At 38.3% G+C, this 72,089-nt stretch overlaps 2 protein-coding genes across 2 annotated transcripts; one reads left to right on the top strand and one right to left on the bottom strand.

Moving 5' to 3' along the window:
* Window positions 1-34,479: 34,479 nt before the first annotated feature.
* LOC108682193 (decapping nuclease RAI1-like) lies at window positions 34,480-48,657 on the bottom strand. The gene is made up of 7 exons (XM_018171321.2): window positions 48,379-48,657; window positions 44,125-44,188; window positions 41,540-41,693; window positions 38,033-38,253; window positions 36,717-36,844; window positions 35,951-36,309; window positions 34,480-35,405 (listed from the first exon to the last, which is right to left on the bottom strand). Exons 2-7 carry the CDS (start codon window positions 44,151-44,153, stop codon window positions 35,076-35,078), a joined length of 1,221 nt encoding a protein of 406 aa, XP_018026810.1. The 5' UTR covers window positions 44,154-44,188; window positions 48,379-48,657; the 3' UTR covers window positions 34,480-35,075.
* Window positions 48,658-60,817: 12,160 nt separating this feature from the next.
* On the top strand, window positions 60,818-61,084 carry LOC125179521 (keratin-associated protein 19-4-like). Its single transcript, XM_047885553.1, has one exon. The coding sequence runs from the start codon at window positions 60,818-60,820 to the stop codon at window positions 61,082-61,084; it is 267 nt and encodes an 88-aa protein (XP_047741509.1).
* The last annotated feature ends 11,005 nt before the right edge of the window (window positions 61,085-72,089 follow it).

Here is a 72,089-nt window from a genome sequence, read left to right as displayed (position 1 = left end):
TCACTATGACGTCACGAGTCAGTATTCTCCTAGGCCTTTTGAATCTATTAGAGTTAGTTGCGGTGATCTTTGTCACATCATACATATATTGAGAGAGCGTTACGCACCTACCAATTTATTTTTACTTATTGGTTTTATATCAGAAACCAAAACATAAAATGAAAAATTACGTGAATGCCGAAAAAGAGAAAACTACAATGAAATAAACGTAGAGTAAACCGGCGTCATATCGAACACAGGCAATCATGAGCGTAAATCGCAACTCAAATCGTCCACTCTCATCTCATTATCGCCAACCGCTCCGTATGCGCCAGCGAAATGCATTGGATTTTTGACTTGGCACGACGTATTTGATGGCATCCTGCTGGTGATGAGTGTTCGACGGCGGTGCGAGTGGACAGTTTGCCCCCAGCAATGTAGATGATTCCCTCGATCTATAACATTCAAGGTGCAAAGTTCAGGATTTTGATTGCGTGCAAAGTTTTGACAAAGTGAACATAATCGGCGCAAAGTTCAGGGTTTTTGACAGGAAAGATTATAGTTATTTATGAAAAATTTGCGATTGATTAATCGCATAGTCAAAAATGAGCATAAATCTTCTCTAACCTTCCTAATTGAAACTTTTAGATTAGCTGTGCTAATTATTCTCTGGTGACCTTACTTCTTCCAAAACTGATGCTGAGTTCTAATTTTTATTGTTTTAAAGATGTTCTTGATGCTGCATGGCTGGTTAATTACATTATGCTTTTGGTGTTTACTTCACCCAATTATCTTCCTTAATCCCAATGTTTTGTTAATTTTCCGCGAATATATTTATTATACTGATATTATACTGATTATACTAATTTATTCATTATACTGATTTAAGAATTTGATAAGATTTCCCAGAACAATCGCTAGTGTAACTTGTTTGTGAAACGATCTTTAAGCAAGTTAATCGTTAATTTCATTTAATTAAATTCTTCAGCTCAAATTTATTGCCATCTCCAATGCAGCCATCCCCAATATAGCGTCGAACTAGGCCGTAAGTGACGTATTTAATATTTTAGTTTATCTTCGTGTGTGTAATATGTTTTTTCTCCTGCTACAAATTTCACACATTCTTTCAGAGAATATATAATATTAGCTTGCTCGAGTACAAATGAATTTTTAAAGGAAATTTTAGTTGAATGAACATTAAGAAAAGTGATGTGTGGTTGAAATTGAACGCGGAAACTATACTTATTGTTGAAAAATTCTTTCAACAATAATTGATCAGACGTTCCAATTCCGAAACTCAACCACGTATAATAGGCACATTCCTAACACTAAAGCTTGTTGATGGAATGATTTTTTGTTTAATAATTGGTTTTGTATGAACACATCATTTATATCTCTTTCGTCAAACCACTATTTTTCCGTTCTTTTTCGCCACTGAATAATGCATGAACGCTTTTTGCTAAAGCCAAAAGCGCGTTGATGCGAAGTTTTTATGCCCCAGCCTCCCGCACAATAAGTTGGAAGGTTGATGGAGGTTCCTGATGTAGTACGGGTAATAAAGTTAGCCACAGGGCGCTTCACAGGCGACCATTGTGTGCTATAAGCCTGCAGATCTAGCACTCTTTTTACACCCAGAATCCCTTAAGCAATATTTCAAGCATGAAGCATTGCTCGTTGCTGAGGGATGACGAGGCTGCTATGCTTATTGTGGTCCCACTCAATGAATCACTTTGTCGTGGTCGTCGTAAATAGCCATCAGAGAGGGGAAATTTTTATTCATTCCTCGCTAACATGAAAGGACACTGCAGCAATAGTTATTCATAGAACGGATCCTCATAAATATGCCTGAATAAATGGATTTGCAGGTATTTATTCTGATGAACTCGTATGAATATAGTAGTATGGAGGAAATTGACTGGATGAGGTCACGTAAACTTTGGAAGATTTTTCTTCAATTTTTATTCATCGTAAGGACGTCTGACAGCACAGAAATTATCAAGGAATCAATTAATATGTAAGAAAAAACGTATTTATATAAATGTTTCGAATGTGCAGATGTTTTGTTGTTATTCCTATATTAGGAGCCCTTAATGAGAGCTGCTCGAAAAATATCTGTAATAATAATTACATTCTGAGGGACCTGCTCCTGAATTCCATGTATTACACCAGCCGATCAATAATTTATACTTTGTAGCAAAAATTCGGTAAATTTTATTATCACATTATTTTTGAAGGGTGACGCAAAAATGATGTCAAAAATTAGGAAATGGAGTCCTCCCAGGCAGCGTTGGGACTGTTTGTGGGGCATCACTTCATTTTTGTATTTTCCAGCATCAGAATAATGTTTCTGAATTTTTCGTTATCGTTAGTTATTGCACCTGTTGTTTTTTACTTCTCTCTATTCTGTTATGCGACCTGTTGTGACGGGCGAGTTCACCTCTACACCTCGTCGCTGGTATGAGTTTTAAGTCGCTGGAAAACTCATACCAGCGCTGTAAATAAATTCCATTATTTGTGACTTGCATACAAGATTCGCATCCTTCAAACTGGGAAGTTACTTGCATTTCACGACATTGTAGGAGTCGATTTCAATTATCTAGGTCTTTCAAATTTTTTATCTTATATACCGTATAAGAGGATAAGGGCGTTCAAATGGAATGTTTATTTTCACTAAAATTATGCTCACCTGTAAGCTATTAAAACTCTCTGCATCTGCTGCAACCGTGTCTGCAAGCTCATCTTAATTGACCCGGTAAAGGTAGACGAAAGTGACGTTCCACAAATATCACCCAAGTAATAAATTTTAAGCTCCTATGTAGAACACCTCTGTCAACTATATTGTTCTTTTTGGTGCTTGCGTTTCAAACGCAAACGAACTATTGCAGATTTTTTTACCTATTTTCTTGATTTTTGCTGGCCTTCAACTAAGATAGTGAAGAATTTGTTTGGTACGTTCTGTAGTTAGAAATCATGTCCTGATTATGTACGCATGATCCGGCAATATCGCGCGGATGATTTGTTTTGACAATAATACATCAACATATGAAGCACCTTTAAAATATGTATTTCTCTCCTCTACAATGTGTTATTAAGAAAGGGAATTTAAATTCTTCAGTTTAACAGTAAAACCACGCGTGGAGCATGGGTGACTCGTCAGTTATTGAGGGCGGAAAGAAATGATTTTCATTGACTTTGGATTCATTATATGGAGTTTATTCAAGGGATATATATGACAAAATTTCTAAGGTTTTTACTGCTGTATCTCTTCTAAAAGGTTACTGGAAAATTTTATACCAAGTAATTTGAAATCGTTTTCATATGAAATTCGTTCATATTCTTATTTATTTTTGTTTTATAATCTTGGTAATGTTGGTACTTGTTTGGGACATAGCAGTCCCAGGCCACGATGGATCGCCGCCTCTGATTATCGATCATCCGCCCTCAATTGGGCCACCTGATGCACGATGCTGTTGCTTGCTTCTCGCCACTGGTATAGTGTTGCAGGGGAGGTCGATCTGGGATTGTGCTCAGGAACACGTCCAGTTGCCTCATGAAGGTCTCCTGGGTGAACTCCCCCTCTTTTAGATCCTTTGGTAGGACGTTCTGAATCATAGAGACGAAACAGACCTGAAGCATTTATGAATGCGAACATAATATTTGTCGTTTACTGCACTCATTAGACCGAGCTCTATTTGGTAGTGTGCATTAGGCATTTTATTCAAGGGTTATTAATGCTGCAGATGGAAGATCTATTCAAATTAATTTTGAAAATTGTTGTTAGGCTACCAAGTACAGCAATAACAATGGGCGTTGAAGACCAAAAACGTACTATACAAAATCGTTTAATAAGCAATGTATAGATATCTTTTAAATGAAATGAAGAAAAATTTTCCTTTTTTGGAGCTTCACATTTGTAAGCATTTTATGGAGGGATCTACTCAGTAAATCGGCCACCCGCAGGTCCAACAGAGAGTTTCACTTCAAAGTTATACCTGTTTTTTTTATCACAGTGAAACCGACGTATTCATCTCCTCCGTGCGAGCGTGACTTTCTCATTCAATTGACTTCGCCTCACTTCAGGAAATAGTGAAAATCAAAATTATCCGCGACAATATGCAACTGCTTTGTTTCAAAGAAAAAGCAATAAATACCAATTTAAGGAAGCGGTCGTTTCCATGTAAAATGTCGCATCTTTTTGTCAAATTATAACAGGGTAATAATATTATCATAATGTTTTAACAGTTGAATGCTCTCTTAACCTCCACATGCCTAGCCTTATGACGCAACTACATGTATCACCTACAATTCTTTTGTAGGTGATTATTTCAAGAATTACAATTAAAATATTTTTGTAGGTGAAGTGATTGAGTAGGTAGGTAGTGTAGGTGAAGTAGGTGATTTTTGTAGGTGAATTTTGTTTTTCAATCATTAACATGTAGTTATTGTTTGATGTTCCACCTAACAAGGATTTTCAACAATGTTTATCTCCAAAGAATAAAATTAGTACCGTGTGTCCTAATAGTTATATTTCACTATCATTGACATTCAAAAGAAACAAGTTCCCGGTGAATAATTTGCATCTTTATACCGCACTCAATTCCCTGGTCAGCTTCCCACGCCGCAACCTAAGGCTTTGCCCCAGCTAGAGCTCATTCATACCGCTAAAATCTGACGGGCCACTTATTCCAGGAAATCATGCTTAAGCTTACGATGTCTTAGAAAATAAGGCCTAGTCCTCATTTTACGATTCTCTCCGCAGTATGCGTTCCAAGGCTTAAAACTTAGCTGACATTTGCCCAAAATTTTAACGTGTTAAACAGTACTTTGTTCGATTCGGGGTGCAATGTTTGCATCGAAAATATTCAACCTGTTTCCTTTGTCAGAGCATTAAATATCAAGCAACATCAACCTTTTTCACTTGGGGTAGCATCAAATATATACGCAACTAACATAATGTCAAAGAAAACACGACTGAACTCGTTCAAGCGTGAGTCCAAACAGCTTGTTGAAATATTGAATCAGGATTTTGTGGAGCGTAATGACCGATCGAAGAATGAGGAAGTCTGCTGGAGCGTAACGCAAGATAATAGATGAGGAAACTGAGGTCAAGATCCGTTTAAGCACGAATGACAGCTGGCCAACGATTTGAATTTCAAATCAGGGAATGGCACAGTCTTAATTAACTATATTAACTCAATGGTACGGTCTTAATTAGCTGCAGTTACTAACGCAAAATAATATTTCATCTCATTCTGAATTATGTGATGGAACTATTTATTTGATTCTTTTTCAGATGCAAAATCGATTTTGAGTGTTTTCTGCCGTGAAAAAATATATTGCGCGGGCGGGACTGTGGGTAAACTTTTCTGCGCCTAAGAGCCAAGCCGGAAGCTGTCCTGTTATTAAAGCTCGTAAAAAGCCCAAAGTTTTAATCTCGACCCTGCATCACAAAAGATATGGTAAACAGGAGCTCAAAGCTGTGTGTGGACTTAATTCATACTCAGCCATTTAAAATTCCTAGGGAGTCAAATAGGAGAGCTTTGTATGAGATATTTGATTTTTTCCACTTTCAGAACATTTAGGTTCCAGACAGAGATTACAGTTCAAAAATACTTTATCTGGTATCCACTAAACATATCATCAAATATGCATGAATCATAGTTTGTAAAATTGAATAAAAAAAAGGACTGAAATGCTTTCAAGAGTTATCGGATCGAGCGCACGAAGGAATTGACGTAGAATATCATTTTATTGGTCTACGCGGCACGATGAATAGGTAAGAAAAAAATTACATGTACTGACCAAAATTTATTAATATAATTAAAGTCGTCATCTTGGTCCGGAGTTCCGATAGGAATATTGCAAGAAGCTACTCTTCCATAATAAGTATGCGTGTTACGGATTGTAAAAACTTTGTGAAATTTATTATTGCAAATTTATATTCTACGTTATTTGGACACTTAAGATCTCAAACGTTATAAAGACACGTTTTACCTTCTTCCAGTCAAGTAGTCCACGTACAGAGAGACAAGGAAGTCACAGATGTGCTTTTTTATTACGTAGGCATCAGTTCTCTCAACTTTAGCATGAATCTTCCTTTTTAGACAGAGAAGAAAAACCTCGAAAAACTCATTTTGAGGTTGTTCTACGAACATAAACATTCTGATTAACTCAATTGGAGCTATGAAGCCTTTAAATTATATTAGGTTTTGGATGCTGTTAAAAAATAATCGCAATTTCAATCGAGTAGTTCACACGAGTGTGTTAAAAGAAACTATTTCGCTCGGTCATTAATCTATTACATTTGTCTAGCATTCTTTATCAACTATTGAATTGATACACAATAGATCAGATAGATGGATTAGATTTTAGATTAGATTAGAGATAGAATAAATTTTGTTGTTACTCAATTTCTTCTTGCATTTCACGATGCTACGGGGAATGTTTTAGCTTCCGGAAATTGCAACTTCGTTGCATTTTATTTGGATGGCGATGCAGCCACGCAAATCTCTGCCCAAAAACGACCAATTAATTGAATAAAAACTTCAGACATGATTTTTAGAAGTTGATCTGGTGAATGAAACGAGCTGGCTCGTAGGATCAGATGAAAAGATTTCGAGTTTGGACCGACTGCGTATTTTACAGCAGTAATCTGGAAATATTAGCGTACGGAAAAACTCCTTATTGAATGAAATACGTGTTCTTTGAAGTGTCTATCATGTACATGAGCTACACGGAAAGGTGTTTATTCTCCTTGATCACACTTCCTTGAAAACTAGGATGGCGTTAGTTAATTAAAGAGTTGACTCCAGCGCCAGGTATGCAAAAGGATGAGTACCGTGCGTGCGTATCTTGTATGCGGGAATCGTCGCTCCACTGGCGAAGAAGCAGCATCCTTTATCTGCATCGGACTGCACTTCGACAGCCTTGGCTTGTAAGAGATGGGGTGGGATTACGACGATTACGTCAATGACTTGTTAACAGTTCCATGAAGTTGCACCAAGCAGCTTTATTGCAAATAAAAAGTGTGAGTTAAATTTGGCTCGCGTCATCAGTCTCGATTGCTTCGGTACCAGCATTGTCAATTGCATGGAACACGTCACGAATTTTCATAAACAAAGCTATTTAATTGAATGAACTACAACAAATTCTCTATTGGCTAAATAAACTTATTATAATACGGAATGAATTCTAAACAATCTTAAATTAATACAGTGTGCATTATACATCCATGAAATAATATTAAGGCTCAATGCTTATAAAAGTCAGTTCAAGCTTATTTGTGCGTATCAGGGAAAGGATGTGCTCATGCCCAAATAAATAAAGGAGGGGACTTATATAAGTAGGTCCCTAAATACCAACGTCAATTAAGACGCTAGTCTTTCAAATTCACAATTTTAAAACCAAGGTACGGGTTGTCAATTCAATTTCGTTTTTATGTTTAATTTTACAAAACACCACGTTCTCAACAATTGAATAGTTCTCTGCATGAAATACCCAAATTACAAAAACAAGAACCAAGTTAGACAATTAGATGCATGAAGATATTAAATCAAAACGCACAGTATGGAGATGTACCAGAAGAATAATTAAGAATAACCAATAATAATGATATCAGTGTATGTTAGATTCAATACTCAGTAGGAGATGACCTAAACTATCAATTAGTGCCAAAAATTACGAAGTATAAAACATATTGTGCCAACATATAAAGTACGAACTTCTTCTACTCTGATGTCAGAAAAGTTACATTTGAGCAAGAATCTTCTTTGGAACACAAAGTGCTTGCGTCAGCGAAAGCCTTGAGTTATTTGGGAGGCAGTTCAGCAGCCTGAGCACGTTAAGTCAAGGGAGAGTTCAACCGTTGTAAAAGACTTGATTAAAAATAACGGGTTTGGCAAGAACCGAGAAAAAAGAAGTGGAAACTAAAATAACTTCGAGTTAGAGGGAAGTTCAACGACGAATTGAGACTAGATTGAAAATTGCGTTGCCTGGATGAAGTTAAAGTCAAGAATAATATCGTTGAAGGCACCAAGGATTTGCGGTCTGAAACGTGGTAAGCATTGGTGCCTCATCGAAAACAGAATAAACATGAGAAAAGATTTAGAAAATTTAAGATTTTAATTCGAAAATTTAAGATTTTAGTTCGAAATTTTTCGACATTTATCGGATGAATTCTCTCACATATTGAACGGACACCTGAACATAATTGCGATTGTGAATAACATTCACAAGTGTAGACTACTCACTATAATGGCACTCACACGTATTGTAACACTCACGCTGCGTACTTCACTTACACAATTTTCTACTCAACATAGACACAATTTACTCTGAAATACAAGACAAATATAAATATTAGCCGTTTTGTAAGTAGGTTCACACGCTTTAGAATGATGATGTAAAATGGCAAAAATTTAATTGTGTGAAATATTCAAATTTAACACACATCACCAAATGTCGTAAATATTTATATTGAAACAGGAACAGTTATGTAACTGTAATATAATGCTGAGTAAACTTCCAACTTACAGGCGACAAGAAAGCTTTTAAGATCTAAGCAGGATCCTGACGTGAGCTGCACTTCGGTAATATGCCCGTGATGCTGGACGGTATCCCTGATACCATGAACACCGGCGTGAAAGTGAGCACCACAACGTGACGGTGTCGGCTGAATCATCTCTTGGTCGAATACACTGCAGTCTGCTTGAACTGGAGCATGAGTGTTTGTATTGTAACTTTTTTATGATTCTAGGTTCGAGGATACTTCCTTCCTATTCGTTTAAAAGTATCTATCTCTATATCCGCGCCCTGAATATTGTTATATTTTACTTAATTCAGCTTTTTATTATACTTGCCATTGAGATGTTGTTCAATGCTACTTAATAGCCATCTTTCCTTGATAGCAAGACTGAAGGTTATGCTATCATTGCTATTCATTGACTTAAGGTCAACTAGTTTATTGAATGAATCAGTTACTAATTCAAAACTTTCCAGTAAAGGGCAGTTAAGTTCAACCTGTTCTGTAAGCTTATTAATAACAATAACTGATGCTATGTACCAGTCAACTAGCCTTTTTGTATCATTTATTTTAGCGCGCATTTCCCTAAGTTCCGCTGCCTATAGAAGGGTTGTGAAAAATGAATATATATAGTCACCCTGACTCGACCTTGAAGAAACTGGGTTGCCCATGCGACATTTGATTTCGTTTGTCACGACTAAACAACCATCAAATGAAATAATTGGTAATTGTATGACCACAAAACTGAGGCTAGGTCATCATCGTCAAACAGAATCAAGAGTTAGAAAAAAAGGCTCTGGTTCTTTCTATGTGTGAAACCCATTTGCCGGCGAAATCACCAACAGAAATGGTTTTATAATAATGTGTTGAAGCCAAAAAGTTTAATGACCGGAAAAAAGTGCATAACATGATCACATTCATAATTCAAATTTACATTCAATATATATTTGATGCATAGCAAACGATGCATGATTCGCCTGTAATAATATTCAGGCGAAACATGCTCAATCTATGAACAGATTGGAAGACGAATAGTATGTGAATAATAATGCAGAGCCCGAGATGGTGCATGCAATAGGCATAATCCAGACTGGCATAATTGGCATAATCCAGACTAGCTAATTGGCCCAATCCGCTGATAAGCGCAATTGACATGATCCAGACAGCTGCCTGGATACCAAGATCGAAAGCTAATCGCCATCTGATCAGCCTCAGCTCCTAATCATGACTGATCGAGAGCAAGAAGCTGCTGCTGATCAGTGTGCACGACTGCCGTACGATCGGCATTGTCCGACTACTTCAAATGCAATCTAGGAGGAAAAAGTAACGGTGTAAACGCTACAGAACTTAGGACTGCGTAAATTTTTCTTTAGCTCCTTATAAAAAAAAGAGCAAATAAGTTGCAAACTCACAAGCAGCCGCGTATATATTGTTCATAAATTTAACTCGTGCTTTGAACAATTAAAAAGACACGACGTTTTGATCAATTTTTACACTACTCACTACCAATGATGTTTTAAAGATATTATTTTTGTGTCTTTCAATCTTCTATAACAATCGCTGGCCGGATTACGGCACACCCCACAAAATATAATTAGAATAAATTATTTCGGTTTGTTCACGATTCCTGTGAAACATGTTCCGCTCGTCTACATGACTAACTGGAATTCTATGGGGGAGTTATTAACTAGCCAACACAGCGTCACTTGATGTTATTTTAAGAGAAAATCTGCAGATTAAATATAAGTCCACAGAAGATGATAGATACGAACGAGGGAACGTACGGATTCAGTATTTTCCCATCATTTATTGCACTGATTGCGGCTAGAGTGCACCTATCATGTAGTATTGACCGTAATGCGCAAGCTTCAGAATAATTTTTGACTGTGGCAATTTATATGCAGAAAAAAAAGAAGGTGAATGATGTCATCACGTATCTTAGTGTGGAAACCACTGCCTCGACGATGAAACAGTCCTCTCTCACATTTATAGATGCTTCTACGTTGTTTTATAATATTTTCACGTTGCCGTACTTATAGTTTTTACAAGAATGGCCACTTTTTGTCTACGCGAAGGTGATATTGATGAAGCATTTTTTTACTATTTAAAATTACTATTTAAAAAATTAAAAAAAACATAAACCCGTCTAATCTAGTTTCGTAAGTTCTTTATTAAACCAGAGTCTTTTATATATATACTTGATATTCGTATTATTAAATTTTTAACACATATAATGTTCTTCATTGAAAACCTTGGAGTTTATAACAACGGACTCGTACAGCTCCTTGATTGTTTGTTTGAATTTGGTAAGGGAACATAACTATTTACTACGTTATCAATTGATGAAGGACCATTTCTTCATATAGTTAAATTTCCACTTAAGCTGCTGAATATCATTAAATAAAAATCTTCTGATTGCATGATATTTTTTTTGATTGCGTTATTGCTGAGAGCACATAACCAGCTTGCTTACGTTCTTCATTAACCCTACGAACCTCACTCGCCCACGCTTTAATCTATTGCACAATCCCCTGAAAGCTCACATGATTAATGCCCTTTAGTAGGCACCAGACAGCGGACAACCTCAAGTATTTACTTCAAAACGCTCACATAATTCAGTGATAACGTTTGCACTTGGTAATAAAAATCGTGCATTACACAGTATATGTACAAGGCTAGCAGTGACCTGCGGAAAGTCACACGAATTTACCTTCATGAGAATCAATAAATAAAATTTTGAAATGGTAAGGTAAACAAACTTCCTTGCGTTCTTTTGTGCAGAATTCTTGTAGTGTAAATTTTGAATTACTTCTGGCACATCCACTGCATTTACCCACGAAACTCAAACGTTACATTCTCAGTCACCTTAGGCAAATCCCATGCATATTACCCTGGATCGAGAATCACTCGGTACACTCTCAGCATCCAGCTGCGAATTCCCTGCATTTACCCCTCGATACTCCCGCTGTTAACGCTTAGCCGCCCCATCAAATCTCTGCATTTAGCCCTGTAGGCGCACACGGTTAGGCTCTCTCAGTTACGGCCGCGCTACGGTCGCCTTGGCCTCGCTCTGAGTCGCTACCGCTTTTATGACGCGCTGGCAAGTCGTCAAACCCGGCAAAGTAGAGCAGCCATTTTCCCGAGTCTTTATCAAATTTCAGTGGCCACTTAGGATAATAAAAAATGGCGAGACGGTCTTTTCAAATGCTAACTGACTTTATCGGCCTTCTTGTGGGAGCTGTTTACTTTTATATTTCTTGTCGCCAACCACTTCAAGGTTGTTGGAATTTACATGAAATTATGAGCAACTGTATTAATCCTAGATATAATTAATTTTCTTATTCAGTAATAGATATGATCTACATTGAAACTACACTTCAAATGCGATGCAAATTTTCCGAGCGAAATTATTTGCTTGCAGATTGTGCTGAAACTATATTTCACCGATTGTTAGGAGTCAAATCTCAACTGTAATGTACTGCCGTACTATGACTATAAGAACCTATATATACTAAGAGTATAAACACCTATTCCATAACCGCCGTACGTCACTCTCCGGGAACATAACTTTCAACTTAAATTTTACCTTAACTATTGAGTGTAGCAACCTGAGGACGTTTGTACGCAACAGAGAACATTTTAAAGTTGTCGTACGTGGCGGCAACCATCAGTGCAAGTCATTTTGCGCTCACAAGAACGTATCCTTTTTGGGAAGTAGACTTGTGACATTATTGCTCCGGTTACTCGGGTCAGGCGGTAGAGGGTTAAGTTATACGTTTAGTCTAGTAATTGAATTTTTTGTAAAGCCTTTTCGGACACCTGACTAGTAAGGTTTGAACATTTTTAAATCACCGTCTCGACTTCTGCAGAAGCAAGTTTACCAGCATTTTCTCTTTTTACAGAAATAGAAGCACTCTGCATTAATCTCAACGCTAGGGCGCTAAAGTTGTAGATATAGAGACGCCTCGCCGGTAACATTACAATATGACAGCCAATAACCTTGCCTCTATTGCGTATTTGAGTTGGAGTTCTTCTTGATGATTAAAGGGGGTGCGCAAAAATTCAATCAAAACTGGAAATGGTTAAGTGTGAAATGAGCCGCTCGGCAATTGATTTTCCAATTTAAATTCTTCTGCATTCATTGTCTTTGCTCATTTTTCGAGTGATTCTTCATATACTGACGAATCATTGTCAGCTTTAGAACATTATTTAGGAACGTGTTTATACATCATCTGTGACCGGTAGCTATTAGATTTTTTTTCACTGCGCAACTTCATGTGGGCTTAGGCTCCTCATGCAAATTCGAAAATATGATCCTAACTTAAAAGCCGAAAAACTTCGAGCAAAACTTTTACTGAAATAAAACTTATACTTTGTAACAAGTGGATCGCCTCTAGCTCATGGATGTCCTCGCAAGTTCGTAAATTGAATTTTACGCTCACAGGGCTCTCCACTGAGGAGCCATTGGGCGAAGGCGAGCAGTGGCGTTCCTTTGAGGGTCCAGCATAAATTGTAGATCATGAAGCAATTTTCTGTGAGGCTTTGAAATGATGAAGATAAACGAGCCCAGTCGGCTTGTCTTCCCTGCGTGCACCCGACGGTCGTGAGATCGCGGGCGTGTGCGCGTTGAATCCTTGGGCATTGGGCACTGTTTTTGCCTGGCGTTCTGTACCCCCACAGAGCAACGCTAGGCTATCGCTGCAAGTTTGCGGTCTACCCTCCAGTGTATTGAACTTTGTTAAGATTTATGTAAGGGATGAGTCAATTCGCTTGGTGGAGTTGAGTTCAGACTGGTGCCGTAGTGTTCAACGCAGTTGAACGATAAGGAGCTTCACCACTTGTATAATTGTATGTGTAATTATAATTTCTTGTGTAATTTATTGCTACCTAATTCGCTTAAGATTAGTTCACGTTCAAGCAATTTCGTTGCATGCTTGCTTCATAGATGACAATAACTTATTTGCTGTGCGTAAAGTACCGTTGAATAAATTTTCACTTAAAGACTATTTACACCAAATAGAGTTGACTTCAGACATTCTAATCGACAACAAAATTGATGTTGTGACGTGATGAGATAGTATTGTTCATTGTGAGGAGATTTTGCTCGTAAAATTCAACTTCTACATTCCGTTGCACTGAGAAGCGTCAGTTATGCAATATGCATGAAGCGGAAATTTACCTTTACAGTGCGCATCATTCTAAAGTACCGTGGCTCGGGGCGAGAGTGACGCGGCCCGGCAAGTGAAGGAGCGCCAGGCAACAAGTTCATTTCGAGTCTTTCATTTGCAAGCGGGGCAGGACGTTGCTCGAGATCAAAGGTGAAGGGGCTTGCAAGAATGCGTTTGCTCCTTTATCAGCTACCGTCGCTAAGCTTGACTCGAGATTAAAATTAGACAGAAGCTAAACAAAAACTGGGAAACCTGAACCATATTTGAACACAGATTATGAAATTTTGGTGTGCTGTGATTGTAGGAAAACACTAAATGTAGAATAATAACAGGGGAGAGGTGACGTTTTTGATGAATTTTCAGGAAAAATTTGATCGGTTATCAAAATATACTACTATGAGTTTAATGCTACGGAATTATTTTATAGAAGTGGAAATACTGAAAAAACGCGAAATTGAAATGAAATCAGTATTAGATAACGCTATAGATAAAACTATCCCTCATGGTTCCCATTGTCAATATTAGCTGTAATTAAGGAGCCTCAAGCTATTTCCGACCTAAAACTTTCATTTCTTTTTTACATATATGACAAAGTCATTTTATGAAATGCTACATTTACGAAGCTTCGTTCAGTAAATAATCAGTTGCGATTTTCTATTTGTAATCTATTTTCTGTTCATACCTTACGCTCCACTGAGATCTAAAATAATAATTGGGAGCCCAATTTGCGTCTGTAATCTAAGCTGACAAATCGACTGTAAATCGACTGCTTCTAAGCCCTCCACGAATTTAACGTACGTAATGCAGAAGAAAGGTTTTAATTAAGGATTAAAAAAACTCATTTTCAAGAGCACTGCGACACGCCTCGTGCTTTCGAATCATCCTGTCATCTGATCAATCAATCCTATCCTAAAAAATCACTGAGATTACGCTCTTAAAAAAGGTAAAATAAAGTGGGATTCCTGACAAATGCAAGCCAGAGTGGGTGCTCGTTGCATTTGAGGCCAGCTTGATTTACAAAGCTAATGGCCGAGCTGGCTGTGAAGCTTCACATAAGGGGTACTAATGAATGGCACACACGTTCACCAGCCCTTCATGAGTGCAGCTCGTCACTGCAATCCCCTGATGCCATCACGTCGTAAAAATGCACGCAAATTGCTGATAGCGTCCGATGATTCGGGCAATCTGATCTGAGAAGTCATTTTGATTTTGATTTGGAAAATGATTGTTTGTGTAGTGATAGTGAAATATTCTCGACAGGATCACATCATATGGAAGACGATCACAACATTTTTAAATATTGGGGTGATGTCTGAGGGTTGGTTGAGTAACCCTTTTCAGAGTAAAAAAATTACAAACACTCTGAAAAATCTTATGCGTCTTCCAAAGGTTATTAGTCGTCTGCCACACACTCATTCATTTTGGATTAGTAACTAATATAAACAGTCATTAATAGGAGAAGTTTCCTTACTGAACACTTAACCTGCCACGTTCATTGGGCCCATTTCGTAGGCGTAAAAATTTATGTAAATATGGCTAACCTGGGGCCATACTTTCAAAACTCGCTAAGTGAACGTAAGTACTTACGCTCTATTTTCTTGTCTATGATTGGTGGATTTTGCTTGAAAGGCCGTCAATGATTGGCTGATGAACTTACGATTTCTTATTTTTTTTAGAGTATAGTGCACGTAAGTACTTACGCTCTATTTTCTTGTCTATGATTGGTGGATTTTGCTTGAAAGGCCGTCAATGATTGGCTGATGAACTTGCGATCTCTTACTTTTTTTTTAAAGTATAGGGCCTGGTCTTTGTACGAAATACACGTATGTATGAACCCATACCTCACTGCGTACGCCGCTGCGAACAATGCACACTTCGCACCTTAGCGCGTCCAAGCGAACGCACATATGGGCCGCACGCAACTGCTGCAGTCGCAATGAAGCCCAGCCAACTACAGATCAACCAATAGGCGCGTTTGAGAAAGGTCCTTCATAATTGTAGTCAAATCATCATGCAATAATTTACTTGAAATTCAAAAAAATATAAATAAGAGTCTAGAAGGATTTTTGTATAAGTATTCGTCATTGCATTCAATGACGAATACAATTTAGGAAAGCATTCAAACGAATCCGTTTTTGATGACCTGAAGGTTAATGATATACGAATGACATTTTATATGCGAAGTTTTTAGCCAAGTTTTTTTATTAAGCAAAACATTTTTTGCTAACATAAGCTCCATCTGTGCTGTGGAGTAAATTTCAGCTCCTATTGAGAATGCGTAAGCACAATGTAAAACTCAGGAACGCGTGCGATGAAGTTTAATTGAACTGAAATCTAGTTTTGTTTTATCTTTTTAAACTTTTAGTCCCCCCAGTGAAAGACCGCTTGTTTCACCCGTCACAGTGGAACAAAACTTTAAGGACCCCAAAGTCACAAAAAAGCTGTCCAAGTAAAATACAATAAGTTTTTCTGTGAAAGAGAGGGGTAGAAGTTATTTTCCCTTTCACGCCTGACGTTGAAGAAATGTTTTATTCCGTAGGATTAATTTTTAAACCGTACTCACTCCATATATTTGATCAAGTAAGCTCAGAGGTGACTAATCACGAAAAACACTAGTGTGTTTTCACGAAAACCTTAGAAAAAAGTTGTATGCGACTAACTAACCTTATTTCTCTAAATAGATTTTTACAAGAGACATTCATATATGCAAGGCACTGTTTCAAAGGCCTGAAGATTGTTTTCATCCTTGCAGCCAAGAAAATACTGCTTCATTATTCTCATAAAATTACCACACTTAAGCGGCGACTCGTGTCAGTCAAGTGTCATTAGCGTAATTTGTTCATCTGATTATGGAAGACAATGACTTACTTAAAACGAATTCAGTTTGCTCGTGTATAGATTAAGTGGTATAAATGATTATAATTATGGAGCTGAAATATAGCTATTAAAAATACTTAGGATCATCAATTTTACGCCAACATCTAATATATATGTAATTTAAAAAATGAAACTCTCATGTTTTGAACTATTTTAATTCTCCTGGCATAACCAAGATTACGTAGGTTATAAGTAAAGCAAGGAAGAGCAACCGTTCTTAGAAAAGAAATGGCATCCATTGCCTGACTGAAAAAAAGGCAAAAAAATTGAATATCACAAAAATTGAACAATTCAAAAAAAAAAATGTTATAACAATTAAGCATATTCAAACATATTTCCATGAATCAATTTAACAATTCACTGAGTAACTCAGAGTAGTTTTATTGTATACAAAATAAATTTATTTTGAATACTACAAAAAAGTGTCTATCGTTGCCTTGATGGTCTTTTGCTACCTCGATACCTTTCTCCAGTAAGATTATTTGAAATTAGATTGTGACGGGGCAGATCTGCAATCATTATGTTTTTAAAGCCTTTCTGCAAACCAACTCTATACATATTGCAAGGGAACTGACAGATAAATGAACGTTCCAGTCTCCTAGCACTGCATTTGAGACTATAATCATATCAATATTAAAGATCCAGTTGTAAAGCTAGCTAGTAATCCTTTCCCAAGTAGTATAAAAAAATTATATCACGCGGCTAGCACTGCCAAATTAATCATTCCACATTAGTACAAAGTGTGCGAACATGATATATTAAGCGGGAAATAGGCCCTGGGCGATTTCTGCCATGACAGTCAATGAGCCATGCACACTGCACTGATAGGATTACCGCCGTTGAATAAACTCATCACAATTTACCGATAAAAATGCAATTTTATCCGGCATGTTTACAGAAGATGTACCGTAAACAAATTCAGGTGCATGTTTTAATTATTCCTAATACATCCCATAAAAGGCCAATCTTACATCATACACCCACAACACTCACACCTGGCGTCAACGACGTGGTCACGCAGATTATTATACAAGTATTCAGGAGAGTGTTATTTAGATGCAGTACAGCAGCTGTTCTACCGCTTGATGCTTAAATGTTATTTACTTGTTCGAAACGAGTAACGTGATTTTAATTATTACAATTCGTCTGTCGTAATTATCTAGGCATTTCCAGAAAAATATTATTTAGTAATTCATTGTCGTCTGATTTACAAAGAGTGACGAAATTCTTTTGCCCTTGAACGAAATGAATTAAAATCCTTCAGCTACATTCATGCTGGTGCGCTGCACTCAGGTTTGAATAGCTACGTACAATGGGGATTTGGAATTCGCTGTAAACATCACATCTGCTAAGGCGACGCTATTTTAGCACTACCTTCGATGCCAAGCTCCTCCTGTAAGTACATGGCAGAATTTTTACTGCTTACCGAAGCTAAAACCCACAAATCGCTGCTACATTCTGGGTGTTCGTGACCACTCAACCAAAGTGACAACGAAGTCGTGCTCCGCGCAGCGTTTAGGGCTATTCCATGTCTCATAGAGTATGCAGTTTTCCCCGAACATTGAAATTTTTTCATCATTAGAATGTAGACTAGTGAACCTATGAGGAAACTCATGTGCTGTGCCAAGCGTTGCTAAAGGCAACAAGTTACCGATGCGGAGCAGTCAAGAATAAAAGGCGAAACAGTTTGTAAGACGAGACTACCTTCAAGTCACACCATAGAAATGCAGAGTTTACAGTACCGGATTGATAGAAGATGTATGTATTAACGGTATTGAAATATTCATCCTATTAAATATTTGATTAAGTTCTGCAAAACGATTTTATACAAAAGATATTCTTCACTGTGGCATAAGCCATCGCAAAGCTTTATTAGTAAACCGCAAATTACTATGTAATTATTATGCAGACTTTCTTCCGTTAATAATTATTAGGTTAACTCGAAATGGACGAGATTTGCACGAAATTATTGATGGTCAAGAAATTTCTACGCGTCACAGTCGAGCAATACTGAATTATTGAATTAAGATTGGCTGAAGCAAATATAATAATGCTAAATAAACGTTCATTTCATTCACTTCGGAGGTAATTCCCTTTCCTTTTCATTTGTATTTCTCGTCTTCTATAATTAAGTTATAATAATCATTCCCTGTGCATGAGTAATACAATATTCAACAGCGAAATTTCTTTTTGAAGCGTCAGCTCCACGGCATTGCTAGGAAGAACTGGAGCACAAACACCCTGAGGGCCTCGTTATAAAGACTGATTATGCGGCTCTCACGGTGACATTTGCAGGCGTTTCGTTTTCCACCGTGTTGAGTCTTCTTACACGCAACAATAAATACGTCAAAGCTGGAATCTTGTTCTACATTTTTAGGTGGTGGGTGACATGATGTTTATGTTTGTGTTGAAAAATGGTTCGTGGCCTCCACCATTTTTTTGTTTTTTTGTTGGGTGTATTGGAACAAATTTTATTAATTTTCTGTAGTGGAATGAAAAAAAGTTGTAGGCCGCTAGTACGAAAAAGTAATTTATTTAACTAAATGAATGGTGCTGGTACACGATACGATATTTAAACATTAATTTTTTTGCATTTCACATGGTTTAATTTAGAGTTTCAAAAACTGGGACTCCTGAACCTAGAAGCCTAATCAATAAAAAAATTAAAAACTAAAGAAGACTTTTATTACGTTACTTGAAAATCGATGCAATTCGTCCGATAAGTTCACTCGCTGCGTCGAATTGAGCTTTTTCAATTATTCAGCCAGCAAGAACTCTTCTTGTTTTTTTTACTTGAAACTCGAAGAATGCGGAACCAGGAAAATTTAATATCAAGTTACCGTTCTTTGGAACCAAAGTTAAAAAGTAGTTCAGCAAATAAACTGAAATTAGACATTGGTTACCTGTGCAGACAGCGGGTCGAAAGAGTATATGAAAAACGAAAAATACATTACTAACCACCAGTACTGACTTGATTGTACATCAACATGTACTAATACTCGTAAACAAAATTCAACTCAAATAATTAATTACAATTTAATATCGTTCATTTAAATGTTTCATTTTTTTCATTTCCGCATTTATAACATTTATAAGGCCACTGATGCCATCCCTAACAAAATATAGACGAGTAAGTGACTTTGAAATTGGTGCCGAATAGGAATAGTGGAGCATGTATATCAGCTTCTCCATGTCCGCTTCAGCTCACGGTTTGAAGCACCTCTGGGCAGGTTGTTGGCACGGTGTTGCTCTGCTCGGCCTACTCTTCTCATACTCTCGGACTCGTAACCGGTCTCGCGGCCGGTCTCGCGGCCGGTCTCACGGCCAATCGGCAAATTCAATGATCAAGGAATAGATCCCAAACTAATGAAAAGATTCAAACGAAATTTTTAATATACATTCTATTACATTTATATACATTCTATATATTACATTATAAATCGGCGAAAGGCCACAACAGGCCTACACTTCAGCGCCGAGATCAACATGTTATCAATATGTTAACTACCAAACGGTGATGTTTAGCTAGCGAAAAATTTTCTGATTTTGCTATTGCTCGCGAGTTTTTTCCCATTTCACCTTCATTCGTGATTAAATCAGCAATACGTGATTGCATTTGCAGTGATCAAGAAATTTCTTCTAAACTATTGAACAGATTTGAATGAAACTTCGTATATGAATACCTAGCTTCCCAAGAATGATATGTTTAGCTCGTGACAATTTTTTCGACTTTGCCCTCGATATACGTAGAAACGACCGGCATTTCTGAAGCCGATTTTTAAATTTGCATTGACAACGAGCCGTATACGTATAGCCGTATAATTCACAAACAAAGGCAAAATCGAAAAAAAATGTTACGAGTTAAAAGTCGCCGTTTTAGCAGTTAGGAATGCACATTCAAAATTTCGTTCAAACCTATTCAGTAGTTTGGAAGAAATTCCTCGACCACTTCGAATTTCGGCCCGTATTGCAGTATAACTCTCGAATGAAGGTGAAATTCAAAAAATTTTCACGAGCTCAACATCACCGTCAGGTCCTAATAAATACGTGTAATAAGTTTTATCGAGCTACGTTCATAAGTTTGGGAGATATTCTTTGATCAATTGGGAGACCGGCCGCGAGTCCGGCCGGAAAACAATTGTCTGATACGTCTATAGAGTCCGAAAGGAGATTCTGACCTGAAGCTGACTTCAATTGGGTGGCCAAGCAGATCAAGAATAATTTTGTGCCAAGCGTAGCGACTATACGGCCGAAGCATAGGCGGTTCAGAATTTTGTTAGGGATAACATGCGGAGAGGGAAAAAAGCCAACATCGTTCCAGATTCTCTGCCCCAACGGTGACATGAAAATTAATGACCTATTCGGAATACTGAAAACTCAATTTTTTCCATCTGTTGTGGATAATTTGCTGAAAATAATTTATGAATTCCATGAATTCCAAAAAAATATAGGTGTGTAAAATACAGCGATTCACATATGTTATATTTTTGCATTTCAAAATCGATTTGGACGATCATACCTGATTTTTTGAATAATAATGCACAGTTTGTGATGAGTACAAAAATTGCCAAAAATTTGAAAGCCAGCTACGGATTCCGCTGAGATGAGCCTAAGACTTGATTCTTCATTTACCACATTTTTATCAATGGCGTGATTTCAACATTTCAGCTTCCAAATAATTTATAGTAACAGAAGTTTATACGAAATGGTTGATATGCATATTGTTAACGTTGTGAACTTCTTGCGCGTGCTTGTACCATAAATTCCAACCTTAGTTTGGACAGAAAAGGCGTGAAAATGGTCGCTCGCAGAAGCCTTGAGCAAGGTTATATAGAAAGGTTCTGAAGTAAAACTCCGTACTAAAGCTGAGCGAGTCGTCGCGCAAAGCTCGAGCAAAAGCATTGCGCTCTCTTCCTCATGATGGTAACGAGTTATTCTACGCAGCCGCCAGGCAGACACCTCAAAATCGGCCATGAACGGATTTCTGCTCGGCCAAGAAGGAAAGTTTCTTGTGGGCCCAGAATATTTAGTCCATATCAATGGGAAACATCTAGCATTCCCTATAAGTAGCTGAAGACAATCATCGCACCACTGCTTTTGAACGCATCATATAGTGGTATTTTATGCGATCAAATATTATATATGCAGTGCGTTGTATACTAACGCAAACTACATTTTTCTTTACCAGTAAGATATTATGTTCTAACTGATATACATTTGGAGCCATAAAATGCCTCTAGCGAGAAAGTCTATTTCTCGGTTACATATAAACGGAAAATAAGTAGCTAAATTGCTGAAAAAAACACAACTGCAAATCGTGCAAAACTGCGGTTACATTTCGGCGATCGTATAATAAGTGAACACATGTCCCCAAGCAGAGGGAGTCTCACATGACACAGAGCGAAACTTCCTTATTGATAAAATTATGACATGCAAAATTATTGCTTTAAAATTTCCAACTACTGCACAGATGAAGAATTGCGAATTAGTTAGTTTTATAATTCTTTGTTTACCTGACAAATGATGTGCTAAGAAGTGGTGACATATGAGCCGCTACTTTACAACTCTCCATTTGAAAAGTAACCGAAGTTTTTTTAATTCACAATTCTTCGGATACTCGAAAAATTAAGAGTTGTGAAACGATTACTTTAATAATAGATATTTAGGGCAGTGCAGAAACCCTGAATTCAAGTTTCCTCCTTCTCAGGGTTCTTATATCTTGGTTGAGTTTCAGTTATGAATTTTCAGCGGGTGTTCTAATCTGTTACACCAGGCTAAAATTTAACCATTCTCAATGATATATATGAATAGTTGATGACTTGTCTCGCTGAAGTAGCGTTGAAATATAACTCATATAGTATCTGTTTTTGGTCGTTGATCAACGGTAATTTATTCAACTCTGGGTGTTTACAATAGAATCCGAAATTGAAATTTCACATGTTCATAAGTAGGGGGAAAATCCTTAGCTTAAGCTAGAGGTTACAGCGTTGAATCGCTGCGATTAGCAGGCACACTTGCACTTTTTTAATCAGTCGATGTTGTCATTTTGTGGTTCTGGTAGTGCTCAAATCTTTTCAGTTTCATGTATTGAATCGTATTTGAAACGTTTTCCCGTCATCGATGGCGCGTTTGATGACAGATTTATTGAAAAATAAATTTAAATACCTAAAATTATTGCGATGGTAGGCATCTTAAATTTCCGTTATCGGACGAATACTTGGAATATAGGGACATGTGGCAAATTTTGTAAGAGCAAGGGGCATTGTAGCCTTTTCAATGTCACTCGCTTCCTAGCGTTCATCTCTCTGTAGGCGTTTGTATTTAGTTAACATCAAAAGTCAACATAAAAGACGAGGCCACATATTTTTTTTATGCTAACTTATCATTTTTTACGTTTTTGACGTGTTCATGTTGTAGCCCTTAAATAAATGATCAAAAGAAAACTAATTTTGGCCGAATTCAAGTCAATTAAACCCAATATTTCAAACATATTGAACTAATAAACAAAAGACTATAAAACCGTGCGAGCGGTTAAAACCTCAATCGAATTAATCTTCATTTTTTTGTATTTAAAATCCGTCATGCCTGCTATTCGATTAATTCCCCGTTGCTATTTCCCACGCGAGACTGAGCTCTCTGACAGTTCAATGTCTGTCGCGTCAGATTTGTTCTCAGGATGCCATTCAAATTTGTCGCCCCCATTAGCAAGATGGGGCTTGTCTCAGCGTGTAGCCTGTCACGCATGATCTCATTCGCTCTGTTGGATGGTGTGCGCTTCACCATTCCCTCTGCTAATATTTCAACATGTAAAGCAATTTCCCCCACCATGTTACGTACTTCTATAATAATTACTAATAATAATTATACTTCTATAACAATAATTACTAAAAATAATATAATAATTACTATAATTACGCACTTCTATAATAATTTGAACAATATTAAGCTTACGAACGGATTCATTTCAAGCATCTTTCGAACCGCGATTTTCACTTGTTGGTTCATTATAACTGAGCAAACTTATTTATTTGCAATTTAAAACGCAATTCCTATTATAGCGATCATAATTAATTTTGTGCACTTCATTACGCCGCCTAAACTACATATTTATATAAACTGATACTTCAACGGGTCGTTTTATACATCAGGACGATATAGAAGCAGGGATAATTTTTTATAACTGAAAGGTTTTCGCTGTGGGACTTCTCTAACCTTCTGAACTCGACTAAAAACCATAACATGAAATCTAACCCCTTTTAGGTTCACAAAATAATTAAAATCTTGAATCAAACGGTTAATTTGAAGAATCTTACATTTTTCGTTTACCATCAGCGCATCAACTTTTGCTAAGCTTTCCAGTATTCATGCGAGTACATTTTAATTGTATGTCTCTCAGTTACATTACATTACAGTGCCATAATATGGATTTTCCCATCGGGATTGAGCATAAAACGAGCAAGTATTGAACAAAATATCCTCAACCAGCTTAAAGTTACAATTATCCTTCATTTAATTTGATCGTGCGCCATGACATCAACAATAAAACTAAATTTACTATGAGAAAAAACTTTCAAGGAAACCATCAAGGGTTTTCGTTCTTACTTTGCACTTGTTCCCAGTGTTAAATTTTCGCTGGCTATTACCTAATGGTAACGAACATACGTCAAAATTTCACTCACTGCCACTTTCTCGCATTTGTCTAATCATATGAGACAATCACCAGCTGTACGCCGAGAAACATTTTACTACCTCATCCTCGTCACTTTAGCTGCTCTACTTCACGAACTAATTACTTTGGGGTTATGTCAATGATTGTATCATAATGAATTGTTGTAATTCATCAGGATTCCCAAAACCATTTGAAATTAAGTCGAGTCATGTAAATGTGCAAGGAATCTATTTGAGAGAGAAACTTCAGAGATAAATCTCTAAAAAAACCTATTGGTAAAGACTCCCAGCGCACTATTCACCGGACCCTGTGTGTGACTAACGTCCGGTTTTCATACAGACGTGATTGCAATTACATTACTAGATGAAAAAAAGAACTATCTGAGAAGAATTTCAGGATCAAACGTCACCCTATACGAGCCATACTGCTAGTGGATGGACGATACCGGCTATGTCCAAGGACATCGTATAGACGCCTTCCACACAGGCCCGAAAGATTCAACCCTACTTTGGGGCACTTCCCATACTTCTTGGATAGTCCGAAATGCGAGTAAAATAATTGGAACCGTATTGTCAGGACAAAAGTTGTACGCGTCATCAGGAAATGAGGCACTTCGACACGACGAAAGTTGGAAAAAGTGCAACTGCGTCAGAGAGCAAACAGTAACTGCTTTCTTGTACATGATTGGGGTGTAGGATGGGGTGTAGTACGTTACAGATGTAGCATGGGGTTTGGTCAAGATGTATAAGATCGAGGTGCGACGAGTTCATGCCTTAAATTTCTAATAAAATGTTGATTTTTCTCATTTGTTTAATTATTTATGCTTATAGGAAAAATCGAGGTGTCATTTTTTTAAATCGCAAGCTGTAAATTCAAAAATATCGTGGGCGAATGTTAATGAAAAATTACGCCATTAATTGTGAATTGCCACTTCAATACACGCAATTTGGCACCCGTTTTCCGAAGAAAATGTGGCTTACAATTAGTTATACGTTATAATACTTAATTTACACTACTGAAAAACGTGCATAACTGGTAAAACTTTGCGGTCGTATGACCAGTTAAGACAGAGGCTTTTATTGAAACGACGTTGTTAAAAACGTGCATGTAGTTGTCAAGGGCTTACTATGTTGCTGTGGGCTCACTCCGAAAGCCAACTAGGCCCAAGCATCAGCGTTAAATGCGGCTCGTGATCGTAGTTCCAACCCACTCCATGTTCATGTTCCAAGGGAATTCAAACTCCACTTGTATTCGCTATATAATGTTTCAAGGTTTCAGCCCTAAACTTTCCTGAAAACAAACAAAAAACTAATCAATAAAAATGCTAAAGATAACAAGGTTCCTACGAATGATAAATATTTACAACAAAGATCATATGAGCACAGTATTCTAATTAAATCTATTCACAATAATATATACACGATAGTCACACTTAAAATCCTTCACTAGTACAAGACACGTACCTCCGTCACGTCTCCGCACCAAACAATAACTAGCGCAGCGTTCCTAGAGTGCGGACGTGAACAGTAAGATCGTCTCTAAACCTAAAATTTCAAAAAATGTCTTCAATTAAAACCCTAACATTACCCCCCCTCAAGTGCAATACACAATATTGCACTTATAACACATAAAAAGAAAGAATGTCAAGAATCTATAAATCTGTACATTTACGCACGCAGATACTCTTGGAATACATGGTACACCATAAAATTCAACTATTTACAAGCCAGGAAATTTTTATTCAACTTAACCGTACATATCAATCTTAAAGAAACCAGGTACAAGTTGCATAATAAAAAAAATCATTCAAAACATAAAGTTCTCGATCAATAACCAACGACAATTAAAATTCAAGTATCTCGAAAATGAAAATGTAACACAATATATACATATACATACACGAGGTTATTTCCTAAGGTATTCAAGCGTTTCAATTTGTACATAAGGATATTCAGTTGCAGGACCCTGAGATCTAGTGCGCATCCTATTCTCATCTGCTGTACGCGTGACAAGTTCAGTGACAATATCAGAGGCTTCTTCCTGCTCACGCGTCACATTTCCGCGAGTGGGTTCAAACCTCTTACGCCATGAGTCAGAAGCACGAGTTTCGCTTGCCTTGTAATCCTGTATTCCAGTCTTAATGTACAACAAATGGTCATGCATCGTCATTAAAATATCATTCCGTTCATCGTCAATATAGCCATCATTAAGAATACGAGAGACTGTCTGGACACGATCTATGAAGTCTTCTTGTACTGCAATAGACTGTTCAAGCCACGCTATAAAATTTCCGTTAGACTTATCATCGCTATTACAACTGCTGGCATGAATTGAAGAGACAGGTGCTGAAAGTTCCTGCATCTGGCTGTCATCTACCGGGGTAGACACACGTTGCTTTGGTACCACATCGTCATTATCGGAATCACTACCAAAACTCCAATTAAGGTTATTCTCTTCTGCCGACTCATCATGATGAATTACAATTTCATCAATACCGGGACAACTCTCTGAACAACTCGTAGCTTCATACAAAAGATATCTAACCTTCAAACTATAAAATTCCTTTCGCAAAAATGACAATGATAAAAACTCTGACGACTCGCTATTCTGATGCTCCGCGACACAATTAATCTCGTCAGTAGATACAACACAAGAAGGCACAGAAAGATTATCAGAATGGGTAACATCACGTATCCTACCATCAACATTATCTGTTAAATAATCGCTTAAATTACTATCAGAATCAAAGTCACATGAAAATCTAGACTGATTATGGTTCATTTGTACAGATGAATCCGAATCGGTTGACGAGTCAGGCAAATCAGGAAAAATATCAGTTCTAGGCAAAAACTCGGCTAGGTAGTCTGGAAAATCGTGCCATTTTTTCAATTGCTTATGATGGACTTTTTGTACATTGTTGAACTGGTCGACTATTTCATAGGTTACTCCGTTATTTTGAACTTTGACGATTGTATAGGGACCGGTATATTTCTGCGAAAGCTTATAGTGAAGCTGATTTCCTATTCTATTAACTTTTAAAGCAACTTTCTGATCAATTTCGAAAGGCTGAAATTTGGGATGGGAATCCTTCCAATTAACCTGACTGTCCGCAAAAGCAGATACATCAAATGAGTGACTTTTGGACAGTAAAAAATTGCATGGTGTGTCCTTAATCTGGGAATGCCAAGTGCTATTATAGACCAAGACGGCTTTGCTTAAGGCAACATGCCAGTCCATTGGTTCCTGCGTTACGATGCTCCTTACAAATTCTGCTATCGTTCTGTTTCCGCGCTCAACAGCGCCGTTCCCAGCTGCTCTATATTTCGTTGAATACACATGATTAATGTTATACTCTTGCAACAATTCATTGAACAGATCAGATCTAAATTCTGGACCATTATCAGTGAGAATCCTACATGGCAGTCTTAAAAAATTAGGCAGAACCTGTTCGGTTAGCGCTTTTACAACTGAGGACGCTTTCTTATCCTTCAAGGCAACAGCAGATAAAAATTTAGAAAAATGATCTACGACTACAAGAATAGCAACATACCCTTTAGATGACTTTGGAAACTGCATTATGTCCATTGCCACTAAATCAAATGGAAACCGAGACTGAATTTTTATAACAGGTGGGGAAATATGCTGTGCTGATACTTTATACAATTGGCAAATATTACAAGTTAAACACACGTCAGCAGCTACCTTATTTAACAACGGGTGAAAAATTTGGTTTGACAGCAAATTTATAAGTTTGTGTTTACCAACATGAGCAAAAGATTCGTGAACTCTAACAATCTTAGAGACTAAAAACGAAAATGGGACTACAGGAACTGACATTTGGCTTTTATCGATAACAAGTAAATCGTAAATTACACGAAATGAATTTGCTTTACATTTGAATGGCGCAAGCGCTTCACCTGTCCAGAGCTTTGCGGGTATCTGATTCAAAACGTTTCTTTTGACGGCTGAGATTGTAGGATCACTATTTTGCATTTCGGTAATCGAATTTCGAGATTCACGCAGTTTAAAATTACTTTGTCTAACCAGGTCATCATTAAGACAGTCTGACTCTACATCATCGTCTGAACTATTTTCAAGCACTATGGATCCAATAAAAATTGTATTTGTACTCAATGAGCTGGAACAGTTTCTTGCGTTATAAGACCTCAATTTGGCTTCTGAACTTGCCTCGCCTTGGACACTCTGAACAGACAGTATACATCGGTCAAAATTAAGAGATACATTGTTGTTAATTAAAAAATTTGCTCCTAAAATAAAACAGCATGGCATGTCATCTCCACGAACTACAGCTAACGGTAACACATTGAATTCAGGTACACCAGGGACAGAAAGCGCTAAGTAAACAATACCTAATATGTTGACAGTTTCTGAAGCATTCATTTCGTCTGTCCAAACAAGAACTTGCTTTTTGGGACCTCCTGTCAGAGCACTTAATGGCTTTGAAATTACTGAACAATTGTGAACAAATTTACGCAAAAAATTAACCAGCCCAAGAAATTGACGCAATTCGGAAACTGTTTTGGGTTTTGAGTAATCTGCTATTTTCTTAGTAAAGTCTGGTGACTTTTTGATACCCTCTTTAGAAAGTAAGTGGCCCAAAAAAGAGACATGTTGTTGGAAAAACTGACATTTTTGAACTTTAATTTTAATGCCATTGGCCTTCAATGTATTTAAAACTTTACGAACAAGGTCTAAATGTTCCTCAAAACTTTCGCTCATAATTAAAACGTCATCTATGTATACCAGAACATTACTAAAACAAAATTCCGACAAGATTTGCTGCATATTCTTTTGAAACGCAAAGCCACTATTCTTAAGTCCAAAAGAAAGTCGTTTGAATTGATAGTGATTATGTGCTGTACTAAATGCTGTAAATTTACGGCTACCTTCTTCTAACGGGACCTGGTAATAACCTCTAACAAGATCTAACACTGTGAAAAAATTAGTATTGTGAGCTCTATTAATGGACTCATTTAAATTAGGCATCGGAAATTTTTCTGACTTGGTAACTCTGTTCAGCGCGCGATAATCTATGCACATACGCATCTGTCCATCCTTTTTTCTGACGGGAACTACAGGTGAGGACCAGGCTGAATCACTGTACTCTATTATGTCTACAGATAAGAGCTCGTTACATTGCCGATCTATCTCCTTATTTACAGGGTCAGAAAAGACTCTTGGTCTCTGCCATATAGGGGTATCCTTGGTCAGCTCGATAACGTGGGGCGTGACTCTAGCTTTGCCTAAGTCTCCATCACCTTGGCTTAAGGCTCCACTAGTCTGCATCAACATATCGTATGCTACATCCCTCTGCTCTGTCGACAACGAGCTACCAAACTTAACTTTCTCCCTTAACATTTCTGGCGTCCATTCAATATCATCCCTGGTATCGTTACTATCTAGCTCGATCATGGTAGAAACAGACCCAATCATCTCGCCTTTGCGTAACCTCTTACCCTCACTATTCTTGCAACAAACCACTACTTCAGGAGCTACCTGATTGAAACTGATCACTCCATCGAGACCCTGTACCTTATTCTTGGATTTACCTTCATATAAAAAGTTACAGGTTGCATGTGACAAAGCATCTAGAGATAAATTCGATGTTATCGGAACTAAAGTACCCTTTTGACACAAATTAATATCAACAGTGGAATAAACAGGCAAATTCTCCACGACAGTAGCTACTACAGAATTATCGGCATCAACATAATAATCTACGCGAGACTGATCCCTATTAATTCTGGATACCTTACGACTATGCATGTCTACTAAAATTTTCTCACGTCTCAAAAAATCAGCACCAAATACAATATCATATTGAATAGAATCATCGTTGACAACAGTAACAGGGACAGTCAAGTCTGCACCAAATACCTGAAGCACGACGTTTGCGCTGCCAAGTGTACGCACTTCCACTCCTCCGAGTCCCTTGATAATGAGAGGCTCATCATGTGGCACTACTGGCACTGGGTGTACCTGGCACACCTTGACGAGCGTGTTCGATGCTCCGCTGTCGATCAAAGCATTCACCTTGCGACCATAAATCCGCACAGGTATCTGCAAAAGCTTCGCAGGCTGCAGGCAGGCGAGCTGAACCAACGACAGGTCGCTGGTATCTGTGCTTTTCGGTTCTTGAGCGAACCGAACAACTCGAGGTTCAACTGCAGGTGCATCACTGGTTGCGTTTCCTGACTTGGCATCATCGGCTTGAGTGTTGAGGATTGAAGATTCAGGTGCATTTTCGAGTTCATCTTTCAGCAACTCGTATCTGTTCTGCAACTTTATCGTTTGTGCAGAGGCTTGACGATCATTTGGCCCCAACTTTACCTCTGATTGGTTGGAGCAATGAAGTTTAACGGTCTGCGGTTATGTCCGTTGGCAAAGCTATTCCTCCGAGTCGTGGTCTGGGGGTCTCTCAACGCAGGTTGTGACAATGAGCGTGTTTGAGCAGGGCGGTTACGGTATTCGCGTCTATTGGGGCAATCGCGAAGGAAATGGTTCGCCGACCCGCACACAAAACACTGCTTCAATCGTGAGCGGCACTCGTTGCTTGAGTGACCAATTCTTCCACAAAATGCACATGCCTCACTATTTCCTGTGGAGACAGGCGGGTTCACGTGCGCGTACCATCGGGCTTGCTCTTGACGCTGCGTGTGCCGGTGCTCAGGTGCTCTTCTTCCACTTCGCTCGAATGGTGAAAGTTCACGCGCGCCTGTAACATTCACTGGTTGTGAAGAACTAGCTGCGTCGTGCTGCATAGTAGCGTCTTTCACTCTTTTTCCACCGCACAGGTTGACAGCCATCTCACACTCCGAACTCGATTCGTCTCGGTTACGCTTCCTCTCTTGCTCAATATCGAAATGCCTGGCACATTTTTGCAGCATTTTCCACTGGACGGGCTCTTCCTTTATCTTGCAAGTCATAATCTGGGATTGTAGTATTTTCCTGAATCTCTTCGGTGCAGAAGTTGCGAACTTCTCTCTCAACTCCCTGCTGGTGGTGGTGTTGCGTTTGGGATACGCTCTCTTGTACAACCGTTCTAGGCGAGTGCTGTAAAGGTACATAGACTCTGCCGTGTCAGGTCGCGCTTTCTTGAATAAGGCCTTGTACTCTTCCTTTCTGATGTCACGGAGATCATGGAACCAATCGCAGAGCTTTTCCTTGATGCTATCATACGTATCGCTGACGTCATGAAGCGATCGGAAAGCCTTCAATGCGCGATCCTGCAAATGGCGCTCCAACTCGCCAATCCATGAATCCTTTGAGCCCTTAAAGTTCTGCGTACAATAATCTTCGAACTTCTGTAGGTACCTTCCGAGACTTACGCCAGATTCTTCGCTGAACTTCTCAATATCAGGCACCTTACGATTGTCAAGCTTTTCTAGTACACTATTCCAGTCTCTCAGCTTAAAAGCACTCTTAATCCTCACGCGGGACTTGCGAGGGAACGTCCTCTTGAGAACAATCTCGTCTGAACTAGAATCACTATCCGGTGTATGACCTGTGTGTGCAGACTTGTCGGACTCACTCGAAGAAAAATCACTGCCATCTGCGTCGCTTTTGGCTTGAACCCGATTCCGTTTGGAAATGGCACCGGTCGCCTTATCAGATACAATAGTTCTACCAATAACAGCAGCGGAAGGCATAGATGCCAGAAAAGGAGCCCAATTCTTCTTGAATTCACTGACACGTAGTCGGCTGTTGGCGGGAAGTAATTCTTCACGCACCCTAATGTTCGTTAAAAATTTGTCAATGTACGCAAGATTTTCACGAATAAAGTTATCCTCTTCATCCTGACTAAGGATCTCATCGGGTTGATCTGCATTACTTGCTGTAGCCATTGGGAGCTTGCGATACTATAACCCTACGCGGTACGGAGCGATCAGGAGGAAAGCACTGTAAACTGTAGTCACTGAGAAACTGAAACTATCACCAAGGTACAAAACACGACATTGGGAAAACACGAACTCGCTGGCACGGCACCAAATTATGCTGTGGGCTCACTCCGAAAGCCAACTAGGCCCAAGCATCAGCGTTAAATGCGGCTCGTGATCGTAGTTCCAACACACTCCATGTTCATGTTCCAAGGGAATTCAAACTCCACTTGTATTCGCTATATAATGTTTCAAGTTCAAGCCCTAAACTTTCCTCCGTCACGTCTCCGCACCAAACAATGCTTACTTGGTTAAGATACGGCGCAGCACCGACACCACCGAGCACCAAACAATAACTAGAGCAGCGTTCCTAGAGCGCGGACGTGAACAGTAAGATCGTCTCTAAACCTAACATTTCAAAAAATGTCTTCAATTAAAACCCTAACAACATTTCATAGCTGAGGTTTTATCCGAGCGTTTAAAAGTAAGATTGCCGGTGCACTGCTGGCCAAGGCACTCCTGCGGCCACCGCCCTGAGGAGTATGAGCTGCCGAACAAACATACAAGCGCTCCCATAAAGGCTTAACTCTGAACGTTATTATTATTTAATGGGCTCGGAGGCGCGTGCATTATTGAGTGTTGACTACGCGCTTCTTGGCCTGACCTCATATTTATTGGATGTTTGGGATAAAGTTTCACGATATGTGAGACGTTCATAACATTCAGCTCACTAATGTGCCCGATGCAAATTTAATTTCGGCAATCTCGATTTTAATTACACGCATTCAATGGTAGTAACATAAGGATCAAATGCGTGTATGCGTGGGTACTTGGTCTTGCAAGACGTCCTTATTCATAGACTTTATCAGCGTACTGAAATTACGATGCTTTCAAATTTATGTGTAACATGAACAAGGAAACTCTACGGAAATTTTGAATATAAAGGACATAATTTGTTATCAAACATGTCTTCATGAAGGGATTTGGTCTAAATATACCAATTTGGTTACGTAGACTAGATGAGCTGAGACTCCACTTTCCATCATCACTGAAATCATAATGTTTCAAGAAGGAATAATTAAATAGACAATTATAAATTTTCGATAGGCGTTTCTCTTAAATTTATAATTTAATAATGGCTTTACACATTTTTCGAGTTTCCATGCACATTTTTATAAATACATGGTGCTCTTAATCAAACATGAGATAGCGCATTTTAATGATACAAAGTTCACATTAGAGCTTTAGAGGTAACACTACATTCAACTTATGAAAGAAAACCACATGGATATGGCATTTACTTTGATAGGCTTTTATTAGAGAGCAGATTAATAAAACATTTCTCCCGTCAAAGAACCGTGAACAACAACTATCATATGCTGAACTCGCTATGCCTGTAGACTGCAATGAAATATTAGAAAGCATTTTATATCATGACCTTTCCAGGCATAATCTTGGGAAGATTCATAATATTCGTCAATATTAAATTATATCTTGTGCTGATAAGTGGGTTGCAGCAAGGAATTGTTCTGTACATTTAAATTCTGTGCAATATTGGAGATAATTTGATGGATTAGGACCCATAAAGTAGATCATTTTGATTAATTTTTGGGAATGATGAGTTTGTGAAGAAAATTTACAGTAGGAATGTTATATTCAAATTGACTGCAATTTGACTAAAAGTACAATAATTTTTGTGCAACTGGAAAATCTTTAGGTGAAATCATAAAATATTCCAGCGAATTCATACCTTAGTCTACCCTAGACATTCCCGTCAACTTACTTTTAACAATTTTCGTCCAGCTATTTGAACTCGTGTATGATCCGCTTTATAATTTTCAGCATATTTTTGTTGCACATTGATCTTTCATTGTTAATAAGGATTTATGAAGTCTACCATGGAAGGAATCTCGGCAGGTTGGATAAAGTAGTATGATAAAGTAAGTAATTGGTATATAAAGTAGTACAGTATGTTAAGGTAGTGGAATACAGAAAGGGTTGGGTATCTGATAGGAAAACGAATGTTTCGTGCAAACCTGTAGCGCCTCGACTGGGCAGCTTCGTTGTGATCCGACTATTATACAAAATTTTGAATCATTGCAGTCATTTAATGTAAAGGTTACGCTCGCACAATAATCGGGATTCACGTGTGCAAAGTTCGATCGATCATCACATAGGTTCTCGTAGCACAGAACCAATATTTGCTGCAAAAATTCAGTGATAGCGAAGGCTTAATTGCAGTAATAGCCATTAACCATGGAAAAATTTCTGAAAATCTGTAAATTTGGATTAATTCTCCTGAATGTTACCTGATGTTTTTGAATATTTCTTTAATTTCTATACCGAATATGGTAAATAAGACTGCAGTTGACATTCCAGCTCGGCTGAAATTCATCACTTATATTCTGGAATACGAGAATGAAATTTTTCACAGGTAGAGAACCCTCTGTATAAATTCATACGCAATAATAATAGGTAAAGGCACTCTACAATACAAAATTTTTCTTTATCTAAATAAAGCGAATAAAACTTGATCGCCAAAAGCTTATAATAAATTAAAATCTATTTTCTAAAAATAGTAGATTGATTGATGAAATTAACAAGCGCTAGAAGCAAAATTTAGGAGCAGACAGAAAGAGCTTTTTTTTAACAATATTTTCTATTAGGATTGACACTGGATATTTTAGCCGTAAACCTCATTCATGATATGAATGAATGAAGAAGAAGAATGTTTGTAATCATATTTATCTACTTCCGGAAAGTTAGGTGAATTTATTAGTAAATTATTACAACGTAATGTATAAATACCACATAACCAAATATTACTATTTATTTGGTTATTTATTTATTATGGAAGTGGATGCGGTTTGTACAATCGACATCATTTTGCTTAGTGGGGAGAGATATATTTTTTTGGTGAAATATTCAATTGTTGCTGCATCACATCCGTTACTGATGTGGCGTCAGTTGCTACGCATCGCCTGCACGAAGTCAGGCAAGAGGAACTGAGAGGTGGGCGACAAGCGGCTACTGCGGAAGGGGTCTTCGGCTTTGTCTAGAGGCGGCTGTTTCACGGAGAAGTCATCGAGAAGCCGCGGCTTCTTCGCGGTATGGCCTTCAATGACAAGCTGCGGCTGCTTCACGGTTTGGCCCTTACTGGTAAGAAGCGGCTGGGTCACAGTGAGCTCATAGACCACCTCGTCGTCTTTGACTTCGGTTTTGGCCCATTCCAGGAATTCGTTCAGAGCATTTACCATCTTGTCCGGTGAGAAGTCAATCTTATTTTTGAACTTCTGAAAAGACACGTGCATGGCGTGAGAGGATCGAATTAGAAATCTTACGGGACTAAACTTACTTGGAACAATCAGAGCTCAGTAGATCATTCCCACTTACGTATTGATTCGTGGCACTTTCAGGTCATGACTATTCTAAGCCGTGCTTGATTTACAGTTAGGTGTTCGTACCTGAGGTGTAAACGGCTCCTAGCTGGTACAAGGATACATGATAATACGGAGTTTCTCAGATTTGATATTCCAAACAGCAAACACTTTCACTTCAGGCTACAGGATGCAATTAAGTGATAGCGAAAAACTTCCATGAACACGCAGTTGCGACGAACACGTTCGCCTGGCAACTTCACAGCTGCGTGTTTCAAAGAGTTTGTGTGAATGAAATAGAGCCACATTTTGGCTCAGACGATTTCGAGTCACTTTATTCATCAAAGACATAAAAATTACAATGAATCATTACAATGCAGAAACCGTTGAGTAAGGTTTTTCCTGAAAAACGCAGTTCTCATCTGCCAATAACAACAGGCTCACAAAGAAAAAGTTCTCACCTGCGAGTCCCGAGGCAGATCCGCCACACGGAAGGAGCGTATGCGCCCCACGACGCCGCCTTCATCCCGGAAGCCGCACACCACAAGCGGGATGCCCACTGGCCAGCACTGCGCCCACGTGTTGCGCATTTTGTATGGCTTCAGAGATTGTTCCATGGCACCAACTTTCAGCATGCCCGTTTTGAGCTCAATCAACTCGTCACAGTTGGGAAGCCGATCGTCTTTGTAGAACTTTTTGTTCATCCCGTCTACCTCAGCTTCGTACAGAAGGGTGTTGAAGTCAGCTTCGTTTGCCAGTTCGGCTTGGACGATGACATAGTACGATTTATTCTCGTTGTTTCCAGTGGAAGGATCTGCGCCTGAATAAAAAGTTATATTATCATTTTGTGTTCTGGTCAAGCACGCATGCTTCAATCGTGAAAGATATGAAAATAAAGAAATATTTAGAGTTTTAATAAATAGATGAAAACGGTGCGGCATGATAAGGTATAATACACATTTATTGTAGCATACCTCAAGTGCAATCTGCGGTTTTTACTCTGAAAGGTAGCTTACTATCTAATAGCTATTTTATACTGCTGCTGAAGGTTTACGCATGGGCGAATTGAAGAGTAAAAATAAAATTTGTGATCCACGGCTCTGCCCCCAAAGCATTTCAGTTCAACTCAGTCCTTCCATTGATCAAACCTGTCACGTGAGGTGCAACTTGATCCATGTTATTTCAGATAAAATTGTGTACTTCTTATACAGCCAAATCACTTCTTACCGTCCGTCATGAATTGCTCGAACTTGAAACCATAGTGACTGTTCTTCTGCTGTTCTTCGCTGGCGTTCTCTTGTTCTTGCATCTCCTTCTTGGAGGGCACACGGAGCAGAAAAATTGTCTCGCCAATCCTGTAATGCAATGAGTTTAATTCTGAAAATTTTGTGATCAAGCTAAAAATGAATACTATTCCTTCAACTATGACTATAAGCTAAAATAGACAAAGAATAACGTGTGTGATCGAATATAATGGACCCCACTATCTTGAATCTATCAAATTAAAATTTATCAAGCTGTTACATAAACAATTCTAGAAAATACTCACTCAGGGCATTTTTGAAAATTTTTGAAAATAAAAAAAAGTATGTCTTAGTTGGAGATATTGTAAGTACCGTCATTATATGCTCAAGTTATTTGGATGTGAGTAAACTTCAATATCTAATTACGACAGGAAATTATCCAACTCTAATATATTCTAATATTATCGAGTAATTCATATTGATCGAAGAAATATTTCTTCTTCTTTTCATTCTGAAAAATGTGGAAATAGTATAAATTTTGATGTCTGAGCAACAACTTTTCATGCTGATTATTTAATTATTGAGAATAGCTAGAGGTGATGCTTCGCTTGTAGCAATGGGCAGATGATTGATAATTTGGCAGATGCATGGACACGACGTAGTCTCAAGCTCTAAGCGGGGGATGTGATGAGTCTTTGTGGGAGGAGATTCCGCGTGGCCATTTGACCGCAATAGGGTTTTAATCCAAAGAGGTTAGTCAAGCGACTGAAAATGAGAGTTGGGTTGCCTGGGTTTTTAGAGAAGTTAATGTTAAGAGAGAAGCTGTTCCTTTACCTACTTATTCCATATCTTCCCAATTACCGTTCCTTGCGATCCGTGAGATGGACAATATGCAAAATAAATTCTTAAAATACCGAATTTGTCTTGTGCCTACAGAGGTCTGCTCGGCTTAGCCTCCATGAAACAATCCTGAATACTACAGAAACAGAGGTCAATAAAATAAAAATCTGGCCTTTTCGTTCATGCGTCCAGGAGGGAGCTCCCTAGAGGAACCTTTTAAACAATCGAAAGAGTTGTTCATTCACGGCTTCATCTCATTCAATACTAACTTCAGATGTTGAACTCCGCTTACATGTAACCGTTATTTTCCAATCTTCGCTCTATAGTAAACCGATTAGTCTTGGTGGCATGCAGTATAATTGTTACTTATTGGTGGCATGCAGTACAATTGTTACTCACTTTGTGGCATGCAGAACAATTGGTACTCACTTGGTGGCATGCAGTACAATTGGTACTCACTTGGTGGCATGCAATACAAGGTGTTCTTCCTGCGGATAAATGGAAGTAAGAAGGCGTTGCATCACGCCGCGGCTCGTCACGAAGTTAGGCTTCGCATTCATGCACTCCGAGTGCTCCAAGATCCAGTGCTGCAGTTTCTTCAGTCTGTCATTGAAATGATTCTTCATATTCTTACGCTGCACCTTGTCCATCGCCATGTTCAGGTCCATTGGTGTCTTCAACTAATTGGGGAAAATGTGAATTAAAACATTTTCATAATATTGTAATGGGACTTGACCAATATATGGATGCTTATGCACTCATGACTTCCATAAAGTTGATGTTCAAATTTGGAGTGCCACTGTAGCCAGAGCTTTTTTTAGGCAAATTAGGTTTCACGTGCCGATGCTTTTATCATACGCAAGCATGCTTCTCTACTCTCCGATTATCATGGTCATGCATATAAACTGGAAATTATAGTGAGGGCAGTCGAGAAATATCAGAATATCATTACACCCTTTTCTGATACTTCTTTCGATGTTTCGATGATATCTCGTGATTCTCGTCAACATCTAAAAATTATTTTCAAGAAATTTTTTAGAGTGAAGTAAATTTACGACGTGGGCTTTACAGATATGTCATGAACGAAGTTATGTAGAGATGTTATTAACGATATTATATAGAGATATTATTGACAATGTTAAACCTTATACCTCATATCTATAGCTAAAGCAATTCATTTGCAGATGAATTATAGTGACAGTTAAAAGTACCAAGACTGGGCAGTAAGCTATGGATTCGATCCCAGCTATCAGCGATAGTTCTGGTCAAATTGCCAAGGAGGCTGAGCGGTTAATTACAGAGAACTTGAAGCTATAAGTTACGTGGCAGTTTCGCAGTTTTCGAAGATGAAGCCTGCTGGTGCGAATATGTTCTGTGCCTGCTGTCTAGCTTTCCGGAGACGACGCTTGTCTTCAAGCCTCCGATTGCGTAGCTCCTCGCCCCTCCGGACACCCTCCCGAACAGCCCGTCGCCAACCGCGTCGGTTGTCTGCAAGCTGCTCCCAGGTTTGGGGGTCGATATTTGCTGTTTTGAGGCTGCCCTTGCAGACATCTCTGAAACGCAGTGCTCGGCGGCCGGTCGGACGCGCGCCTGTGGCTAGTTCTCCGTAGAGCAGGTCTTTGTGAATGCGACCGTCCCGCATGCGATGCTCGTGTGTTTGCGACCCTGTCTTCGCATGTGATGTGAAGGATGCGGCGGTAGCAGCGAAGGTGGAAGCACTCTATGTGGTTTTCCTGTTTAGCGTACGTCGTCCAGGATTCGCTGCCGTAAATACGGGCACTAAGGACGCACGCCTGGTACACTTTAATCTTAGTGCGTAGCGTCACCTGCTTGTTTGACCACACCCGTTCGTTCAGTCTGGCCATCACACCAGCCGCTTTGGCAATCCTCTGAACAATCTCGCTGTCGAGGGACAAGTTGTTGCTGATGGTGGAGCCCAGGTTGGCGAAATGCTCGGCGACTCAGAGTTGTTCATCGCCATAGGTGAGTGATAGATGGGAGCACCAATACGTCCTGACCCTTGACGTTGGTTTTCCTGATGCTGATAGACGGGCCGAACTCCCTGCAGGCGTTGGCAAAGCAGTCTATCAGCCTTTGAAGATCCTCTTCGGTATGGGAAGAGAGAGCTGCTTCATCAGCAAAAAGCAACTCACTGATGAGAACAGTGTGGATCTTTGTTTTTGCTCTCAAAGGAGCGAAATTGAAAAGTTTGCCATCGCTCTTGGTAGATATGTAGATGAATGCCCTCAGTGGAGTCCTAAACGCAATCTTGAGCAACAGTGAAAAGAAGATGCCGAAGAGACTAGGGGCCGAGATACAACCCTGCTTAACCCCGCTTTTGATACTAAAGGGCTCTGACGTATTGCCATCATAGCTTACTACGCCTTGCATGTCATCATGGAAGGAGGAGTTGATGCGAGAAGACCAGGGAAGGGGGGGCAACCTATCTTTCCCAGCAACAAGAACCGACCTCTCCGGCTGACAAGATCAAACGCCTTTGTCAGGTCGATGAACGCAATGCACAAAGGACTCCGTTGCTCTCGACATTTACCCTGCAGCTGGCGGAAGGAGAAAATCATGTCTGCTGTGGACCTCTGGTCCCTGAAACCACCCTTTAATTTCGAGTAAACACGATCAGCAAGGGCTTGTAGGTGACCGAGCGCCACACGGGCGAAGATTTTGCCCCTAGTGCTGAGTAGCGATATCCCTCTGTAGTTGTTACAATAGCATCGGTCGCCTTTATTTTTGCACAAAGAGACAATCTTTGTGTCGCGCATGTCTTGCAGTACCTGGCCTTCTCTCCAGCAAAGACATTAGAGCTCGTGAAGGGGGCTCTGGGGGTATTCCATCCTCTCCAGCAGCCTTCCCACAGGAGAGTGCGTCGATGGCTTTGTTAAACTCTTCCACCGAGGGTTCAGCATCCAGAGCTTCGATGGCAGTCAAGTCCTCAGTAGCGTCCAGCGCTTCCTGTGAGACGCTGTTAGCATTGGAATAAAGATCGAGATTGTGTTCAACCCATCGGCTCATCGGCTGAGACTAATTGAAAATGGGCTCACCCGACCTAGACCTCAGTATAGTACCGCTTTTGCCACTCGTCTCCCAGTCGCTCGCTTGTCCCCCTCAAACATCCCCCTATCATTGCCAGAGTCTGAGGTCAGCTGCTGAATGCTGTCTGACAGTTGCAGCCAGTAGCTGTTTGCTCAGCGGCGAACCATTTGTTGGGCCTGTTTCGGAGCCGTTCGTAGTGCCTATAGGTTCCGCTGAATTGAGTCACTTTTGTACCGAAGCATCGCTCTTCTTTTCCTGTCGATGACTGGCTCCAACTCACCGATGCTGGCCTCAAACCAGTCAGCACTTTTGCGCTCCTTTGTGCCGTATGCCATGAGAGCAGAGTCGTAGATGGCGCTCCGTAGTGAGCGCCACCCATCGACTGAACGCTCTGCCCATACATTCGCCAGAGAGCAAGTCGGCAAGATGCTCGACTAGAATTCGGTTTCTTGTGGGACAGGAAGCCTTGTTGGCATCAATTCTTGGCGGGCACTTCCTCTCGATGGTGTGTAATACCTTTGGTCGAATTTTGATGTTAGATATTACCAAAGAGTGGTCACTGCAGCGTTCAGCGCTGTGGTACACTCTTGTGTTGCGCACGCTGTTCGAAGAGTCGCGTCGAGTGATAATCAAGTCTAGTTGGTGCCAGTGCTTTGATCTCGGATGTATCCAGAATGCATTGTGGCACAGCTTGTTCTCTAAAAACGGGTTCGTCGCGCACATGTTGCGGTAGGAGCAAAATTCTAGCAACCTCTGACCCTTTTTATTTCATCTTCCCAATGGCACCGCCATGCTATACTATTATACCATGAAGTTCAAACTAAGTTTTAAGTAATTACGAGCCTTGAAATGCGTGTCGTTAATAGGGGAAATTTTGATTTTTCATTACTATCCATATTCTATTCACAGTTATTTTACCTTTTTTTCGGACGCTTCGTCCCAGTCTATGACGATCTGTGCGCAGTTGCTTCCATCAAAATCCTGGATCTCGCCAGTCATAGAATAGTGTCCGATGATTGTTGGGGAGAGTCCTTGATGAACTGAAGTGCCCGATGGTTGCGGACCGGTTTTACTGCACGTCAAAAATACACAGGATACGTAAATTAGGAGCCTAATGCCTACAATTCGAGGTATCAGCAAGCTGCTGATACATTTCCACACATATCCATGAGAATACCAACCCGCCATGCTTTATATTGCCATCGATTCGCAGTTAATCGTGTGGTTATAAAGAATGGGACTTCCTTTTTATTCTTAGAGTGCTTCGATGATAAAATCGTCTATTTCGTAGTTTTGTGGCGCGGTGATGCATAATTTGGGTAATCATTTTTTTTTCAATTTATTTATCACTCATTTCGGAGATGTTTTTGAGGCAAAGATCGCAGTAGACAACAAAGGCTTCAAGATTTCTTCAACGATATAAATGGTCTCATTGTGTTGACTTAAACCATGTCCTCCGCGACTGTGAAGCATAACTACACATTTTAATTTTATACATAATTTCAGACAACACTCAGCTTTATTCTCATACGTTTGTTAATGCAGCTAAGTCAAAGTGACGGTATAAATTTTGTAATAAAAAAAAATTAAAATTTTTAGAAGTGATTACGTTTCTGAAATTCTCGTCGAACCGAGCTAAGCAAATGGCCAGTAATTACAACGGGAGATTCAACCATGGTAATCATTTAATTAATTTGACCACCGATGGAGGCAGGATCTTTTGACCACTTCAAAAGAGTTCAATATCAAATTTATGTCAAGAAATGGCAGGTCGATGAGCAGGCTAATATCAATGTTCTTTTGTTCATAGGGATAGATTAGATAGGGGTAAAAGAGCGATATTGTTAACCAGATATACAATTAAGGATCCGAGACTATCCATGGATCGAAGTTCTTCATACGTCTCCTAATGGGATTCTTCAACGATTCAGCGAGTTAGGGAGCTACCGTTCACCTCTTTGTCGATTTCAACCAATATTTGCCAGCAACTGAGTTATTTTCTAGAATCACGTTTTTTCTTAAATTATACATTACCTAGCAAATAATTTATCAGATGAAGCATTAAAAACTATGATCTAGTAGAAGACATTTATTAACAGTGCTTGACTGCCGCATGAACTTGTAGGAATAAATACCGTTACGAGTTTCCACATCAGCATTCTTGTCTTACAGGTTATCCGAGAAGAATTCATAGGTTCGTTATGTTTAGGAACATCTTTTGCAAGTAATATACTCTTAATTACAATCTATAGACACTACGAAAATCCCATAGTCATTATTTAGCTCTGTCTATATATAGCAGTAGAAAGTGGCATATATACATAGCAGCTGAAATTATATAAGTGCTGCAGAAAGTGGCTGTCATAAACCTTCTTCTATCACACAGTCTTAGGCTTACTGGATTAATTCGAATCGTCACCAACTCTGAGGATTAGAAAATAACCCATCAAAAATCAATCAAAACACAGGCTAGAGGGGTTTTGGCATGGTTCGAGTAGCCATTGTAACCGCCATATAAATTGTATCTAGCCATCTTACATCAGTAATTTGAAAACTTACGGTCAATTCAGTTAAAAACGGCGGTGGGGCCAAAAACATCGCATCACGATAGGTAAAGTACCAAACCGGATACGGATTCCAATATGAATATGATGTAGCTGACCGTTCTCTTTCGCTTTGGGCTAGTCATATTCTGCATTTGCGGCAGACATATTTTTGTACATCAATTTGTTCTCTTTAAATATAAGAACTATCGGATTACAGATCATGGCCGTATAACCAGGAGCAGAAAAGTGACGCTGAGATCGTACGTGAGAGTGTTAGCGCTGCTGTGACATACGTAGATCGTTGAAGTTTACCATACAATCATTAGGTATGTATATTCGACTGACCTGAGCGATTTTAATTGTTAGGAATTTATTCATGTTAATTGGTTTGCCATGATTTATGAAGTTGCTGGTCAATATACGGGTGAATACCTACATATCGTGTATGAATTTCTTGTAATTAAAACAAATTCACTGTTCGAAACAGAGAATAACAAATTTAGAAGCTTCATATAGTACTTCTATCCGCAAGATTATGTTAGACATAATATCAGTATTTTCTAATTTTTGAAAATGGTTTCGATGCAACTAATTTTTATATACAAATCTAATTATCTTTTATTTAGCGACTCCGCTAAAGAGTGCAAAAACCAGACAAGCTCTGCGTGAAGTATCTACCCAAAACATAATTTTGTAACAAGACCATTTGCGGTTATGGGAAGTCTATAAGGCGGTTTAATTGCCGAACCGAAATGAGAAATGAAAATCAAAATATGGACAACACGGAGAGAATAACTTGTATTTTTTCTATTCATGATAATTCATTTTTGGAAGTATAGAAAATTCAACAAAGTTTGAGTTCATGAAATCTTTTAAATTTTGAGTCATTGTAAGAGATGTCAAAATTGAAGTCGAACGATCAATCAAATTTCGATCAAATTTAAGTAAATATCTTACCTGTTATCAGTCCCAGACGGAGATGCCATCGCTGATGATTAATCTATGTTTCCACAGAGTTTATCTGAAACATAAATTCAGCGATTCAATTTATATAAACTATTGCAAATGGCGTAGTCAATTTTACGCTATATCAGTTTGAATATTTCAGGACCAACGTGTTGTCGCCTCACTTTTGCATTCGGTTCTTGTATTTTTATTATTTACGGGTAAAGCGAAGAAGCAAATGTTTGCAAGACGCCTAGCAGAACTGATAATATAAATTCTTAGATGGTCTTTACTGTGTTAACCATTTACCGCCCGACATGAGTAACCGGAGCAATATTGTCACAAGCCTACTTCCCAAAAAGGATACGTTCTAGTGAGCGCAAAATGACTTGCACTGATGGTTGCCGCCACGTACTACAACTTTAAAATGTTCTCTGTTGCGTACAAACGTCCTCAGGTTGCTACACTCAATAGTTAACGTATAATTTAAGTTGAAAGTTATGTTCCCGGAGATGGACGTATGGCGGCAGTGGGTTAACTATAATATAAATGTAACGATTTCCCTAAAGTAGATTCCCAGTTAAAGCGCAATCCGAACCGAAAGCGTCGCATAAAATTCTCAAGCCGTCAGAATAAGGAATAATTTCCCAGAGAGCATAATTTTTGGCATATTTAACCTCAACGTACACCGAGTCACAATGGGACGACTGAAATAGCCCAGCATTGCCCAATACCAGCATAATTTTCATACTTCACTCCGTGCGCAAGCATGCTGCAGAGCAAATTAGCCAACATGATTACTTGCTGAAAGCCACAGGGACTAAATCCCTTCATGGATGTGTAAACCAGCGAGCCAATGAGCCGCAAGCCGCCGATACAATGGTCGTAACCCACACGCTAAATCCTAAAATATTTCTATTCCATGCAGCCTAGCTCCTTCACCTCTCTCGATAAATAACGCCCTGCGCCACAGAGCTATCAGTACACTGCTACCTCTCCAGCCTGTCCGTTCTTCTAAAGCAGTGGTTCCCAAAGTGGGCGATGGAAAGATTTTGGGGGGCGGTAAGGAAGAAAAGGGCGATAGGGGGGGGGCAGTCTGAAGTCGAAGTCAGAAGTTCCAACGTTTGTTTGACGATTTGGACACAACACGTGCAGCACATAACTCCGAGCGATGGTTTTTTCACCCAGATCTGTTTTTTTTTAACTTCGCCTGGTTTTACGTCGCGGACAAATTTACGGTCGGACTCGCGGCCGGTCTCACGTCCAATTACTAAATTCAACGATCATGGAATATCTCTCAAACTAATGAACTTAACTCGATGAAACTTGGTACACGTATTCATTAAGACCTAACAGCAATGTTTAGGTCGTGAAATTTTTTTTAATTTTGCCTTCATTTGTTTTTGCCATTGTTAAATGGCAATACGGGCCGAAATTCAAAGTGATGAAGGAATTTCTTCCAAACTACCGAACATATTCGAACGAAATTTTGAATTTACCATCCTAACTACCCAACAGTAATGTTTAGCTGGTGAAAATTTTTCGATTGTGCCTTCGTTCGCGAGTTTTTTATTTAATTCACCTTCATTCGTGATTTAAACAGCAATACGTGCTTAAATTCGCAGTAAGCAAGAAATTTCTTCCAAACTACTGAACAGATTTGAGCGAAACTTAGTATTTAAATACATAACCTCAGCAACGGTGATGTTTAGCTCGTTACAATTTTTTTCAATTTTGCCTTCGTTTGCGAGTTATACGGCTATACGTAAACGGCTCTTGGTTAAAACGGCCGGTAGAAAAGCCGGTCGTTTCTCTTATATCTGTATAAATCGCGAACGAAAGCAAAATAGAAAAATTGTGACGAGCTAAACATCACCGTTGGGAGGTTAGGTTTCGTTCGTACAAAGTTTCGTTGAAATCTAATCGGTAGGTTAGAAGAAATTTTTTGATCACCTCGAATTTAAGCGACAAATTACCCGGCGATACGGGCCGGATATAAGGAAGTGTGAAATCAAGAATGGCAGTTAAATGAAAAAAAAATCTCAAACGAAGGTAAATGAAAAAAGGTTTTAAATCTAAAAAAATCGCCGTTTGGTAGTTAGGAATGTATATTCAAAATTTCGTTCAAATCTGTTCAGTAGTTTGGAAGAAATTCTTTGATCACTAGCTGCGAATTTCGGCCTGTATCGCAATATAACTCATGAATGAAGGTGAAATTAAAAAAAATTTTCACGTGCTACACATCACCGTTAGGTTCTGATGAGTACATGTTCCAAGTTTCATTGAGCTGCGTTCATTAGTTTGAGAGATATTACTTGATAATTGAATTTGGAGATTGGTCCTGAGACCGGCCACGAGTCCGGCCATAAATTCGCCCAAGACGTCCTAGGTTTCAAGTGCTGAAACAGTTAAAACAGCTGGAAAACATATTGGTTCACTAAATGGGGTTCTATTTGTGAAATACACAATTGTGTTTAACCTTTATTTTGTAAAATTTCAGCATACTAAATTTCAAGAGAGAGGCGTATGTTTTTTATGTGTCTGTGGGGGGCCCTAGAAATTCACTAGGGAGGCCAAGGGGGCGCCAGCCTGAAAAAGTTTGGGAACCACTGTTCTAAAGGCTATTCCCCTGCCTGTCCGTTCTTTGGAGGCTAAACCTCCACGCTTACCCCCTGCTCCCCCTCCTTTCGGTACCAGCTTGCGGAAGAATTCTAACCTAACCTAACCCTTTCGCAGAAAGGTGGAGAGAAAGGGGTAAGTGTGGAGGAAGAAGATGCTGGTGAACATAAGGGCTGGGCTTACGCCTGCGAAGTGGGTAAGGTGAGGCGACAGTCCGGTGCGGGGCCGTTCCCATTTACGGCAGTCTGGTGCACTCTGCGGACCCTGTGGCTTACGGCATTTGTAAGTGATGGTATGGGCTTAAATCATTTGGTGTAGGAGCTATTGGGCGTAATCCGTTTGGAGTATCAGCTTGTGGGCTGAGACATTGCTTGTTTCAAGCTGGTGTGGCGAGATGAGGCAAGTAAGAACAGCTGCATAGGTGTTAGGCTGACTATTTATATTGCACGTAGAGGGTTGGCATTGGCTCTTGGGCTGATTTAAGAGTCAAATTTTTGGGCTACGGCAGCGCTCCCGTCACAATTACACACATACACAACAAACGGTCGTTGTGTACTGACTGCAGAATAAACGACGATCGGGCGAGTGATGTAAAATGTCGTCATAAATTATCACTCATACAGGTGGCTAGACCGCTTATAGATTTTATGAGAAAATTTACGCGAATACTCTTGGCTTGCTTTGATGCCAAAGGGTAAAATAGTTGGCAACTTTGTGCCATAAAGCTTCCATCCAACACCAGGCGCATCCCGATAGACGAAGATGTACAAACGAACGACGCCACATCATAACATTAGTGATGTCGGCTCTGAAAAATACGGCCTGATGTGGCCAGTTGCCGATTCTTGTAGATTTCGTGACATGTTCACAGGAGATCTAAAATCATGTCCTTTGACCGGATCTTTTCAAAACTGACGATAGTATGAAATAGCTACTAGACTTCCACCAGGCTCGATATATGGTGCAGATGAAAAGTAGTGTAATCATTGCTTAAGAGTGACTAGCATTCTCCTTCCAGAACTCTACAATAGACGTAGCCTATTTTGTGATTACTGCTAAGCAATGCGAGATGATCACCGTAGATTAATTAATAATTATGAGCATCTCTTTCTTCTCCCAGGATACAATCGACAAATTCGGAACCTTATTTGGCGAGTTTTTGTGTGTCTGGCGAATGATAAGAATGCATCCTGAACTAATTTGTTAATTAAAATATTAAATTGAGAATTAATCTGGCTGTAGCATCGAAATGAGCCTCATAGTTGATCCGACTGAACTTCTACATGAATATGAATTTTGGAAAATTCTTATTTTTCTTTAACTTTTGTTGACATAAGATATGTTCAAAATGCAGCCTAGTGATAAATTGAGCCCTGAATATCATTAAATAAATGACGACAGATTTATCAAATAGGCCACTTTTGATCAAGTTATCCAGAAAAAATAAATCTAAGTTCTGTGGAACTCTCGACTCGACAGGATAAGCGAAACGATTATTTTAGCCGAGCACGTGGCTGCATGAATTTTATGTATTTCGTTTTATTACGGATCTAATGAATTTCAATTTCATGTTTACAATAAATTTAGGAATTAAATTAACACAGTAACTTTATAGACACACAATAAACTTAATTTATGGATCTGTACCTATAAATGTACAGCACCACAGCACCGACAATGACACAAGTCACACAACTCCTTTCGACTGCAATTGAACACGGACTGCCCAATCTTCGCTCTTCGGAAGTTCGGATGCATGGAGCACTGCGTTACACTGAGGCATAAAATTGCTGTCCGGAAAGGCGTGTCATTTTCTTACGAGAGATTTTGTTGTTCCAGGGTTGAACTGTGGTACTGGTTGAACTGGTACTAGCGTGAACAGAGACAAAAACTAATTTGTCTTTCAATGGGTTTTACTGAATTTAACGCAAGATTTGTAACACGCACAGTGCAATGGGTTAACAGTCGCTAATGTGTCTGCTGTGGAAAATATTTTAAATAAATTAGAGGATAAAATACCAAAGAAGTATCTTAAGAGAAGTATTCTCGGGTTAATTGATGCTAATATGACTGCAGTTATAGGACAAACTGAATTTTTTGGCTTTCATTGTATTCTTTTTTTGCTCTCATTGCATTTACAGTTATTTTCATACCATCAAATTGCTCGGGCAAGTGCGAGTCTATGGCTGTTTTTCAGATCATAAATTACATAAGTAAATTAGATATAGAGATGGAATCTAACAAAACTGCTCTCTCGGAAAATAAATCATATATTCGCAATTTTGCGGAACAAACTCTGTCAGGATGACAAACAAAAGGCTAAAAATATCATCAACATTTAGAAAGCGGCCCGCTTATTTCCATTTGGTTTATAATGATCTGCAGGATCTGTTGTGAGCGTCACGGAGATCGCACGGTACGTGAACATATTTTCAGTCGTTAGTTGGATTTTATCTTCATAGACTTGAGCTTCACGAAGCTCAACTCTGCCAAGAAGAGCACCGATGACGTCAACAGGCCGAGCACGAGTAGCAGGAACGCGCCCTGCAGTTCGTCCAGAGACAAGCTCGACACCGACGCCTGCGGGGCACCAGAGTCTCATTAGTTGGTCCAGGGGACAAGCTCGACACCGACGCCTGTGGGGCACCAGAGTCTCATTAGTTGGTCCAGGGGACACAGGGGACAAGCTCGACACCGACGCCTGCGGGGCACCAGAGTCTTATTAGTTGGTAAAGGGGACTAGCTCGACACCGACGCCTGCGGGCACCAAAGTCTCGTTAGTTGGTCCAGGGGACAAGCTCGACACCGACGCCTGCGGGGCACCAGAGTCTTGTTAGTTGGTCCAGGGGACAAGCTCGACACCGACGCCTGCGGGGGCACCAGAGTCTCGCTAGTTGGTCCAGTGGACAAGCTCGACACCGACGCCTACGGGGCATCAGAGTCTCGTTAGTTGGTCCAGGGGACAAGCTCGACACCGACGCGTGCGCGGCCCCAGAGTCTCGTTAGTTGGTCCAGTGCACAAGCTCGACACCGACGTCTGCGGGGCACCAGAGTCTCGTTAGTTGGTCCAGTGGTCAAGCTCGACAGCGACGCCTGCGGGGCATCAGTCTCGTTAGTTGGTCCAATGGACAAGCTCGACACCGACGCCTGCGGGGCATCAGTCTCGTTAGTTGGTCCAGTGGACAAGCTCGACACCGATGTCTGCGGGGCACCAGAGTCTTGTTAGTTGGTCCAGGGTATGTGAGTCTCGACACCGACGCCTGCGAGGTATGTGAGTCTCCTTAGTCCCCCATGGTGGGTGAGGTGAGAATCACACTAATGAGTGAGGAGAGAGTCACCCGTGGGTAAGGAGCGAGTTATCATTAAAATGATTAAAAATAAGAATCATCCAATCGGCACTGAAAAAATACGCAAAGTGCAAAATACGTACATGCGTTATTCATGTTAAAAATGCACCATCAAATGAAAAAACGCCGTATATGTGGTGCTCATAGGATGGTAAGTGAGGGAGGTGATTCGGTCACAAAGTGAAAGAGAAAATTTCGAAAGATAGCTTGTCAATTATTCCATTCTGTATGTCAACTTCGGTGAAGCCATGGAAGATTAGTGTGTTATACCATAAAATAAACTACACAATTTCAAACCATCAATGAATCACTGGTATGTTCACTAGCACCGAAATAGTTTTTCCATTCCCCGTCTTATTGCAACCGATGTAACTCACAATGCCTTGCACGATGACGTCGGTTTTAGCGAAGTGATTTCTGTAGAGTTTACCGACAATGCCGGCTTCAACGAGTCTATGCAATGTGTTGGAAATGGTTTCGGTGTACGGAGTGTACTTGGGCAGGAACCAAGCGAGATGCCCAGAATATATCTGCGAACGGCACGTTAGATTAAAATAAGGAATGCTTTGTGTTCATCAAATTCTGTGTCAAGTTTCATGTAAATATACGTTTATTTACAAGACGGGGAAGTCATCTCACCTGCTCTTTGAGAATATATGTTTCTTCTCTGACTCCATAGTAGATCCGCAACCTCATCAGGTAGGAATAGCCATCGATGAGAGCGTGAGTTCCATTCTCAACCATCTCCATGCAAGGGTCGTAGTAGCGACCTGCGAAAAGCGAATAAGCATCACTCCTCTTATCCTTCGCTGCAAGTGCTGCTGCAAAGCTATTAAAATATTCTTTGAGTATAACCACAAATAAGCATGGAAAACACTAAATTACGTAAATCCTTTAGATCAATTAAGGGTGGGTCTCCTCTCAAAATTATTTCCAAAATTAAATGACCGATCTTTCTTAAACTTCGTATGCATGTGTAAATCACAAAAAGAAAAATATTTTGCTCCAATGTATTCGTTGAAAAATTTGGAAGAAAACGTGAAATGCGTAGAAAACGGCAAAAAAGGGGGCCATTTAAAAATCTAAAAAATTCTCCTTCAATTCACGCGCTACAACATTGAGAGACATATCATTCGATTAGTAAAGAGAATATCTATCACCTATAGTAGGCCATTTAGGTAACTAATAACTTTAGAAGACCTAATAACTAAAGGTAACGTCTTTAAATAAAAGGTGATTAGACATAAAACACATTACATCAACGATTTTCCAATGTTATTCGTCCCTACATAGGCATGCTAGGAGCAGTCGTCGACAGCAGACAAACGGTTTAACAGTTTTCTTGTTATATAAACATAATCATCGCCACTAACCTAATGGAACCAGGTCAAGCTTGTTCCCGAGCCTGCGCAATACGTTGTTAGTGGAAGACTTCAGAGCATCAGGGACAAATTCTCCGTAGTCCAACATGGCGACTCTAGAAAGTGTCGATATTGTACTCCCAGTATAATATTAGTTTCATGAACAGGTTAACTACGGACATGAAAATATTTGATGAGCGACATGGACTTGATTGGTGTTCATGCTTAGTTGCTCACTGCTGCACGTTTAGTACGTACCTTAAACTTAGGAACCAATACACATACAAAAGCAATGGGAAGAAATTCTGCAATGCAATGAAAAGTTCCAACGCATGCCCCTAGCCATTATTCATTCGCGTTATTTCTGATGGTACAGTTTCTTAACGCGATGCAAGCCCGCTTGGGATAAATCTACGATTAAAAAAATGAACATAGTGTGTGAGTTCAACCATGATAATTCCTGGTTTAAAACATGGTAAGGTAGTTTCAAATAAATTGAACAGTGCCAGAATAATATCATATACAATATAGGAAGAACGCATTTGAATTTTTCATTATACGAAAAGGTGTATAAAAACGCGCAAAAAAAATATTTTTCCTTGCAGCTTACAAGCGTTTGTGAACGATGGAACAACCTAGCGTTCATTGATCTCTGATTCACATAGAAGAATAGAAGTCGAATAGAAGTGTCGGCACTGAAGAAATAGGCCCATGGCCTGCTGACACATGCAACCCAAACAGGGCAAAAATACAAATAAATATATTCACTTAAAAAAATGGTGTTAAAATATCTTGTCTTGCTCGTTGCTCTTCCAGTATTTCTAACCGTACCTCAGTGGTGACTCAGCGAGCTGATTGATGGTCTCTATCCTGACGGGGTAGAGCGGAACTGTGAGGAACGCAATGAGGTTTCCGTTGTACGCCGCGATGAAAACAACGCACCCCATATACCAGACTGCCATCCACACTCGCCGCCACTCGCCCACTCCAAATGTGGACAAATTCATGGATTGTGCCACCAGAGCACCTCCGACCTGTCATGGATAAGTTCAGCATTAAGAGGCCCGTTCACGGACGCTCCAACTCCAAGCTCGGCACACTGGGCGAACTGAGGGTAAATTTTGGCAGCAGCGTCTTGCAGGGTAGTGACGTGGCCGAGGGTGCGCGAGAATAGTGAGGTATGAACTGCACTAATAATTGTGCAGGGATTTTTTAGTTACGTCGAGACATACATTTGTTAACTAGTGTGAAGTAATTTATAATTTGGCATAATTATTCTGCTATGAAGGGGCACTTGACAGCGCCGAGAGAGAGATTTATGTGCTTGCGGTTCCCTCAGAAACTACTGGGCATGTTTTGACTTCAACAATTTGGGATACAAACTTTATTTGAACGTGCAGTCTCATGTAATACTAATGTAGCAGTTGCGCAAATATAGCTGCAAATTTTTTTACAATAATAATCCGTACCATGCTACTTCGCATCATTATGGTTTTCGCTCATGTTATTTGCTTTAAAATTAAGTACCGGTATTTATTTTTGCCTTTTTATTATCATATAAATCATAATTTTTACAATCACAGTAATAATAATTTAAATCAGTAATTCAGTATGATAATAATTCAGTGGGCTGATAATAATATTCCGTTTGATATTAATATTACAGATTATTAAGCAATATGCAATGTGTTGTTGTAATTTTTAGACTTTAAAAAATGTCTACAGAAATAGAATATCAATTTAAATACATGTCTTAACCGTTTTTAAAAAGTTACACATTTACATGAATATTCTCATTACTGCACAGATCATGTACGTATAGAATTTAAATTGCTATATTCCAGCTCATTTAAGTCGATGATTAATTTATTAACCAGACAGCGATGTACTGTACGACAACCAAGCGCTGGTGAAACGAGTGTCAGGAATACAAAATTTAGATGGATCCAATTACTTGAAATAATATGATCGTTCAAGTTTAGTAAATGACAACTTAATATTAAATTGTGCTGTTTATGCATTCGTTCTATTCATATTTTAAAACATAATTACGATTATCTCTTCGTAATTTGTACAAAAATTTTAGCGCGACCTCCATTTTATTTGGAAGGAAGAGTCCATTACAACAAAAATCGAGGTGGAGGAAATCGAGGAAACCGCTCTGAATAAAGTCTTTATTAATTCGGAACTCTGTTCATGGGAACACGCATCATAGCTTTAAAAATTATATATCTAGATTTTCCTCTTTCATTATCATATGAATCATCCTATTACAATCACAATAATAATAATTTGAATCGGTAATTCAGTATGACAGTAATTCAGTGGGCCGAGTCTGACATTAACATTAAAAAATTATTAAGCGATGTGCAAAGTATTGTTGAGGGCTCCTTTTAACCATGAAATTTTTGCTACAGAAGTAGAATGATATGAATTTAAATACATTTCTCAACCGTTTGTAATGAATTTCTGACATTTAAAATTTCAAGATCGACATGAATGCTCCCATGATTGCATAGTACCATAAAGGTTTAGAATTCAATATGCTATATTCTAGCTCATTTAATTCAATAATTTACATTAAAATAATCGTTCGTGTGGTAGCAAATGGGAAATTTTATATTAAATTGTGCTGTTTATGCATTCGGTCACTTCATATTTTAAAACATTATTTCGATTAACTCTTCGTAATCATCCTAACGCATGATGCTCATTTACGATCACCTTAACAACATTTTCATATTATTGACGATGCATGGAAACGTGTATTGTTAGTTTAGACCCTTTAAAAGACTCCGCAGCTTCAGACAAGGGCTTTGAAAGCTGGTCGAAAGGAACTGCGAAGAGAAGAGGGAGGGAAGAAGGAATGTTTACCTTGAACGACAGAAGATTTATTGCCATATAGGGTAGGCTGCGCCTACACCTGGTACGACAATGGGTCAGGTCTTGCTTAAATCTACGGAATTTTCACTCACCACTAATAATGTCGACTAATATCTAATGCTAAAAGAATAATTCAGAAATGCTTTGTGTAGAGATCAATGAAGAATAAATAGTTAAATTAGCATGTGTCGCGAAAATGTTAGAAAATGTTGTCGCGTTAAAAAAAGTCGCTCATTTTACGATCATCATATGGTTTAAAATTTTTGTTCGTGATAAAAGTGGTAATACATAGTTTACATAATATATCTTACTGTCCGTTAATTAAAAATAATTAGCCAGATCACCATTCCAAATTTCAGACTTGTATCTTATTTAGGAGGAGAGTTATTGGTTGCCTTCATTGTTAAGAACCCTCATAGGGATTGACGAGGCTGGTGGCCGCTCCACCGGGCTCTTAAGGTTGCACCCAATTACGACTAAAGCCAATGTTTCATCTTTAAGTGCATATTGTACGTATTTGGTATCACCTACACGCAGTCAATCTAATATTCGAAACGTACATATTTAATTTAATTATTCTCTTCTTAAATGTTAATGGGTGAATGCATTGAAAAATAATCGCCCTAATATCCAACCTCTAGCAAAGTTTTGTTTCTGCATAACTAATCAATTCATTATTTCAAAATCAGTGCTCTGCTCCCTGGTCTAAATACATTAGTAATCGTACGACCACTGCCCGAAAAGGTATTGTGATAAATATTAGTAAAGGTTTTAGTGTTGGTGTTGTATCGTAAGCTTTTGTATTGGTGTTATAATTTTTGGTGCTATTCGTTCTCAACAACGTGTTATTGAGTGATAAAAATCTGCTCTCTGGTCTTCCAGCGATAGATAACGTGTTAAGGAAAAAACTTCTGCGAACCCCATACGTAACCATAGTACAAATATATATGCATGAGAGGAACAAAAACCGACTTTCAGCCAGACTACTAATTTGGTAGAAATGTAAATTTAAATCGTATAATTTAAAGTCGTATGTGTGGCGTTGTAATATGACTCTTTCATATATCATATATAAAATCGTGAAATTAGTCTAAAATAAGATCTCTTCTTTCACACCGACACTAGAAAATTAAATTATTTTTACATCAAAGAGTGTTTTGAATTCTTACCATTAGCAACGCTTTACTGAACTGGAATTCTGAAGAATCATCCCGTGAAAAATCTTCTCCAACGTCTATGCGAATCAGGATCGGGAACATCACAGCGACCAGCAGGGTTACAACACCGATGCTGATCCACGTAACTCGAGCGTAGGGGTAAAGGAAGGACTTCCACTTCGGCAGAGGCTTGGGAAGACGGGCCATGAACGCAAATGCTTCGGCCTGATGCGGATACGTCGAATCAAATGCAATGTATCGATCAAGGACTATCGTGAAGGAATTGATTGTAATATTTTTTCCATGATAGGCCATTTCTGCAAACATTCCATTCCACGTGCCGTTTTCGTATGACCCCCACATATGATCAAAAGGTTCCATTTCCAATGTGTAAGTGAAATTCAAATGAGAACTCACGATATCCCAAGCGTCTATGTTAGAACCTACGCATGTGTCATTGTGAGGGTAAGGCAGAGCGTAAAGCAGAGGGTAATCGTCGCACCAGGATGCGAGTTGCAAAATGCTTCCAGAAAATGTTGCAAAACGATCAATGAATAATGAATCTTCTTTCTCGAAGCTTTGCAGATTCCATCGTCCTAGCAGTGTGAGGGAATTTTTTTGTAGGGGAAAAGTCGTATAAACCAAGCTTGTCTCAAAAGTTTTACTCGGTGTAATAATAACTGCAAATTTTGAACATTGTATTGCTTTGGTATCAATGAGTTTAGATAATTCAACGTCAGCGCTCAGGCTCAATACTACGAGTTTTTGTGGACACCACAGAGATGGCTTCTCTATTAGCTTATTAATTTTAAAATCGTTTGAATCAATGAGCCAAATGACGGAAAAGTTCTTCCCGGAGTAAGTCTTTAACGGAAACTTCGTGGAATCGAACTCGTCTGCAGAAGTTTGTATAACAGCAGAGTCCAAAGTTTGCACTTCGTTCCAATAGACGTTAGAAGAATGAGTGTCATCAAAGATGAAGAGATCGTAGCCTTTGAAAGGACCGTCGAGCAGTTCTTGCAGCATCGAAGTTCCTTGAGCAGACCCGGGCAGTGAGACGCTGGACAAAACTGCACAAGTTGGAGTTACCAACGAGCCAAAGAGGAGGAGAGGTAAAACGAAACTGAAAACTATCGAGGAACTCCCGAGTCTCGTTTTCGTGGACATTTTCATGATATGAAACTGCTCAAATTTGGTTTATTGTAATTTCAGTCCCGCTAAATCACTGAAATTTCAACCAAACGTTTATTATCAAGATTGACGGCACACTTCTGGCCATGTCTCTCCTCCTGAGTCCTGAGGAGTATGAGCCTGCTGGCAGCCACGTGCTACAGTCAAGGCGTCGCTGGAGAACGTCACTCATATATAGCAGGCAGACTCTGATCAAGGTGTGCATTATTGAGTGTTGACCACGCGCTTTCTTGCTTCGATACCCTTCCCTTTCATGTGACAACCGATGATCTTTTGACGCAAATCTGTCGCCAACTCTCGAGTTTTAGACATTTTAAATAAAATTTTAAAAATGAAGCTGAATAATATCTTCACCGGAACGCAGAATCTTGTAAACAATAGCAACTGCTGTGATTGGCCAATTAGATAACGATATGAGATTATTGAAACGTCTAAAGTGAACAGCGAATTTCGAGTACTTTTATTCTTCAGATAACGTTGTTAGATCGTAAGGTAAGTTTAAGGAAGTAATTTTAATTTATTAACGGCATTTAGAATGATATAAAACTTACGAGTATTTTCAAATTCTCAAAATCAATGAATTCTCTGCGGTCATCTATCGCACTTGTATGACATTCGTATTTTTTTTACACAAAAATGCACGAAAATCATACAGTATGAAGTATATAAATAAAATAAGAGAAAAAATCATAGCGAAGAGTATAAAGTACATAAATAAAATAAGAGAAAAAACATGATTGTTTGTGATTTTAGAAATACGAAAATTCAATACTGCTCTCAATCAAACATGAGATAGCGCATTTTTTCATAACAAGTTTGCATTAAAGGAGAATCTATATTCAACTCATGAAAGAATAGCGTATGGTTACGGCATTCATCTTAATAGATTCTTGTCAGAGAAACCATTAAGGAAACATTTGTCCATCAGAGAAAAGTGAATAACATTTTTTATATGCTGAACTCACCATGCCTGTATATATTAGGAAGCATTTAATATTATGACCTTTTCAGGCATAATATTGGAAAGCGTCATAATACTCGAATATTCAATTAAATCTTAAGATATAGTTAGGAGATGGTCATCATAGAAGTGGATTGAAGCAAAGAACCTGGTCGAACATATCAATCATTAATTCCAATACGTTAGATAATTTGATGAATTAGGGTCCTGGAATTAGATTATTTTGATTATTTTTAGGAGATATGACATTATGAAGAAAATATTAGATGAGAGCCTTGCAATAGTAGGTGATTTGAATAAAAATACAATTTTTCGCTCGTGTAACAAAATAACCATTCTGTGAAGTATTAAAATATTTCAACGAATTCAAACCTTAGACTAGCTTAAACTTTTAAAGACTAGACTAGCCTTAGACCATAAACTTAAACTTTTCAACTATTAACATTAAGGAATTTTCGCACAATTTAGACTTACGCATGCGCACTTTAGACTTAAGCATGCATGTATTTCGCTGTATAATCTTAATTTATTAGCTGAAAATTAATTGTTCATAACTAATAAAGATTTTCATTCCCAAGTCTAACATGAAAGGAATCTCGAAAGGTTGGATAAAGTAGTATACTTAATTATGCAGTGGATTATTGAAAAGCTAAGGAATCTGCTGGAAATTTAAACAGATGAAGAATGTTTCATGCAAACCATGAGTGCTCAGGCTAGGCCGCTCCGTTGTCAACACTCTATTATGTAAAATCTTGAGTAATTGTAGTCAGGTAATGCAAAGGTCACGCTCGAACAATAGCAGGGATAAACGTGTACAAATGTCGACGATCATTAAATACGATCATAAGCTCGGAGCAGACATTTATTGCAAAAAAATATACTGATAATGGAGGCTCAGAATTCTAACGTTGAACTTAATAATGTATGCAAAAATTTCTGAAAGTATGTAATTTTGCATAAGTTTACCTGAATGGTACCTGATGTTTCTGGATTGCTCTTTCATGCTATACCGAACAAAGCAAGTAAGACTACACTCAGTATTTCATCTTGGAATATAATTCCTTTAATACGAGAATGAAATGTGTCGCAGGTAGAGAACCCTCTGTATAAAGATGTACGCGAAAATAATAGGTAGAAGCGCTCTCGAATACATAGATTTTCATCATATAAATGAAGCCGATTGAATTGCCGATTGAACTCACTCTTCAGTGCCGATTGAACTCACTCTCAACTGCCGATTGAACTCACTCTCAACTGCCGATTTAACTCACTCTCAACTGCCGATTGAACTCACTCTCAACTGCCGATTGAACTCATGCTCTCAACTGCCAATTAATTAAACTCACTCTCAACTGCCGATTGAACTCACTCTCAACTGCCGATTGAACTCACACTCAACTGCCGATTGAACTCACACCCCAGCGAATTAAGTCTGATCTCTCGTTCAATTGGTTTACTGTGTATAACGCTAGTGTTTTAACCCTCTACAGCCGTATGTCACTCTGCGGGAGCATAACTTTCAACTTAGATTATACGAGAACTATTGAGTGTAGCAACTTGAGTACGATTGTACGCAACAGAGAACATTTTAAAGTTGTACGTGGCGGCAACCATCAGTGCAAGTCATTTTGCCCTCAGTAGCAACGTATCATTGTTGGGAAATATGCTTGTGACAATATTATTCCGGTTACTCGTGCCAGGCGGTAGAGGGTTATTATGTAGACTGAGACGGGTTAAAAGTCGGTTATGTGTCAGTTCTGAAAAGTATTTTAAAATTAAAGTAGAGAAAAGAAGGAAATCGCAAAGAAGATTCTTAGGTGAAGTGTTCTCTGGTTAATTGATGCTCATATATGGTTTCAAATGAGGTTATGGGTCAATCCGAAAATTTATTTAATTTATTTGTGTTCTGATTAAAATTTTCACGGAAATAATTGAGATTTGATAGATCTCTAATTTGCATAACAGTATATGCGGTAAATGTTTAATAACGTTTTAGCTGGCATTTGGTGATTTTGTTCAATTTATTTCAACAAATTACAAGTCTACTGCAGGAGATATTGACGCAATGCCCGACTACATTGACCGAGGAAGACTAGTATCAAAATTCCCGTGTGAACCAAAATCTTTCTTCTTGTTATAAATTACGTGCAAGAAAATTGAGGCAAAGGAAATTCATTGGATCCAATCTTCATTAGATTTTGTAAAAAATCATAGGTAACGTAAATCATGGGAAATGATCGATTTTAAACTACATTAATACGACAAAAAATCGATAACTATATCGAAAAATCCATTAATTGAAACCTGAATGAAACAGTATTTTGGAGAAAATATATTATTGGTAGACTCGGTCACTTATTTCAACAAATTTGCTCTTCCTGTTTTCATGTATTCCAAAATTCGTTTTATGGACTCACTAGACCATACTTATCTTTTTTACGTCATTGCTTCGTTAGCGGCTTCGGTGAGAATGACTTACTGTTACTGATAATAATTAATGCAAGCAAACAATAAACAACTTACGGTTAATAATTGAAAAGTTTCCCCATGGACTTTGCTACAATAGAATCAGGTATTTAATTTCATGAAAAAAATCGTGTCAAATCTTCATTATATTCATTTTCCTTTCTTGTAATTCCTTTTAACCGCAAATTTTGTGTCAATTGATTAGACGCGATCTTCTAATTATCTTCATCTAGTGAGAATCCGTACAAAATTAACAAAAATGGCAAATTGCGTTTTTCGTATCAACTTAGATAATTTTGTTGGACAGCAGAAGTAATTAATTTAATATCAGTTCTCCGATTGAAATGTGAGTGAAAATCTGAGCAGATGTTTCTGAAGTATCCTGCCTACATCTCGTCAGGTGATATTTCGAACACCGTCGTTGCTTTCAAAGCGAAGATATTCTGAAAAATTTCCCGAAGAACCCAAATTCAAGTTTTGTGAACCGCAAAAGACGAACTGCAGTGCTTCTGAAATAGTGCATCCATCAATTTGTTGTGTCTTCCGGATTTCGTGACTGCAAATCTACTTGGAATTTGAAGAAGTTTCGAATCTCGTTCGGCGCGTCTGTGAAATAAGTGAAGTAAAGTAAAGCTTCGTAGCACATCTCCAGAAAAAGACACCAAAAGTTGCTGGTTGGCGTGAATTGAAGAGGGAATTCATCTGTGAAGTGAATTGAAGATGTATCCTTACATGGGATTATATGGTCACGGTTTGGGCTACGGCCATGGAATGTACGGCATGATGGGCCATGGAATGCTGGGTCACGGCATGTTGGGTGACGGCATGTACGGCCACGGCATGTACGGCCACGGCAGCTTCGGTCATATGCCTTACTTAGGCTACTCGTCCATGTATAATTCCTATGGTCATCTTGGAGGTCTCTACGGGCGCAGTTTTGGACATTACGGAAGTTTGGGCCACATGGGCTATGGAAATTGGTGCTGAGACCACTGAATGAAGCAGCATTTTTCTTCTTCATCTTTTATCGGCCTTCCAAAAATTAGTAGCAATATAAACAATATGCCGGCATATATTTTATAAAAATTTGCAGAAACACTAATGATACAAAAATTTGGACTTCAATGAAGAAAGAAACTTTTTAAGAGGGATCAAATCCACTGTTTGTTTACATCTTGAGCCTAATGACGAAGACTTGGTGAATTAAATGCCACAACTTCTACTAAAACCTGTGCTGGAATCTGTCATCTTGCTTTTGAAGTTTGGAGACACCGTTTTAATACCGGAAAAGTGGTTTTCGACTTTATTTGAAAATGTTCTTGTATGAAAACAGCTATATAAACCGGTGCAAAATTACAAATTTTTATTTATGGAAATTTACTGATAATATGTGTCACGTTTTGGATTAGTGTACTGACATCTTTCGTTATTCTATTTGGAATGAGTTGATAGAAAAGTTTGTAGGCCGTAGTTTTCATCTGTCATCCATGCACCTTTTCCTTCAAAATTAAATGTAAATATATCATACTGCTTTATGTTTGTACTTTAATAATATATTATGATACTAAATAAAATTAATCTGCCTGTCTACTTATTGAGTTTTTATAGTAGTTTATTTCCTTATTAAATTTTCACTGCTCAGCGAACTCAGGCATGTATGCCCTTAGAAATATGCGTCTGCTGATTGTTTTACGATTTCCCGCTGATTTTACGACTTCCTGATGGTTTTACGACTTTATGATGGCTCTACGACTTTATGATGGTTTTACGACTTAATGATGGTTATGCGATTTGCTGAAGAATAACACCTTCTATTCCTTCGTCTGAGAGCATTTTGGTTCGCGACAACGCAGTTGTCCTGGCTAAATTACAAACGGCCACCTCATCGAGCTAGGCAGGAACAATGATAAGGAAAGTAGTATAGTCATTCCGTGTTTCCTTATTCTTCTTGTAAAACTGCGGGACAAATACCGCACATCAGAACAAATGAAAATACAAAACTGAAGATTTATACCAAGTACAAGTATACATGGGTATTTAAAGAACCAATATATCAGTATCGCACAATTCCTGGCTAAAATAAATACGAATGTGGCAACAGATACAAATCACTAGTAACTTACGTGGATGGTTTGTGCCCTAGTCTTTAAATTCTAAATTGTCAACGGAAATATGGCTTACTTTACTCTGTCAAAAGCAAGAAAACGATTCTACTTCACACTAGAGAACTATAAACTAACTACTATAACATGAACAAGACAATATGGCAATTATAGCAAGTTACCTATAACGTGACCTATGAAGATTAATTCAGCGGAAGCTTAATTAACTCCTAGGAACATCAAAACTGTAATAAATGGCAGGAGGCTGCGACCCCGAATACAGCTCAGGGCCGCGCCGTAAGGCTACAGACTAAAAGTATATGTCACACGCGTACTGGACGCGACGTTAATTGACGTTACTGACGTTAATTAATAGTTACATGCAACCATTTAAGCCCAACCAGTTCAGCCCAATTTCAGTCAGAGAGTAAGATTGTATTGCTCTATTAAGACAAATTTGGCCACTTAGTCCGTTGTGACTTTTACTTAGCGTAATGTTGGCACCCTGAGCGATCATTACATTTTTTCATCTCTCGCCCGACGGTTTGTTGAACGTTTATCGCCTTACATGCCGCAACTTCTACGGTAGCTGCTCCCAGCACTCAAAATTGGACGGTTTATCTAGTCCAAAAAGTGGCACCCTCGCTGCAAATAGCACTGATAAGTTCTTTTTCATAACAAAACTGGGTTAAAATGACCCACATAAGGAGAAAAAAAAGCATCGATATTCAGAAAAAAATATCTCATGAATTTCTCGCAGTTAACTCTTCCCGTTCGGCCAGAGGAGCCGCTTTTGGGAGTGGCTTGCCCGCTACAAGTGCTGGTCAAACATTGCTTTCAATTATACAGCCAGTACGTCCCTTGAATTTAATTTTCTCTCAGTTTATATTGACATTTTGGACGATCGTAACCCTTTAGAATTCTAACCAGAAACTCGGAAATTAATAATAATCTTGCCGAATTCTAATGTTTAAAATATCAACGAAGAAAGTGTACATAACCATGATCGCACACGTAGCTATAAACCATGATTGTGCGCACCTATGCGCTTAAGAATTTTGACGATCAAGCAAAATTTAACCGAAGTTTGCTTGTAGATTTTGCTTCTAATTAATTACTTGCATTTTAATTTGTGTTCATTTATTAATATACATTAATAAATATGTCATTTTCGGCCTCACTGATCCCTACGACATAGAGGAGGATGAATTTATGTTCGACATGATACATAAAATTCGTGAACATCATTTGAATGTGAAGATTAGTGAAGGCATCAATCGTGATACTTATCTCCCTATGGCAAGGAAGGCCATAAAATAGACCGTCCGTAACCTAAAAATAATGATACCTTAATCTCCCAACTAACGAATTTTGTAAATATAATTGAGTTTGACCAAACGCTCATGCTAAAAAAATTTCACAAGCTTTGCGCTCGATAATAACCCGAGTTATCGTTTAACTCCATTCGCATATCCTTTTGATAGAGTTGTATCTATTTTATTGGAGTTATTTCCATTTTTATCTACGAATCCATTTTTTGGTAGAAGTATAATATCAGCTCAAATTCTAGCATGAATGAAGAAAGTGGACAAAAGGGTAAATTTTATAATAGAAAATGAGGGTGAAATAAGAATTACAATAATATTTAAATACAAAGTCCGAGATGCAAATTCGGCACGGTAATAAAGGTCGACTTGAATAACCAAGAGCACATCCATTTGGTTAACGAAATGGAATTGATAGCAGTTAAAATGTATTAAATTAGTGCCCAAAAGGAAATATGCAAACCTCTGCATTATATTAATTACCTTACAACCGAGTTGGCATAATTAGCCGCAATACAAATTTAGGCTGCGACACAAATTATTCGTTTGGTTTCCTTCATTCCGAAACTCGAGCGTCCTCATCTGCTTCAGTCTCTGCAACCAACTTATTCTCGTCAATAAATGTCGTTGAGACTAGCGCCATTTCTTAAGCTTTTGGAAGCATAATGAAAATTATGTTAAGCTTTTGGAACAAAGTTGTAAATGCATCCATCAAGCGAGACATATATATGTGACCTTGATGAAAGAAAATCACCACATATCTCACAAAAATAGGACTCTCTCCTGCGAGTCCCGAGGCAGATCCACCACAAGGAAGGAGCGTAGGCGCCTCCCAGTGCCGCCTTCATCTCGGAAGCCGCGCATCATTTACATCGAGATGGAGAGAGGTGTAACTATAGTGAAAATATATATGAGAATAATGTATAAGACTATATTTTTATTTATTAGTGTAATAGATGAAAATAGTGAAAAAACAAACTTCGCGAAATGCGAAGTACGCATTTTATACTTCGACAGGGCTTGTTTCCAGGCGCCTGGCCTCAGCCTATGCGTTTTGTTCTCCATCAAGTCAGTAGATCGCGGAAACCGATCGCCTGAGTCGAACTTCTTGTCCATCCCGTCTACTTCAGACATGTACAGAACAGAGCGGCCTGACAGTTGGGTTAGCACGACACAAGCAGTACGATTAAGTCTCATCTTTACCTCAGTTTAGGTCCGCCCCTGAGAATGATAGAATTCAAGTTTGCAGTGTTCTTGTTAAATAAACATGCGATTAGTTGTTCAAAAATGTCATGAAATGTTTTCAAATATTTTTGAGAAAGTTTCTTGTTTTAAACCCCTCGCAATTACAATCATAAAGGGTATGATAACTCAAAGTAAAATAATTGAAATTTTATGATGATATATAGAAGTTAGATTTGAGCTGTTATTCATCCACAATTAAACTCAGTACGGCGGAAGATAATATATAATTGATCGCATGTAACAAAAAGGCGGAATATTTTGTTACCTGCAATCAATTGGTATCTCCTGCAGTTTTTCATAGTCCGTTCGATTATGCGACGCTGTTAATATCGATGTTCAATAAAACTATACTGCAGTTCAGTTCAGTCTTCTTGCGCATTTAACGAACAAACGATTTTTTTTATCACAATTGTGCGTTGCGCTTTAGTTTCAGCTTCTTCCAATACAGTGTCAGTTTTGCCGATTAAGAGTGCGCTTTGTGATGGTGTGATGACCGTCTGATTTAAGAGTTTTTTGTAGGTGTACAATTTCGGGAAAACAAAGTACTTAGACGATTTGTGAATAATTTTGGCTACATGTACTTTCTTGATTTGGAGTGATTTGTTTTTTATAACTTCCTTTGTAATGATTTAAAAACTTCCTAAGTAATACAGTTATTTCATGCGTTCGCATCTGAAAGTATGTAAAAAAATCTTAGTGGAGTTGGCAATGAGCCTTTTCGAAGCTTCATCAAGATGTTATACAATGTTTGGGTAGTTATACCATGCAAAAAATTCTGTTTCTAATCTTCCATCATTCTCATTTTTCTCAGCAATCGATTCAATTTCAATTATTATATTTATTTCGCTACAACTAATCAATTTTCACATGATTTTCACACGCGTGCGCGGGATTAATTTTTTATTAAGAATTATATTCTTTTTATATATACCTGCTCCCACGTTTCGTTTGCCGCGCAAAGATATCTTATCAGCGCGTTTCTGCATGGTATTCATGAATTAAATTCACGTGATTCGTGCTCTCAAGAATACACCACTAATATTATATAATGATCATAATATCTTCACTTACGCTTGTCATTTTCATTTTAATGTATTCATGACTAGGACGCATTAACGACAGTTCTCAAGGTAATGCCCATGCAAAAATATAATTGATCACTTCATGAATGAACTGTGCTATGAATTTCTATTTTTAGAAATATAGAAATTAGCTTTTATCTTCAATCTTCTACCGTATCTCTGAACAGGAAAATTTGCAAGTCAATTACAATGAGCGTTGTCGATGGAACTTAAAAAATATAGTGAAATAACAGAGTATGCCCGTATTATCTTTACAAAGAGGCGACTTTAAATTTTGTGATGTGAAATAATAACGTTGTTGTAGAGATAACCCTTCATTTGATACATGTCCAGGAAATGGCCAAGCAAAGCTAAGATAAGATATGGCGCTGTCATATCTTGTGTTAGATATGGCAGCAGCTATATAATCTGGCTTACTCAGTATTGTAATTCATTGCCACACGGCGTACAAATAAGTTCACAGTGGACGTATCTTAACGTGGAGGTTTAAGTTAAAAGGCAAGTGTCCAACGTTTGATCAATTTTTCTCTGGGAACTTTCGGTATCAGTCTTATGATTTTCGGTTTATCAGCCTATCGGTATCAGTCTTATAATTTTCGGTTTATCAGCCTATCGGTATCAGTCTTATGATTTTCGGTTCAGTCTTATGACTTTCGGTTCAGTCTTATGACTTTTGATGTTTTTTTTATTAAACTAACAATCGCAGCCACTAACGACAGAGATTAAACTCTAATAATTCGACCATCAAATAAGTCTCTAACTCAAAATATGCTACCAATTTCCAAAAGTCCGTCATAGGGAATACAAATCCGTCACCGTTAACGCACATTTTCAAGCTTAAACACTGTTGTTGAGCAAGCTGGTATGTATTGTACACTGTGCACAAATTATACTTCTACACCTCAACATGAAGACTGTACATCATGAACTCTTGAATGTTCAAATTAAATTGCATTCTAAAGCTCATTTCATAATATTGTCCAATACTTTACTTAATTTCCGAAGTGAAGAGATCTTGAAAATTTTCTGGTCATTACCTGCTTAGAATAATGTAAGATCTTCACTTTTCTTCTGCCAACCAAACTGTTATCAAATTACATTTAATATGCATAAAATAATAACAGGTTAACTCGTCGCAGGCTAGTCAGGCAGGTTTAAAGCATATCATTCAACTACTAGTAAATGATCAGCATAAGTGGGCGAAAATACCCTCCAAAAAATCTTAAGTATATACTGTAGCACTGTAGGTAGAATTTGATAAAAATGTGTAAAATGACAGAATTCCTGAAGAATCGGAGAAAAATGTGAGAATTAGCGAATTACTTGTGCAAAAAAATGTAACATGTGTGCAAAGTTTGTGCGAAGGATTTATGAAACTATATGTGTTGTACACGACGCGAATGCGTTGGCACCAATGAATTGTAACCAAACATACTTCTTGTAGAACGGAAATTTAAGATTTAATCTATGTGGGAATATACTTCCCATAAACTAGCAATTCTATAGATATTTGTTTGGTCGTTTCAATCCTGGCACGGTAAATCCTATTAGAGCGTTTATTCAAGGATACTTGAATACGCGTATTCCAGGTCGTATTCAAGGATACTTATTGTTTCGGGATATTACCTGGGAGTGAAAATATGTTCTAAGTCAGCGTAGTGAGTTATTAATACGTTAACTTTTCGCATTTAATTATTAGCGAGAGAGCACCGAGGGTTTTCATGTAAAATATAAGTTCAAAAGAGTAATTCTTTATGTTCTATAAATTAATTTTAATATTATTTACGGGATTTCAAAATTGCGATGATTGATAGATCATCGGCTACGCCGGGCTTACCTGCTACTATAGTACAGGTATGTAATGTAACTGGTGGCGCAACATTTTCGTTTTGTAATGTCGCACTTTACTCTCCAGGGCCATTACTTTCAAAAAAAAGTTAAGAGATCGCAAGTTCATCAGCCAATCATTGACGGCCTTTCAAGCAAAATCCACCAATCACAGACATGAAAATAGAGCGTAAGTACTTACGTTCACTTAGCGATTTTTGAAAGTATGGCCCCAGATTTAACGCACTGCATCCTTCGTAGCTTCTCCCACAGACAATGTGCACACAATTAACAGTTGCAGCCTCCAACAATGCGGACATACGGGCAGCTACTTTATACCATTCAGCAAGGAGTTCTAGAAATGCGTTAGAATACTATTTGATGGTTAGTTAGAACTGATCTGAAAACTGATGTATTTTAAGGAAAACTCATCGGCACATTTCAAATATACAATTAATATTATAGACGCAAATCCCAAACCTCCTAATTAATTGATTATAAAATGATATATTCTTTACGGCATATACGTAGTATGAGTAACCCGTGATGGCTTGATAATAAATGAAGATTACTTAATAATATGGACAAAATTATCACAGTGTATTTGGTTATGTTGAAAGCGCAACACAATAGAATGTTTACAATCACAGATCTCGAAGCAAGTGCTCAGCAACTAGAGCAGAGATCTGCAGAACCGAACGTTTTGAAGGACTTGAATCCTAGAAGATAATTACAGTTTCTGTGGTTCTGGAATCAATGACTTCAATGCGATCTTAGTTCGTATTGAAACTTGATTTCCTATATTAACTCGTCATACAATTACACTTATCTGCATTTCATTTTCAGTATTCAATCACATGGTTCTAATAAATCTAATAACTGACAAGATTTCAATAAGGTTTTTCAATGATATACTGTCTTCTAATAATTTGAAAATAACATTTTAATAGCATAATATCTTCATCAATATCTAATTAAAATATTTATTTATGACTTTTCAGAAAATTGTCCAATAAATACATGTCGTTTTCTGTATTTATGTGTTTGGTGAACTTCGTTCATAAGTATTACTTTACCAGCTATGCTGTCATACTGGAACACGTCGTTCCTGATGCTTCCGTGTTATCTGAGAAACGATTTTTACTTGCAAATTTCGATGTGCATGAATATTTTACTCTCCGCCTAATAACGCATATGCATCACTAACGCCTAAACCACTTTACTATATACTATTATATATTTTTGTTCAAACGATATAAATATTAATGAAATGCCCACGAATGATATTTATTAACAGTCGGATTTTAAAATTGTTTAGGCATCTATAGACGTTTCCTCGTTCGAAAATAAAAGGCTCTTATAAAAAGCATGAAATTAAGACTGGCTGGCTCTGAATAGTGTCTGATCAACAAAATTTGAGCAATATACAAAAGCTTTAGAATTTCAACAACCAAATTGTCTGAAAAAAGTGTCCCATGAATCATGTACACGAAATCGCACGTTCTAGTGATTGAATGTATGTCTATTGAGTTATATAAAGAGAAACTCCTTATATGGTGTTTATTGTTGATTCCAGCTATTAAAATATTCCACGCGTTTGTTGCTAGGATTTATTATGTAAAATATGAATAAATGAAATTTTCATAAATGTGGTTACTCATTGCGACACTGACAATATACCAATGTAAGTAGACATAAGGTAGATATGGCATTTAGCGGATTGACAATGATGACGCAACTTTTGGTAACAAGTTAGAATTTTTTTCACTGTAAAATATGACTAAATCAATACGTGTTATGGTAATCATTTCACAGGAAGCATCTCCAGTAAAGCAATAACAGTTGCGAAATTCAAGAAAATAAAAAGAAAAATTATGAACGATCCTTTATTTCCTTTTATGTCCGGCAGTAAAATTTAGGCAGTAAAAAGCGATAAGCTAAGCGGAAATAACGATTGAGTTTTTTTACACTAGAGCCGGAGCTACGTCGTATGGTCGCTATACTGCTTTAAGTAAATAGATGCCTTCACCTTCCCCTGCTGCCATTTTATTCGAGCATATTCTTATAGCAAAATTGAAGCAGTGAGTTGTGTGTTCGAGATCTGCTACAAGCTGTGATTATTTAATCGATTTTCTGCCTTACGGCCGAATAAACGCTGACACTGATATACTAAACTATACAACATATACGCTCTTAAATCCCTCAGTGTTATGAATTCCGCATTCGGTACATCACTGTTATATTATTTTTTCTTTTGCACATTTCTAGTTTTCAAGTTATCTTTGTTTATGGAATAGAGCCAAGGACACTTCCCTGCTTTGTAACAATCATAACAGAAACGAGCGGGAGAACCGCCTGCTGACGATACATTTCCCAATGAACCCTTCAGAGAGAACCAGCCAGTTCAAAGGAACTAATTGTGAAAGTGCGATGAAAGGAAACGAGCGGGAGAACCGCCTGCTGACGATACATTTCCCAGTGAACCCTTCAGAGAGAACCAGCCAGTTCAAAGGAACTAATTGTGAAAGTGCGATGAAAGTATACAGTCCTAAAAAAGTGATGGTCATAAACATAATTTAAATAAGCCTTAAGTTAAATTGAAAGATAGAAATCAGATTATTTTACCTGCTCATGGTGTAGTTTAGTTATTATTCCATTCAATGATTGTGAATGTTTTCTTTGCGAATAAGAGAGCATGAATTTTGTACAGGGTAAGTCAGAAAATGGAAAATTCATTTCAAGTAGTATTAGTTTATTCATAGCGGACAAGTTTATTAGTGCGCTAGTAGTGCAAGTGATGAATGTGGAAGCATCACACAATTCTAGATCATGCTAGTCTAAATTGTAGAATTATAAGTTACCCTATTATTTTGGCATTAAATATTCAATTATATACAATCATGCTAATTGAAATATATTGGACAATTCCTGTTATTATTAGATAGGAATGTTAATACTTTTTTATCACTACTTGCATAAAATATTACGTTTCAAATTGATAAAAATTACACATTTAACAACATTAGACAAAACAAATGTTCGAAATGCATGACAACTAATGATAATAATTAAATTATTAGGTATTAAACAAAGACTTGACGTTCGATTAAACATCAGAGGAAAACACCGGCGTGGGATCCGACAGGTAACTTAACTGAACTACAATGCAATGAGCGGTAGCATGGATAGCTTTAAAAACGGAATCGTTCACTTACTATCCCACAGATCAATTGCACGCTCCTCATACAAATGGGGAAGTGTACAAACGTAACAGAGCCTCTTGTATGAGTGGAGATACCAACAGTAAAAAACCTCATGCTTTTGTTGCGATTGCAATGAGACAAAGAGAGTTGCTTGTTACCTTTCTGGCCCTTGGTCGGATTGTCCATTCTCGTATACATTGATTCGCGATAGGCCCCCTGAGTCAGCGCTTTGTATGCTACAGTGTGCAAAGCTCTCTTACTATCACTACTTTTCATGGTACCACACTCGAACTACCTTTCTTGGCTTTCTATACTACCATACTAAAGTAGTGCATGTTCTGAAGCGTGCTGGCGAGACTGAGACAACATGGTTTAGGAAGGAATTTAAACGAGATGCAAGCTGGGCAAAAGTATTCAGTGGAATAATTGGCATACAAGATTAAGTCTCAACGTAGAATTCAATCTAGATTTTAAGAACGTCGGATTATTGAACTTAGTGATTTAAGTACGGTCGCTTCACATATTTCTACAATTAATAACTTAAATATTTTCACCGAGATATTTGACCCATGCATCGCGTAGTAATACCTGCAATAATGAGTGTTCATTGCAGCGCAAGATGATTCAACTTCAAGCAGCAATGAAGCAGTAATGTCTACTAGCTTAACTCTTGCATTACCTCGATTCAATAAATACATAACTTTGGCCCGTCACGGATGAAATGATCTATTATCGAACTAAAAAGCAATAATGATAATAATTTTGCTAAAATTATTTAAAAATTGATTTTATATCTAGCTAAAATATTTACTTTCCACGAATAGATTTTTATTCGCCATCATTTTGGACAAAATTGGGTATTTGGTTGAAATTTTTGAATGTACTTTAGAAGGCTCTAATGAATAAATTTAAATTTTAACCGATTTAGATACTGAAATAAAGGGAAATTTCCTCTAACGTTTCAAGTTAAGTTGAGTTAAGTTAAGATACAACAAAATATTTGCGTTTATCATGATTAATGCGAAAAAATTGACACATATTACTCTGCGCAGAACAATTAGAAAGTAACAAATCGATAACTCAGTAATCAGTTGCCAAATTAATCCGTAGTTTTCATGCAGGAACGATTGAAATCAGGTTTCGATGACAGCGCGGATATGTTCCACAAGGGGCACACTAAAATTATCTATAATTAATTTAATACTTAA

The sequence above is a fragment of the Hyalella azteca genome, unplaced genomic scaffold (assembly GCF_000764305.2).
Source record: "Hyalella azteca isolate HAZT.00-mixed unplaced genomic scaffold, Hazt_2.0.2 contig2381, whole genome shotgun sequence".
NCBI classification, from domain to species: Eukaryota; Metazoa; Arthropoda; class Malacostraca; order Amphipoda; family Hyalellidae; genus Hyalella; species Hyalella azteca.
The sequence above is the reverse complement of the archived record's forward strand: the minus strand, read 5'-3'. Positions and strand labels throughout refer to the sequence as shown.

Coding starts and splice junctions, on each gene's coding strand:
- LOC108682193 (XM_018171321.2), bottom strand. CDS start 44,153: ATGGCATCTCCGTCTGGGACTGATAACAG. Junction 41,694..44,124: donor CCGTCTGGGACTGATAACAG/GTAAGATATTTA, acceptor TTTGACGTGCAG/TAAAACCGGTCCGCAACCAT. Junction 36,310..36,716: donor CGAGCAATTCATGACGGACG/GTAAGAAGTGAT, acceptor CTTTTTATTCAG/GCGCAGATCCTTCCACTGGA.
- LOC125179521 (XM_047885553.1), top strand. CDS start 60,818: ATGTATCCTTACATGGGATTATATGGTCACGGTTTGGGCTACGGCCAT.